The sequence below is a fragment of the Pezoporus wallicus genome, unplaced genomic scaffold (genome assembly GCF_028554395.1).
Source record: "Pezoporus wallicus isolate ANWC-B61680 ecotype Strahan unplaced genomic scaffold, APGP_CSIRO_Pwel_v1 contig_13597, whole genome shotgun sequence".
Classification (NCBI taxonomy): domain Eukaryota; kingdom Metazoa; phylum Chordata; class Aves; order Psittaciformes; family Psittacidae; genus Pezoporus; species Pezoporus wallicus.
The window spans coordinates 1-61,805 of NW_026640835.1; the positions used below are offsets into that span (position 1 = coordinate 1).

At 44.0% G+C, this 61,805-nt stretch overlaps 1 long non-coding RNA gene across 2 annotated transcripts; it reads right to left on the minus strand.

Moving 5' to 3' along the window:
- Positions 1 to 6,099: 6,099 nt before the first annotated feature.
- On the minus strand, positions 6,100 to 24,276 carry LOC130605412 (uncharacterized). 2 transcript variants are annotated; one of them, XR_008973687.1, is made up of 3 exons: positions 24,185 to 24,276; positions 17,540 to 17,657; positions 6,100 to 6,630 (listed from the first exon to the last, which is right to left on the minus strand). It is a non-coding gene; the product is annotated as an uncharacterized LOC130605412 (long non-coding RNA). The 2 variants fall into 2 exon arrangements; XR_008973686.1 differs by lacking the exon at positions 6,100 to 6,630 and having other exon boundaries at positions 17,539 to 17,657.
- Between the last annotated feature and the right edge of the window lie 37,529 nt (positions 24,277 to 61,805).

The window sequence follows — 61,805 nt, forward strand, 5'->3', positions numbered from 1 at the left end:
GACAGCTGTCTTTACTTGGACCCAGGAATATTCTTGCTTTTTGCTGTTCTTATTCTCTCACCCATCTCATTAAGTGGGGGCTGAGTGAGTGGCTCTATGAGTATTTAGTTGCTGTCCAGGGTCAACCCACAACAAAAGATAATCTCAGACAGCAGACGTATAGACTACCATAGAAGTTAATAAAAGACACTAATCCTTTAAACAGGACCTATTATCTCTCTTTATTCACAGTGATTATGTTAATAATGGAATAAAATACTAGATTTATGACTGGGAGAAAGGGGGATGGAAAGAAGACAATGGAAGACCAATAGTGATGGAAGAAAACTAGAGGTTCATTTTACAAACTCAGAGAGACAGTGGGAAAAATATATAAGTATGTTAAAGCACACGAGAGACTGAAAAGAATACTGAGAAACAGTATAGTGATCAATTAGATCAGTTGACACAGAATAACTACTGCAGTTTAAACCAGGAAACAGGTAAAAAGTAAGAAGAGATGTATAACAGGGTAGTCTGAAAGAAAGCAAATCATTTTCGATTATCATAATATGTTACATGACGGAGTATAGAGCACTCTAGTTCAAGGAATTTATATTTGTCCACAAAGGAAGCAAGAAATTGAGCACATAATTTAAAAGTGCATGATAATAAAGAAAACTACAAAGATACAAAAGCAAATTAGTAAATCCAAAATGCCACATCCATTGCATCAGAGAAGCCTGGGAAACTGGCAAATACTGCAAATTACTTCCTTCTGAGAAGAACAGAGGGTCCAATATGCCAAGCAGACTCTCCTCATAGGGAAGCCTGCTGCATCCCTGGGGACCAGGTTAAGTACATTCCTAGGAAACTTCCTAGCCTGGTATGGCCCTTGGACTACTACCATTACTGATCTTCCATGTGGGTGGTGATGAAGCTGAGATCTGTAGTCCAAGGGCGATCAAAAGAGACTTCAGGGCCTTTCGATGGCTGGTGAGGGGATCTGGGGTACAGGTTATTTTCTCCTCTTTTCTTCCAGTTGCAGGCAGCGACATTAGAAGAAATAGATGGACCCAGTCCATTAATACATGGCTCCATGGCTGTTGTCGCTGCCACCATTTTGGGTTTTTTGATAGTGGGATGGCCTACATGGCACCAGTCCTGCTGGCATGGGACAGGATTCACCTTTCTCAAAGGGGGAAGAAGGTCTTCGCTCATGAGCTAACAGAGCTCATTGACAGAGTCTTAAGCTACACATGAAGGGGGAGGTGGACAATATTAAGTTCACCTGTGACAAGCTGTGGGACAAGATGCCAAAGTTACTGGGGTGGGGTGCTAGTGAGGACACTCAACCAGAGTCTCTGAGATGCATTGGTCACACTGGAACACACTTGAAGTCTTATGGAGATGAGGAAGGTGCACCCGAGGTAATAGGAGCCAACAGGGAAACACCAGTGAAACATTTCAAATGAATTAGGAGGTATTCCTCTAAGAATGTGATGAGGCCAACAGCCCAGATGAAGTGCCTCTACACCAATGCACGCAGCATGGGCAACAAACAGGAGGGGTTGGAAGCCACTGTGAAGCTAGAAAGCTATGACCTGGTGGCTGTTACTGAAACTTGGTGAGAAGGATCCCATGACAAATGTGGCTAACGACGGCTACAGACTGTGCAGAAGGGATAGGCAAGGAAGGAAGGGTGGAGAAGTTGCCCTCTTCTTGTGGTTTAATCCCAGTCAGTAACTCAGAACCACACAGCTGCTCACTCACTCCCCCCCTTTTCCCCCCTGCTCCAAGTGGGATGGGGAGGAGAATGAAAAGAATGGAAATCCCACAGGTTGAGATAAGAATACTACAGTAACTAAAGTATAATATAAAACTACTACTACTGATAATAATAATAATGATAAGGGAAGTAACAAGGGGAAAAAATATTAAACAAAAAAAAAGGAAGGGAAAAAATCTCCAAATAACAAACACAAATGATGCACAATACAATTGCTTACCACTCCCCAAATGATACCCAGCCCGACCCGAGCAGCAATCTGGGCATTCCAGGTGACTCCCCCCCAGTTTATATACTGGGCATGACATGCTGTGGTATGGAATACCACAGCATTGCACCAGCTACTAGGAAGGAGAAAAATAACTGTTACAACTGAACACAGGACACCTCTACATCAAGAGATGGATCGAGTGTGAAGAGTTGTCTCTGAAGAATAGCTACAAGCAAGTTGAAAGGCAACAAAGTAAACCTTGTGATTGGTGTCTGCTGCAGGCCACCCAATCAGGGGGAGACTATTGATAAAGCCTTCTTACTCCAGCTACAGGAGGCATTGTGCTCACAGGCTCTTGTCCTGCTGGGGCCTTCAACCACCCTGACATCTGCTGGAAAAGTAGCACAGCAAGCTGTAGGCAATCCAAGAGACTCCTGGAGTGCATTGAAGATAACTATTTAAGCCAGGTAATAGACAGTCCTACCAGGGGAGAAGCAATATGTAATGGTTACTACTGTGAGCTAATCAGTGACATCAAGATTGGAGGCAGCCTGGGCGGTAGCGATCACCCACTCATGGAGTTTGCAGTTCTGAGGGAGGTGAGACAGGCAAAGAATACAGTCAGGACCCTGAATGTTAGGAAAGCCAACTTCCAACTCTGTAAGGAGTTAGTCAATAGGATCCCCTGGGAAACTGCCCTCAGGGACAAGGGAAAAGAACAGAGCTGGCAGATCTTTAAGGAGGCTCATGAACCTCAGGTGTAAGAAACAGAGTAAGGAAGATAAGAGTCAAGCTGAGTCAAGACCTGCTGGTCGAACTAAAGGGTAAGAAGGAAATGCACAGGTTTTAGTAGAAGGGCTTCTACAGGTATGTCAACCACAAGAGGAAGGTCTAAGAGAGTGTGCCCCCCTTGATGAGCAAGACTGGTGAACTGGTAACAATGGACAAGGAGAAGGCTGAGGTACTCAACAACTTTTTTCCCTCAGTCTTCACTGGCAGGATCTATTCCCACACCTCAAGTGGATGAACTGCAAGGTGGGGACAGGAGAAGCAAAGTTCCTCCCACTTTAAGTGAATATCAGGCTCATGACCATTTGAGGAACAAATGATGTAGTTGCTGAGCCACTTTCCATGATATTTGAGAAGTCATGGCAGTTAGGCAAGGTCCCTGGTGACTGGAAAAAGGGAAATATCACATCAATTTATAAAAAGGGTAGAAAGGAGCACCCCGGGAATTACCAATCTGTCAGTGTCACCTCTGCACCTGGGAAGATCATGGAACAGATTCTCCTAAGAGTTATGCTAAGGTACATGGAGGACAGCCAGGTGATTTGAGACAGCCAGCACCACTTCACTAAGGGCAAGCCCTGCCTGACCAACCTAGTGGGCTTCTATGATGAAGTAACTACACCAGTGGTAAAAGGAAGGGCTATGGATGTTGTCTATCTGGACATCTGTAAAGCCTTTGTCAGAGTACTCCACAACATCCTTCTCTCTAAATTGGAGAGATACGGATTTGATGGGTGGACTGTTCAGTGGATGAGGAATTGGCTGAAGGGTAGTGGTCAATGGCTCAATGTCTGGATGGACACCAGTGACAAGTGGCATCCCTCAGGGGTCTGTATTAGGACCAGTGCTGTTTAATATCCTCATCAACTACATATTGTGATTGAGTGCACTGTCAGCAAGTTTGCAGATGACAACAAGCTGTATGGTGCAGTTGATACGCCTGAGGGATGGGATGCCATCCAGAGAGATTTGGACAAGCTCAGGAAGGGGGTTCACATGAACCTCATGAAGTTCAACAAGACCAAGTGCAAGGTCCTGCACAGGGGTTGGGGCATCTGCCAGGATTAATACAGGCTGGGGGATGAAGGGATTGAGAGTACCCCTGAGGAGAAGGACTTGGGGGTACTGGTGGATGAAAGATTGGATATGAACTGGCAATGTGCGCTTACAGCCCAGAAGGCCAATTGTATCTTGGGCTGCATCTAAAGAAGCGTGGCCAGCACGTCAAAGGAGATGATTCTCCTCTGCTCTAGTGAGACCCCACCTGGAGTACTGCATCCAGCTCTGGAGTCCTCAGTACAGGAAAGATATGGACCTGTTGGAGAGGGTCTAGAGGAGGGCCATGTACTGATAAACCGCACAGCAGCTGCCAAACAAGGAAACTAGATTTGTATTTTTAAAAGCAAGAGAATTTTACACCAATCAGTAACAAAACCATGTATGACTAGAGTCACTCCAGCTCCATAGGCATGCAGTTAAAAAATTGAAACTTGTGTTACTATGGAAAAGCCTGGACAGATACAAGGGCCTCCTACAAGGTCAGGATGAACAGCATGGATGAAGAGAATTGATAGTTGGGAGAGGAGGCTTTGCCCTTGTGTAGGCAGATTAAGAAAACAGGGCTAACGAACCTCTAATCAGGAAACCGCTGAAGTGTGGTACAACCTGAAAATACATGGACATCATCAAAATATGGCTTCACGTGTCAGGAAAACATGGTTCAGATGTCCTTTAGATGAACTATCCTCATTATACCCTCATTAAAATACTAAAAATCACACCCACAGATCAAAAGACCCCTGCCCAGGTTAAATGACCCTTCCCTGAGCATGCCTAGTAAGATAATAAATTATGTAACCTTATGCAAATTAGCCAACCAATCAGCAAATGGTGGGAGGGTTATGGGGAGTTACTAACCTGGATTAAATTGTATAAATATGCAAAATTAAGAAGAGAAATGTTAGGGAAGACTGCATTGTAACTCCTAGGATTAGTTGATGGGCTGAACCGGTCTTCTCCCTTCATAGGGATGCTTATTGGGTAAGAACTACACTCTATGTGTTTAATAAACAACTCTAGCTGATTTTTGTATTTATTATTTCATGCTCGTTCTTGCAGTTAATGTACTGTCAATGGCAGTCTCTGAACCTTAATCTGTCACAAATTTATATAATAAAATTCTTATCTGGGATCTATTTTGTGTGAGTTTCCTGAAACTTGAATAATTAACTTGATGGGGGAATCTGTTACTGTGAATCCCTGAATAGGTCTGTTGATTCACCCCCTCCCAATATGGTGTGCTGTCCAGTAGAACACTTGTAGAGGGCTCTGGCAGGCTAATCGGGATCAAGGGTCTCACCTTTCCTAGGATGTTGACAGACCCAACATAAATGTAAGGGGGTAAAATCCCCTGGAGTAAAATCTTACGGAAGTAACCGCCCCCCTTAACATGACAGGCATTGTACTCAGCAATAAAACAGGGTGGATGGAGGTTGGCAGGGGCTGCCATTGCTCAGGGTCTGTCTGGGCATTGGTCGGTTGGTGGTGAGCAATTGTTTCCTTTTGCATTATTTGTTTTTCTTCGGTTGGGGGGATGGGGGGCTTCCCCTCTCTTTGTGGTGTGTTGTGTGTGTGTGTGTCCCTTTTTTAATTATTAAATTGTCTTTATCTCAATGCATGAGTTTTCTCACTTTTACCCTTCCAATTCTCTCCCCCATCCCACTGGGCGAGGGCAAAGGGTGAGGGAGTGCCTGTGGTGTTCAGCTGTTGGCTGGGTTAATCAATGACACCTTGTCATCAGAGGTATCTTTTCAGGATAGGCTGAAACTTTGTCCCCTAAAAGGAACACAGACTCTGTAACTGTAAACCTTCCATTTAAGGAAATTATCTGTAGGTATAGAACATCCACAGAGAAAGGATCAGATCAGGATGGACTTTTGTAAGTGAAAGAACTCAAGCCTTTTAATGAGTAACCTGGGAATTAAACAAAGACTGCATACATCTGTCCTGGGTTCCACGACAACATCCTACCACCCACAATAATCCAGAATGGTAGAAATAATGAATCAGACTTGTAAAAATAAAGAAAACTGTACGACAATACCCAAAACAATCGGCTGGAAAATTACAGTTGGTATTAGTAGCTTTAAGGAACAGTGACAGAATAAGTACTGGTTTAAAACTGTACAGCATAACATTTGCATAGCCCATGCCTTGGTGACCCCACACTCAAGACCCTAAGGGCCTCATCACCATGAACTTCCCTGATGATGTAAGCTCTTTGTTGAACCTGGCTATGATGTCCGGCTCTGCCTTGTTTGGGTACTGTTTGGGTACTGTTTGGCTGGGGTCTGGCTGGCAAGCCCCCAGCCTTGCTAGCTGTTATTTGTGCACAACTTCCCCATTCCTGCAGGGAGCAACTGGCCCTAACTGCTCCCTGACATATAAATGGATTCATGTTTCTCAGATCTCTCCCTACAGGGGCAAATACGTGTGGAATCAATAAGGGATTTGTCTCCCATAAAAGCCTCACAGACAAACTATTGAGGTAGGAACGAGATAAGTGGACAGAAAAATGACTGCCAGACTCAAAGGGTTGTGATCAGCAGTATGAAATCCACCTGCAGGCCAGTGGTATAGCCTAAGGGTTGATACTGTTGATGAAGCGTTCTTACTTCAACTACGGGAAACATCACGCTCACAGGCTCTGATCCTGCTGGTGGATTTCAGTCACCCTGACATCTGCTGGAAAAGCAGCACAGCAAGATGTAAGCAGTCCAGTAGATTCTTGGTGTGCGTCAAGGATAAGTTCTTAATCCAGGTGATAGAAGAAAGCCCAGCTAGAGGAGAAGGGTTCCTGGACCTGATGCTCATCAACAGAGAGGAAATAATCAGAGAAGTTAAGATGGGTGGCAGCCTGGGCTGCAGTGATCATGCCCTGGTGAAATTCACAATCTTGAGGGATATGGGCCAGAGTCTTAGGAGAGCAAACATTCAGTTGTTTAAGGAATTACTGGATGTGACCTAGGAAACTGCCTTCAAGGACAAAGGAGCTGAACAGAGCTGGCAGCTCTTCAAGGACATTTTTCTTAGAGCAAAAGTGCTCTCAATTCCCACATGTAAGAAATCGGACAAGGAAGGCAAGAGACTGACATGGCTGAGTAAAGACATCCTAGTAAGACTAAAGCGTAAGAAATACGTAGGCAGTGGAAGCAGAGACATGTAGCCTGGGAAGAATATAGTGATGCTGCCTGGATGTGTAGGCATGGGACCAAGAAAGCTAAGGTGCAGCTGGATCTGAATTTGGCAAAAGATGCAAAGAATAATAAAAATGGCTTCTATGGGTATGTTGGCCAGAAAAGAAAATTAAGGAAAATTACACACTCTGATAAATAAGACATGGGAAATAGTGACAACCGACATGGAGAAGGCTGAGGTACTCAAAAATTTTTGTGCCTCAGTTATCAATGGTAACCTCTCTTCCCACATCTTTCAAGCCCCTGAATATCAAGGCAGGGACTGAGGGAAAGAAGTCCCTCACTTCGTAGGAGAAGTTCAGGTTCAAGACCACCTGAGGAACCTCAACATACACAAGTCCATGTGACCCAATGAAATGCACTCGAAGGTCCTGAGAGAATTGGCTAATGTAGTTGTCAAGCTACTCTCCATCATATTTGAATAGTCATGGCAGTCAGACAGCCTGACCCGAGCAGCGATCTGGGCCTTCTGGGTGACTCCCCACAGTTTCTATACTGGGCATGACGTGCTGTGGTATGGAATACCCCTTTGGCTAGTTTGGGTCAGGTGTCCTGTCTCTGCTTCCTCCTGGCTTCTTGTGCCCCTCCTCACTGGCAGAGCATGAGAGACTGAAAAGTCCTTGATTAGGGTAAGCATTACTTAGCAACAACTAAAACACTGGTGTGTTATCAGCATTGTTCTCAGACTGAAGTCGAAAACAGATGTCATGGTGTAGGCTCAGCTGGTAACTCAGAATCACGCAGCCGCTTGCTCACTCCCCCTCCCCACCTTTCTCTCCCCGCTCCCGGAGGGATGGGGAGGAGAATCGAAAGAATATAACTCCCATGGGTTGAGATAAGAACAGTCCAGTAACAAAGGTATAACACAAAACCACTACTGCTACCACCAATAATAATAATCATAAGGGAAATAACAAGGGAAGAGAATACAACCGCTCACTACCGCCAATAGATTCCCAGCTGGACCCCGAGCAGTGATCTAGCCCTTCCAGGTAACTGCCCCCAGTTTCTATACTGGGCATGACATGCTGTGGTATGGAATACCTCTTTGGCTATTTTGGGTCAGGTGTCCTGTCGCTGCTTCCTCCTGGCTTCCCCTCTTCCCTGGCAGAGCATGAGACTCAGAAAGTCCTTGGTCAGATTAAACATTACTTAGCAACAACTAAAAACATCAGTGTTATCAGTGTTGTTCCCTGGCCTAAAGTCAAAACCACAGCACTGCACCAGCTACTAAGAAGGAGAAAAATGACTTACCCTTACAATTGGATCTGGTAGTATATACCACTGGAGCAGACTGTAATGCAAGATCTGAACTTAGTGGGCAAAATTACTAGGACTGGTCCAATAATAACTCCTACCAGCAACATAAATTTAAACTTTACTATGGAAATGCAATATATAAGGAAAGCAAGTGTAGTGACCTTTTTGGCTTTAACTGCTGTTTATTCAAACATATCATCATGTCTGAGAGGTATATGGCGCTATAGCTACAGTTCACTTGCTTTATAACATGAGGGCTGTTGTAAGGCTGTCTAAAATTAAAGGAATCGCTGTTTAAGGAAAAGATTTTTAAGCTTTTTTAATAATAATAAAAATATATAATTTAGATAACTTTTTTATTTCTGAAGTTTGAGCTGGAGTTCGTTTAGAACTTAAGGTCAGGAAAACACTTAATACTGTCATGTATAATTATAAGTGAAATAATAGTACTGGTTAAAATGAGGGAATTATTTTTCTTTGAAGCAAACATATGGCCGTGTATAGACTTAGAAACAGTTCTAAAAGCATGCTGCTCTGTAGTATCCATTTTAAAAGTTTTTATATTGTCCTGGGTTCAGCAGTAGCAGTCATTTTTCTCCTTCTTGGTAGCTGGTGCAGTGCTGTGTTTTGACTTTCAGCCTGGGAACAGTGCTGGTGATACCGATGTTTTCGGTTGTTGCTAAGTGATGTTTACCCTGACCAAGGACTTTGTGAGGCTCATGCTCTGCCAGGGAGGAGGGGAAGCTGGGAGGAAGCAGAGACGGGGCGCCTAACCCAGGCTAGCCAAAGAGGTATTCCATACCACAGCACATCATGCCCGGTGTGGGGGGTAACTGGGAGTTACCCAGAGGGACACAGGCTTCTGGGTCGGACTCGTTTCTCGGCAAGTGGTATTGTATTCTCTTCCCTTGTTATTTTCTCTTATCATTGTTGTCGGAGGTGGTAGCGGTGGTGATTTGTGTTGTACATTGGTTTTTGGACTGTTCGTCTCAACCCGTGGGAGTTGCACCCTTTCAATCCTCCTCCCCATCCCTCACGGGAGCAGGGAAGGGGAGAGCCTGGGGGGGGGGGGGGGCGGCCTCGATTGCTCTCAGCCTGGCACCACTCACTGGGAGTGAGTAAACAAGCTGTCTGGCTAGGGTATAAACCACGACATATATCTATACTAAAGACCTTTCCTTGTTTAATTTTCTTATTGAAGTCTATTGTAGTGTATTTTGTGAAAGTGAAAAGTTAAATTGCATTTGAATAAAATGATTCAAAGCATCTGACTTGAGGAAAAAGAAATTACTCTTTTGCCAAAGGTTTATTATCATAGCACATTTTTTTCTACGTGCATCCATGATAAACAGCAGATTGGCTAGGTATCTTAATGGCATGCAGTGTCTGTAACATCCTTTGTGAAAGCTGAAGACTAAAATATGCTACATATGCTACTGAACTATTTGAAATGCTGTTCTAGTAACTTTGGGAATGGAACCGTGTTCCAAATCTAGCCATGTTTTGTTAGGAAGAGTCCAACTAGTTATAATTTTCTTACCATATCTACAATGCATCACTTGTCTGAACTGAGAACAGTCATAAAAAATGTTCATTAAAATTGTTTTCTTCTCCAGGATGAAAAACCCCAACTCTCTCAGACTTTCTTCATAGAAGAGGTGTTGCAGCACTCTGATCATTTTCGTGACCCTCCTCTGGACTGGCTCTAACAGGTCCATGTCTTTCTTGCACTAGGGTCAGAGCTGGACTTGGTACACCAGGTGGGGTCTCATGAGAGTGGAGTAGAGGGGGAATCACCTCCCTTGACCTGCAGGCCACGCTTCTTTTCATGTAGCCCAGGATAAAATTTGCTTTCTGGGCTGCAAGTACACATTGTCAGCTCATGTCCAGTTTTTAGTCCACTGGAATTTCTGTGTCCTTCTCTGCAGGGCTGCTTTCAATCCATTCATTCCCCAGCCTGTATTGATATTGGGGATTGCACTGACCTGGTGCAGGACCTTACACTTGGCCTTGTTCAACTTCATAAGGTTGGCAGGAGCCCACTCCTCAAGCCTGTCAAGGTCACTCTGGATAGCATCCCTTCCCTCTAGAAAATCAACTGCACCATTCAGCTTGGTTGTCTGCAAACTTGCTGAGGGTGCATTCAATCCCACTGTTTATGTCACTAATGAAAATACTGAATAGTACTGGTCCCAATACTGACCCCTGAGGGATCCCACTTGTTTCTAATTTCCACTTGAACATTGATCCACTGACTGCAACTCTTCAGATGTGGCCATCTAGCTAATTCCTTACCCATCTAACAGGCCATCCATCAAACCCATATCTCCAATTTTGCACCAAAAATGTTGTGGGGGACTATATCAAAGGCCTTACAGAAGTCCAGGTAGATGCCATCCGTAGAATCGTAGAATGGTTAGGGTTGGAAAGGACTTTAAGATCATCTAGTTCCAACCCCTCTGCCATGGGCAGGGGAACCTCACACTAAACCATGTCGCCCAAGACTCCATCCAACCTGGTCTTGAATACTGCCAGGGATGGAGCATTCACAATTTCCTTGGGCAACCCATTCCAGTGCCCCACCACCCTCACAGAAAATAACTTCTTCCTTATATCTAACCTGAACTTCCCCTGTTTAAGTTTAAACCCATTACCCCTTGTCCTATCACTACAGTCACAGATGAAGAGTCCCTCCCCAGCATCCTTGCAGGCCCCCTTCAGATACTGGAAGGCTGCTATGAGGTCTCCGCGCAGCTTTCTGTTCTCCAGTGTCCTGGGTTCAGCTGTAACAGTTATTTTTCTCCTTAGCAGCTGGTGCAGTGCTGTGGTTTTGACTTTCAGCCTGGAAACAGCACTGATAACACCGATGGTTTTAGTTGTTGCTAAGTAATGTTTACTCTGACAAAGGACTTTCTGAGTCTCATGCTCTGCCAGGGAGGAGGGGAAGCCAGGAGGAAGCAGAGACAGGACACCTGACCCAAACGAGCCAAAGAGGTATTCCATACCATGGCACGTCATGCCCAGTATAGAAACTGGGGGCAGTTACCTGGAAGGGCTAGATCAATGCTTGGGTCAGGCTGGGTATCAGTTGGCAGGTGGTGAGCGGTTGTATACTCTTCCCTTGTTATTTCCCTTATCATTATTATTATTGGTGGTAGCAGTAGTGGTTTTGTTTTATACCTTAGTTACTGGACTGTTCTTATCTCAACCCATGGGAGTTATATTCTTTCGATTCTCCTCTCCATCCCTTCGGGAGTGGGGGGAGGAAGGTGGGGAGGGGGAGTGAGCAAGCGGCTGCGTGGTTCTGAGTTACCAACTGGGCCTACACCATGACATGTGTTTTCGACTTTAGTCTGAGAACAGTGCTGATAACACACCAATGTTTTAGTTGTTGCTAAGTAATGCTTACCCTAATCAAGGACTTTTCAGTCTCACATGCTCTGCCAGTGAGGAGGGGCACAAGAAGCCAGGAGGAAGCAGAGACAGGACACCTGACCCAAACTAGCCAAAGGGGTATTCCATACCACAGCACATCATGCCCAGTATAGAAACTGTGGGCAGTTACCCAGAAGGCCTGGATCGCTGCTCAGGTTGGGCTAGGTATTGGTTGGTGGGTGGTGAGAAACTGCATTGTCCATCACTCTTGTTATGCTGTTTTTTTGTGTTTTGGTTCCCCCCCCCTTTAGTTTTAGATCTCTCTCCTTATTTCCCTTTTCATTATTAGTAGCATTATTTGTATTATATTGTACTTTATTTTAATTGTTAAACTGTTCTTTTCTCAACCTGTGGGCTTTATTTTTTTTGTTTTACTTTCTTTTCTCGATTCTCCTCCCCATCCCAGTTGAGGGGTGGCAGGGGGAGTGAGCCATCAGCTGTGGTACTTATTTGCCAGGTGGGGTTAAACCATGACAGTCACAAACTAGAAAGGCTTGTACTAACAAATCAGGAGGAACTGGTTCAAAACTTAAAGGTCGGGGGAAGTCTTGGCTGTAGAGATCATGAGATGGTGGAACTCAGGATCTTGCATGGGGGAAGCAAAGCAGGAAGCAGGACTAGAACCCTAAACTTCTGGAGAGCTAAATTCAACCTCTTCAAAGAGCTACTTAGAGGAATCCCATGGGATAGGGCTCTAGAAAAGAAGGGAGTCCAAGAGAGCTAGCTAATATTTAAGCACCACTTCCTCCAAGCTCAAGGCCAGTATATCCCCATGATGAAAAATCAGGCAAAGAGGGCATGGTTGAGCAGGTAGCTCCTAGTGAATCTCTGTCCCAAAACGGGTGGTCACCTTAGGCCAGTGGACAAGGTATGTTAGGGAGCTTGCACCTTCCTGTCCAAATTTGTCCTGCACGCAAATACTGTCACATTACAAGGGAGGGGTCCTCGAACACTTTATATTTGACCAGCCTTCCAGTTTCCCAAGATGAGACCATTGTGACTGACCAGCCCTTCCAGCATCCCATTCAGCCTGCCAGTTTCCCAAGAAAGACAAGAACCTTGTGCCCAACCAGCCTGCCTGCGTACTGGACAGCCCACCAAATCAGAGAGTGACTCAACTGACCTATTCAGGGACCCCCACCGACAGTGTCACCAAGTCAAATCCCTTAGACAAAACAGACTTCGTCTGAAGATTTGAATTATACAAAATACAAGTTCATGACAGGATAAGGTTCAGAGATTGTTGGTGATAGGAACTGTCTGTAAAAACAAACTTGAAGTGACATACAACCAGACTATAGTCACTCATAACAGATAGTGTGAGTTAGTTATTTAGCACACATAAGATAAACTTCTTACCCAATAGGCGTCCCTATGGGGGAGAAGACAGGTTCAGCCTGTTGACTGATCCCAGAAGTTACAATGGAGTCTTCCCTCCTTTCCCTTTCCTAATTTCACATACTTATACAATTTGATTCAGGTTAGTAACTCCCTGTAACCTGTAACCCTCCCACTATGTACAGGGTGGTCAGTTAATTTGCATAAAGTTACATCATTTTCATCAAAAGGACACATCATGTCTTGCTGACGCATGAAGCCATGTCAATGATGTCCATGTACTTCCAGGATGTACCAGGCTTCAAGGATAGTCTTTCCTGATTACGAATTTGTTATCCCTGTTTCTTAATCCGCCTACACAAGGGCAAAGCCTCCTCTCCCGCTATGGGTTCCTTGTTCACCAGTGCTGTTCATCCTGACCTTGTAGGAGGCCCTTGTATCTGTCCAGGCTTTTCAATAGTAACGCAAGTTTCAATTTTTTAACTACATGCCTATGGAGCTGGAGTGACTCTAGTCATACATGGTTTTGTTACTGATTGGTGCAAAATTCTCTTGCTTTTAAAAATACAAATCTAGTTTCCTTGTTTGGTAGCTGCTGTGTGGTTTATCAGTACATGGTGCCTTCAAGTTCCCACTCCTGCAGGGAGTATAATAGAGCCTGGCTATGGGGCCTTCACTCCACTCCACCCTTCATTCAGTTTCTCTTAGCATATGCCATGTTTGCAGGGTTGCCTGGGGAACTATCACTGGGTAGTTTCCATGCATGCCAACTGCATCCCACCTTGGAAATATCAGCTGCATTTTACCCTAAGGTTTCCTTAGTGTTATAACTTTGGGGGACTGGAGGAATGTGGTCTCTAATTTCCCCTATTTACCCACAATCTCAAATGCAAGAAAGAAATGTATGGGATGTGGAAAAAGGGACAGGCCAAGTGGGAGGACTATAGGAACACTGTTAGGGTATGCAGGGATGCGCCAAGGAAGGCCAAGGCCCACCTGGGTTTGATTCTACCAACGGACATCAAGGACAACAAGAAGGGTTTCTGATACAGGGTTAACCAATGTACAGGGGGGTTGTACAGGGGGGTTGTACAAGCGGGTTAGAGGAATTCGATTGCTTAAACAAAAGTGTTGTCTGTACCTATCATGCCTACTAAGCAGAACAAAGGCACTAACCATTGATAAGGAAAGGCAGACACCTGGTTCTATTGACAAGGAAAAGCAGAGGCCTGATTCTACTGATAAGCAGAAACTGATAAGGAAAAGCAGATGCCTGAAGGGGGAGAAGCAGATGGTTTATGGCTGGGACACTGACCAAACCCTAAGGCCATATGTGAAGACTAAAAGGTGAAAAGTTCAAGAAGAGGAAGACTCATTTACTTCATCTTGAAGACCCCTACCCAGAGGAGGAAGACTCATTTACTTCATCTTGAGACCCCTGCCCATGACCAGAGGGGGCACTGCACAGGCGCAAAGGACCTTCTAACTCATTATAATACGAAGCGGGGATAGGATATGAATATGTATAGGCGTATTGTGCAACCTTATGAATATATATAACTTTAGAGAATAAATGTAGAGGGAAACAACACTGAGGTACGCCTGACTTTGAGGAATTATCCCTGTGTGTCTCAGCGCTGAATAAAAAGCATACCTACTTTACAACTTTAACGAGTTGTGGAGTCAATCCACGCATCATTTCTACAAGTATATTAGCAGCAAAAGGAAGATAAGGAAAAATGTGGGGTTGCTGCTGAATCAGATGAGTGTCCTGGTAATAGAAGACACAGAGAAGGCGGAATTACTGAATGCCACCTTTGCCTCAGTCTTTACTGCTAAGAACAGGTCATTCTGGAGGTCATCACCAAGCATGTAAAAGTAAAGGTCTTCAGAAGTAGTCAGCGTGGATTCACCAAGAGTAAATATTGCTTGACCAATCTTCTATGATGACACGGCAGGATGGGTTGATGAGGGAAGAACAGTGGATGTTACCTACTGTGGGGAGTGAAGGTGATAAGATTTGCATGAAAAACAGTCTGGGAATGAGCTCTGAGGCCTTGGTGCTTAACAAGCCCTGGGGCGGTAAGTTGGAATGTTGAAGGAGGGGAAAGGAAAACAAGCAAGACTTGGGGGGATGGGCCAGGATGTTGTTGTGGTGGGGAGTCTCAGTTGGAGGCCGGATGTGGGGGTTGTGAGCAGGTCTGAGATGGCAGGGTGAAACTGTCACCATCTGGACAACGTGTGCTCAGCATTGTGACTGGACTATTTACCTGGGGATTTTTACAAGGGCCAATGAGATTGAACATGGCATGCTTGTGCAGGTTGGGAAAGTACCGAACAAGGGGATAAAAAGGGCTTGATTGTAATAAAGTTGGATTTGAGTCTCCTCATCAACTTGAGTCTGTGTCGTGATACGCCACAACCTACCTCGACTTCAGCAAGGCCTTTGACACTGTCTCCCGTAACATTCTCGTAGGCAAGCTTAGGAAACATGAGTTAGGTGAATGGACAGTGAGGTGGATCGAAAACTGGCTGAATGGCAGAGCTCAGAGAGTTGTGATCAGTGGAGTAGAATCCAGTTGGAGGCCTGTAGTCAGTGGTGTTCCCCAGGGATCAGTACTGGGTCCGGTCTTATTTACCTTGATTATCAGTGACTGGGATGAAGGGCTAGAGCGTACCCTCAGCAAGTTTGCTGATGATACAAAGCTGGGGGGAATGGCTGATATGCCTGAAAGCTGTGCTGCCATTCAGCAAAACCTTGCTAGGTTGGAGAATTGGGCAGAGAGAAACCTAATGAGGTTCAACAAGGGCAAGTGTAGGGTTATATCCCCATGATGAAAAATCAGGCAAAGGGGGCATGGATGAGCAGAGAGCACCTGGGGGAGGAAGAACTCCAAGTACCAGTACAGGTTGGGGGCTGACCTACTGGAGAGCAGTTCTGCTGAGAAGGACCTGGGAGTATTGGTGGATGATAAGTTGACTATGAGACGGCAGTGTGCCCTTGCGGCCAGGAGGGCCAATAGTATCCTGGGGTGCATTGGGAGGAGTGTGGCCAGTAGATTGAGAGAGATGATCCTCTGCTTCTACTCAACCCTGGTGAGGCTACATCTGGGGTACTGTGTCCAGTTCTGGGCCCCTCAGTGAAAGAAAGACAAGGAGCTACTGGAGAGGGTCCAGCAGAGGGCCAGGAAGATGATTAAGGGTCAGAAGCATCTTATGAGGAGAGATTGCAGGAGCTGGGCCTGTTTAGTCTGGAGAAAACTGAGAGGGGGACCTCCTTAATACATATAAATACCTGAAAGGCGAGTGCCAGGAGGATGGTGCCAGACTCTTTTCAGTGGTGCCCAGTGACAGGATGAGGAGCACTGGCCATAAACTAAAGCACAAAAAGTTTCACCTCAACATGAGGAAGAATTTCTTTACATTGAGGGTGGCAGAGCACAGGAACAGGCTGCCCAGGAGGGTCGTGGAGTCTCCCTCTCTGGAGACATTCAAAACTTACCTGGATGTGTTCCTGTGTAACCTGCTCTAGGTGGCCCTACCTTGGAAGGGGGGTTGGACTGGATGATCTCCAGAGGTCCCTTCCAACCCTAACAATTCTGTGATTCTGTGAAATGAAGAAACAAAGTGGGAAAACTCTACTTTCCCTATAGGTATTCTTTAAAAAGCTGGTCTCCACCCTTCCACCCATACTACAATGGTATGTCTCCCCTCAGAATTAATAACATAAGTTTAAGGATGAATCCAAAAGCAACAAAATTTCTGAAAACATAAATTTATAATAAGGGACATTCCACAAGACACTCCATAGGTTTGGTCTGAGAATGCATTCCTGAGAAATTGCATGGCCTATGTAAACTGAGCACAGTTGCTTGCAGTGCATGTTTTAGGGTTGCAAATAAATAAATGCATTTTACAACAATGAAAAAGCAACCCTCTAGCAAGACTAATTTTAATATTTAATGGCAGCATTACAGAATTTGGAACAAAACATAGCAAAAGCCTAATTAAATTTCTAAATGTGCTACTTCAAACAGAACACCAAGGAGCTTGATATTTGTAGCAAATGGGGAAGTGACTGAAGAATGAGCTAAAAAAGGAGTGATAAGCAAACCAAGAAAAGCAAATACATTAAAGCTGATGAACAGCATCTAGAAATTAGATGCACTGGAAAAAATTATCTCTGGGAAATCTGAAACATCATATCTCTGTAAAGCATGCCATATCTCTTCCAATATTCAGCAGAAAAACTACATTCCTAAACATATACATTACCATTTACTATATATGGTTTCAAGTTTGTTCTTCTTGTCTCACAAAACAATATATTTTTGTTGAAAAATTATAACTGCATAGCAGAGCCTGCATTATTCTAGCTGGTACACAGTAAAACTTTAAACTTCAGCTAAAACTGTTAAAACATCTAGCACATCAAGTAAAGAAACTGTTTTAGCTTACTCACAGCATTATATTCCTACTTACAAGTATGTAAGCATTCCGTTACAGTAGTGGCATCAATCAGGTATCCATTGCATAAATGACAGGTTATATGGACATTAATGTCCCAAAGCTTAATCTTTCTAGTCATCATCTTTGGTATCTGTAAAAAAAAACAAAAAACAAACAACAAAAAAAAAAATCACCCACACATTACATAGCAACTCAGATTTACTGATGAGATAAAAGCAGTTTCGGAATAAATGAGCAATTATAATTCACCTTAAAGATATGCTCATGTAGATAGTTTCAGGCTCTTGTATATGTATATATTTTGAGTACTAAGGGGTGAGTTATTGAGACCACACACACAGCAAAACAAGGCTTGAGCTGGCATATCTCCAGCAAGTGCATTCAGCCAAGGAAGTGCCTACAGGACATTACTATGGGGTATCCTTTTGCACCCCTCCAGGGAAACTGACATGCTTGAATACTTAAGTGCTTGTATAGCAATGCATGTAGTATGGGAAACAATCGGGAAGAACTAGAGATCCATGTGCAGTCACAGGGCTTTGATCTCAATGCAATTACAGAGACGCGGTGGGATAGCTCACGACTGGAATGTTGACACGCTTTTTAGGAAAACCAGACCAGGAAGACAAGGTGGTGGATTTGCCCTTTATGTGCACAGACACCTGGAGTAGCTGGAGCTCTGTCTCAGGGTGGATGATGAGTTGAGAGCTTATGGGTCAGGATTAAAGGGCAGACCAGCAAGGGTGATACTGTTGTGAGTGTTTGCTACAGATCACCTGATCAGGAGGATGAAGTAGATGAGGGCTTTAACATACAGGAAGTTCCTAGAAAGTACTGATGGTAACTTTCTGATACAGGTGATGGAGGAACCAATGTGGAAAGGTGTGCCGCTGGACCTTACACTAACAAACAAGGAAGGAATGGTTGGTGATGTGAAAGTTGGGTGCAGCCTGGGCTCCAGTGACCATGAGATCATGGAGTTCAATATCATGCAAGGAAGAAACAGGGCAATAAGTAAGACCGAAATCCTCAACTTCATGAAAGCTAACGTTAGCCTCTTCAGGAACCTTCTGGGAAGAATCCCATGGGAATGGGCCCTAGAAAAAAGAGGGGTCTAAGAGAGCTGGTTTATATTCAAGAATCACTTCCTCCAGGCTCATTCCCCATGGACAAGAAAATGAGCAATGGGGGTAGGAGACTTGTGTGAATGAACAAGAAAGTCCTGTCAAAACTCAAAGACAAGCAGGAGACATACAGGAGGTGGAAGCAGGGACAAGCTGCTTGAGATGAATATAGGGATGCTGTCAGAGTATGAAGAAATGTGACAAGGAGAGCCAAGGCCCATTTGAAATTGTATCTGGCTAAGGATGTCAAGGACAAAAAGGGCTTCTTCAAATGCATCATTAATAAGAGGAAAGCTAAGGAAAACATGGGCCTGCTAATGAATGGAGAATGGACCCTGGTGACAGAGGATACAAAGAAGGCAGAGATACTGAATGCCTTCTTTGCTTCAGTCTTCAGTGCCGAGGCCAGCCCTCAGAAATCCCTGACCCAGGAGACCAGGGAGCAGGTCTGAAGAAAGGAAGTCTTTCCCTTGGTTGAGGAGGACTGGGTTAAAGATCAGACAAATCTGACATCCACAAGTCCATGGGCCCCAATAGGATGAACCCATGAGTGCTGAGGGAGCTGGCAGATATCATTGCTAGTAATGTGCTCTAGGTGACCCTGCTTGAGCAGAGAGGTTGGACTAGATGACCCCTGGTTGTCCTTTCCAACCTCAACCATTCTGTGATTCTGTGATCACGGGCAAAACAGATTCAACTTACGGAAAATAAATTAATTTATTGACAATAACAGAGTAGGATAGTGAAAAATAAGAACAAAACTAAAACCACCTTTCTCCCATTCCTGCCTTTTTCCAGGTCTATCTCCTCCCATCTGTCCTGAGCAGTGCAGGGGGATGGAGAAAGGGGGTTGCTGTCAGTTCATAAGGTTTCATCTCTGCCTCTCATTCCTATTCACACTCTTCTTCTGCTCCAGTGTGGGTCCCCCATGGACCACAGTTCCTGCCAGAAGCCTGCTCCACCGTGGGGTCCTCCACAGGCTGCAGGCTGGATATCTGCTCCAACATGGTCCTCCATAGCCTGCAGGGGGACAGTATGCTTCACCATGGTCTTCTCCACAGGCTGCAGTGGAATTTCTGCTCCTGCACCTGGAACACCTCCTCTCCCTCCTTCTTCACTGACCTTGGTGTCTGCAGGGTTATTTCTCTCACGTTTTCCTCACTCCTCTTCCTCACAGCTGCTGTGCAGCATTTTTTGCCCTTACTTAGATATGTTGTCACAGAGGGGCCACCAACTTTGCTGACTGGCTCAGGTTTAGCTAGTGGTGGGTCTGTTTTGGAGATGTCTGAAGCAGTCTCTGTCTGACATGGGGGCAATTGCTGATCTCTTCTCACAGAGGCCACCCCTGTAGCCCCCCTGCTACCAAAATCTTGACATGTAAACCCATTATAACTCCTGAGATACAAAAAGAAGAAATTAGTGGAATCAAATTACCACCTTAAATGAGAAATTAAAATTAAGAAGAGTAAACAACAAATCATTAGGAAACATGTATTTAGGGATTTCTCAGATCTGTTCTGTATCACATAAGAGGAAAGCACATATTGCAAACTGAATTATATCATCTCCCATTAAATAATCCTGACTAACTGTACTGAGATAGAGTTAACTTTCTTCATAGCAGCCTGCATGGTGCTGCCCTTTGTATTCATAGCTAAAAGTGTTGATAACAGCTGACCCCAAACGAACAAAGGGATATTCTATACCATATGACATCATACTCAGCATTAAATGATCAGAGAAATGAGGAGGAATTGGGGGTATTTGTGGTTATGGCATTTGTCTTCCCAAGCAACTATTATGTGTGCTGAGGCCCTTCTTCCCAGGAAGTGGCTAAACATCTGCCTGCTGATGGGAAATAGTGAATTAATACCTCTTTTTGCTTTGCTTGCGCATACAGCTTTGTCTTTCCTTATTAAACTGTAATTATCTTGATCCCTCTATTTACTCCTTGTCCTGTGGGAGAGGGGAGTGAGCAAGAGGCTGGGTTGGTGTTGACCAGGGACAACCCACCACACTAGTGTATTTATGAAAGTTAAACACTGATGATTCAAGATACAAAGCTACCGTACTTAAGAAGAAACTACCCATGTGAATAGATGTTTAACACAAGATTTCTTGCACATTCCTGTATGGCATCTGTTAACATCTATAACTTCAGATGGAGTACTGGGTTAGTTGAACCACAGGAGTGTTCTGGTGAGAAAGTTCTAGCACTCCATGACCTACCACCCAACAAATGTTCAAGTCATTTACATCATATAAAATAAACCAGGTTTTATAAAAGCACCACAAATGTATTTTTCCTGTAACCATATAACTTAAGAAAAGTCCATTCCAACAAGTAGGAAAGCCAGGAAAGGTGGCAGGAGGCCTGGACGGATGAGCAAGGAGCTCCTGACTGAACTCAGATATACAAAGGAAGCGCAGAAGAAGTAGAAACAGGGGCAGGGTACTCAAGACAAGTACAGAGATTGTAAGGCACAAGAAAACTTTGCTACAGTAACCTAGGATAGTGCCTCCCCCATCTGAGTACGTAGAGTCCCAAGCACATCTTCTCTTGTTGTTAAGATAACCTGGGATAGTTTGCTTCCCCCTCATCTGCACATACCCACCCATGAAGGCCAGCTGTGCATCTCAGAATTCAGACAACAGCACCTGCATTACATCAGTAAGATTGCTACTGAGCAAAATAGGTCATTGCATACACAATATGCAATGGATATTTTGCAAGTGTTATTATCCACCCCTGCAGTGCTTCACTTCTTAACAGGGTTCTGCTTCGTTGGGTCCCTATTAGATTAGCATCAGTGTCCCAGAGCTCTCACCATGGCAGCACTATGCTTTCATTAAAGAGAGCTTTCACTTTGCTGAGTGTTGTGCCTCATCCCTGACGGATCTTAACCTGCATTTCTCTCATAACACTTGGTGCATTTGGCAGGATGATAGAATCATAGAATAGTTAGGGTTGGAAAGGACCTTAAGATCATCTAGTTCCAACACCCCTGCCATGGGCAGGGACACATCACACTAAACCATCTCACCCAAGGCTTCGTCCAACCTGGCCTTGAACACTGCCAGGGATGGAGCATTTACAACCTCCCTGGGCAACCCATTCCAGCGCACCAGGTACAATGCTGTTTTGGTCACAAGAGGCCCTGATAAAAGGTCTCTCCCCATCTTTCTTGCAGGCCCCTTTTAAGCACTGAAAGGCCCTAGTCTTCTCATCTCCAGTCTTAACAACCCAAACTCTCTCAGTCTTTCCTCAAGGATGAGGTATTCCATCCCTCTGATCATTTTTGTGGCCCTCCTCTAGACCCTCTCCAACAGGTCAATATCTTTCCTGTACTGAGGACTCCAGAGCTGGACGCAGTACTCCAAGGTGGGGTCTCACTAGAGCAGAGGGGGAGAATCATCTCCTTTGACGTGCTGGCCACACTTCTTTAGATGCAGCCCAAGATACAGTTGGCCTTCTGGGCTGCAAGTGCACATTGCCAGTTCATATCCAATCTTTTATCCACCAGTACACCCAAGTCCTTCTCCTCAGGGGTACTCTCAATCCCTTCATCCCCCAGCCTGTATTAATCCTGGCAGTTGCCCCAACCCAGGTGCAGGACCTTGCACTTGGCCTTGTTGAACTTCATGAGGTTCATGTGAGCCCACTTTTCGAGCTTGTCAAAGTCCCTCTGGATGGCATCCCATATACAAACATATATTAACTGAAGATGTTTTTAGCTTGGCTTCCTTCAGTAACAATGCTTATGTGACTACTCAGTGCATACAAGATGCATGCTCAATAACTTGTAAATCTTTCATATGATTGTTGTCAAGTTCACAGACAAATCTCATAGATATTTATGTTCTTAAATAAAAGCAAACAGCCAGGCAGGAGGAACCAGGACTTGAACATTTGCAGTTTTACCCTCTGCTTTTGAATGCATTTTTCACACCACTGAACACAGCAAAACTTCAGCTGCCACCAAACCTTTATCTAAAATATTGTTTCGTAGCAATTAGTAGAAAGTTACAGAAAAATCTTAGCATAACTTGTTTAAAAAAAAAAGTCAGAGCCAATCAAGGCAAATCTGTACGACACAAAGCTTCATTAGCTCTGCCACTCAGTTCCTTGCTTAAACAATCTGCTACAGCAGAAAGTCTTAAGCAAACTGAGAAGTACTGTAAATAACAGTCTGAAATTCTTTATCTACTGCATAACAGCATTTGATCAGAAGCATCTTACTCTTAACCCAGCAGTAAGTGAGAACCGATTGTCATAACATGATCCCCTACCCTCAAATCCATTACTGGAAGAGAGGAAGCTACCCTCCACTCTAATTTCATGTTTTTTAAATTACAAAGGTCTTCTCAGATAGAAGATACCTCTTTAAAATTAATTTGTGCCCCAGTTGCTGAAAAAAAAAAAGCAGGAAATGTGAGAAATCAGCCCTTTGCAGCTTAGATCATTCTTTAGGACCCTTGCAAACAGAGCTTACAAGCCAGTGAAAGAAGCGGTTCTGTGATGAGCTGAAGAGCTGGTTTTAACCCCAAAAAGTACTTTTAACTAGGAAACATTCTTTAGACAGAATCAAAAAAAGAAAAAAAAAACAAACAACACACAGAACACTACATTGTGACTACTTAAAGAAGGAGACCTTCTAAAGTTTCAGAGACCTGACTCAATCCTGAAGACAAGGAAAGGTTTTATTTTGAAAAATGAGAGTGCTAAAAAGATTGAATGAGACCTAGTGTCCTGTGAGAATGAGAAAGAGGCAATTTTTCTAAAATCTGTTCCAAATTGTAAGAAAGAGAACAGTTTCCCTAGAATTTCTTGAATGAATCCTGAAATTGATAAGAACTAGCAAATTTAATTTCTAGGAGAGTGCTTTTGCTAGCAGCTGTAAAGCACTGAATTATTCAGATACAACATATCAACACTGGAGTAAAAGAGGCAGACCTCTGAATAGATGGAACATGAAAACCGAAACAAAAATCAGATCCAAATATCCAGCCAATATGACAAAATTATGGTTTGAGCAGAGACTAGTATTTCTTCTTTTTGGTTCTAAATAATGTTATGTTATAACACACTGAGGCTAGCAACAATATCGGTGCCTGATAGCCTAAGTATTCAGCCAAGGAATGGAATAGAGGAAACTACAAAAGTATTTGGAGTACATTCCCAATTTAAAGAAAATCCACAATGGGAGGAGGTGGAAAGGAGTAGAGATGTGTCAGTCAAGTATCCTCATTCATACTATACTTTCTCTACTAAGGTAATATCTTGTTAACATTATCAACCAGAAGGGTAAGCAGTATGTTACAGTCCTCTTCAGTAAAGTCATGCCACTAATGAAACAGTTTGAAAAAGTAGCTTTCAGAGATCCAGCAAAGAAAACTTATTAGAGTAGACTCTCAGAAACAGAGGACAAAGAGACCCCTCCTCAAAGGAATGGCTTTATCATTAGCATATATGCTAGTCAGGAATATTAGCATATATGCTAGTCAGGAATATTTTGGGCTACATGAAACATACCTCTTAAAATTGCATTTCTTTTCAGTCTGCCATCCAGAGGCCTGAAAAGACAGGAAAAAAAATCTGAAAGTTATCATCCAAAACTTTTAAAATTCAGCTACCAAATAGAAATCTTAGCCAACTAAGTTCACCTAACACTACCTACATGTATTAATTCAAAACAACTCAAAGAAAAATTTAACATTTTTAGCAAAGAGAAAAAAGGAAAGCCTGACAGAATTAGAACAAAAAGCAACTTCAGGAAACACCCACCCTCTATGAAAGGACAAGCTTAGCATGGAAAAGTAAAAACAGCTCAAAATTCAAGCAGTCCTGATACCATGTGGTGGCAAAAATACTAAAACCCCCAAATTATCTGCTGCACTGGGCCTGGCTAGGATGGAGTTAATTTTCTTCATAGCAGCCTGTATCCTGCTAAACACTAACTAGCACTTCAGCTGGCTGACACCTGCAATCCCTCCAAAGCTGCCTCTGACAATCAGAACACCCACAGTGTCATCCAGAAACAGCTTGGAGCCCATCATGATTAGCAGAGCTTATTCAAAAGGAAGAGAGGTATAGCAATACAGTGCTGTTTTGGATTTGTTACCAAAACAGTGTTGATAACACACCAATGTTTTAGCTGTTGCTGAATACTGCTTACACAATGTGAAGGCCTTCTCCATTTCTCATTCTGCCTCACAGCAAATAGGTTGGGATGTGCAAAAAGTTGGGAAGGGACACAACCAGAATGGCTGACCTGAACTGACCAAAGGGATATTCCATACTGAATAATGTCATGTAGCACCAATAAAATCGAAGGGGAGGGGAGTTTTGGGTAAATACCTATTACTCAGGGACTGTCTAGGCATTGGTCTACTTGTAGGAGGTGGTGAGTGATTGACTTTGCATCATCTTTTTTTCTATTTTTTTCTTTCTTCTTCCTCTTTCCTTAGTTTATTATATTATCTTTATCTCAAAACATGAGTTCTCTTGGTTTTGCTCTTCTATTCTCTCCCGTCCCACTGGTGGGGGGAAGTGAGCAAGCAGATGTGTGGTGCTTAGCTGCTAGCTTGAGTCAATCCATCACATCTGCACAGATGAGAATGACAAAAGAAAATGACTGGCCTGTTTAAAAGAAGATTTGGGTTTGAAGATTCCCATCAAACAGTACTAGTCTCAAAATCTATTTAAAAGTATCTGCTCTCCATTTCACTGAATTTCCAAAAAATATTCAGATGGAAATCTGTCATATCTCAAAAATTTTCATATATTTTCCAACATAAAAGGAAAAAATATTTTTCCATCACATTCCAAACAGATGATAACCACACAAACATTTTAGCTTGACAAAAGAAGGGAATTTTTTTAAAGATTAATTCACACAGAAGACAGCCAGATGTTATAAAGACAAGCAATGAATACTGCTTAATCTTCCTCCATCAAAAACAAAGGCATAGCGTGCAATTATTATTTTTGCTTTTATATTGCTTAAGGAAATTATAAACACTATGGTAAAATGAAACTTCATGACAGCAACAGATGAAAATCAGAATGTAATGCAACAGAACAATCTCTCAACACCTCCTTTAGGTACTTTTTTATTGCATTCAGAGAAAATTCAAAGAAATGTTAAACACTGCCACACTGAAAGCAGAGTGGCATTAAATGCCTTTTTGTTGGTACCAACAAAAAACTTCACACAAAGACTAGAAAATCCCTTGGATGTAGAGGAGAATGGACATCAGAATGCACCTGCTGTAAAAGAATCCATTCCTTCAGCAAAAAAAAAATCCTAATTTATACTGTGGTCGAAGAAACTGAATTACAGGTTTATCACCTGAGCATTCTAAAAACACATGCCCTGGGTTCAACAGTAGCAGTTATTTTTCTCCTTAGTAGCTGGTGCAGTGCTGTGTTTTCGACTTTAGTCTGAGAACAGTGCTGATAACACACCAATGTTTTAGTTGTTGCTAAGTAATGCTTACCCTGATCAAGGACTTTTCAGTCTCTCATGTTCTGCCAGTGAAGAGGGGCACAAGAAGCTAGGAGGAAGCAGAGGCAGGACACCTGACCCAAACTAGCCAAAGGGGTATTCCATACCATAGCATGTCATGCCCAGTATAGAAACTGTGGGCAGTTACCCAGAAGGCCTGGATCGCTGCTCAGGTTGGGCTAGGTATTGGTTGGTGGGTGGTGAGCAACTGTATTATGCATCACTCATGTTTATTGTTATTTTCTTAACTTTCCCATTTTAATTTTATATTCTCTCCCCTTATTATTTCCCCTATAATTATTATTTTTGATGGTAGTAGTGATGCAGAGGGTTGACCAATGTACAAGGGGGTTGTACAAGGGGATTGCACAAGGGGGTTGTACAAGGGGGTTAGAGGAATTCGCTTGCTTAAACAAAAGTATTGTCTGGGTTCTATTGATAAGGAAAAGCAGACACCTGGTTCTATTGACAAGGAAAAGCAGATGCCTGATTCTACTGATAAGCAGAAACTGATAAGGAAAAGCAGATGCCTGAATCTACTGATAAGGGGGAGAAGCAGATGGTTTATGGCTGGGACACCAACCAAACCCTAAGGCCATACATGAAGACTAAAAGGTGAAAAGTCTAAGAAGAGGAAGACTCATTTACTTCATCTTGAGACCCCTGCCCATGACCAGAGGGGGCATTGCACAGGCTCAAAGGACCTTCTAGCTCATTATAATACGAAGCGGAGATAGGACATGAATGTATAGGCATATTGTGCAACCTTATAAATATATACAACTTTAGAGAATAAATGTAGAGGGTGTCCTGGGTTTAGCAGTAACAGTCAATTTTTCTCCTTCTTGGTAGCTGGTGCAGTGCTGTGTTTTGACTTTCAGCCTGGGAACAGTGCTGATAATACCAATGTTTTCAGTTGTTGCTAAGTAATGTTTACCCTGACCAAGGACTTTGTGAGGCTCATGCTCTACCAGGGAGAAGGGGAAGCCAGGAGGAAGCAGAGAGGGGGACCTGACCCAAGCTAGCCAAAGATGTATTCCATACCACAGCATGTCATGCCCGGGGGGGTAAAAGGGAGTTACCCAGAAGGACACGGGGTCTTATGGGTCAGACTCGTTTCTTGGCCGGTGATATTGTATTCTCTTCCCTTGTTATTTTCTCTTATCATTGTTGTCGTTGGTGGTAGCAACCCGTAGGAGTTGCACTCTTTCGATTCTATTCCCCATCCCTCCGGGAGCAGGGAAGGGGAGAGCCCTGGGGGGGGGGCCTCGATTGCTTCCAGACTGGCACCACTCACTGGGAGTTAGTGAACAAGCTGTCTACCTAGGGTATAAAGCACGACAGTTCTTTTTGGCACCCAACATGGGGCTCGAGGGGTTGAGAGAACGACAGATATGCCCAGATTAATAGTCACTCGTCACAATGCTGATTTATTGGCTCTCAAGGTTGTTCCTCTTGATCTCACAGTTTCAGTATATCGTACCTTACTTCCAGCCGGTATTTGCTGTATTAGTGTTTTTCAAATGTGGGGCCTGGGCTAAGGTTTTTGTCTCATTGTACTTTATGGTAATGACTTGTAATAAAATAGAATCATTGATCATGAAACTGATCTGGCTTATGTTCCCAGTGTGGTCACCACCTTTATACTTTGGGAGGTTTATAATAAAAGTGCTTAGGAATTACACATCTTTTTTCTCCTTCTCGGGTGGTCAAACTGTGAAGGAGACATTCTTTTACCCTCCCAGTCCTCCCCCCAGACCATGTACAGCATTATTTGAGAGATTTGAAGTTTTTGAATGGCCTTTTAATGCTGTTGAGACTTGTTTGCTGATCGTGATGGGAATCACCATATTGGCATGCATACAGAGTGTATTTTGCCCACAACTGATTTCAAGTGTTAAGCAGAGTCAGGTTTGGGTCTTGTCTGGGGTCAAATGACGATGTAGGAGGACCAAGAGATTTTCCCTGAGGCTGGACAGTCATGATTGGCAGGGTGTGTGGGATAGTATGGGCAAGTATCTAGGTCAGTTGTCCCCTCCAGTACTTTGGAATTTCACCACCGAACAACTGCAAAATCTACTGTTCAACACTATCCAGCACCTTCAAAAGGAAAAGAATGTCAGTGGATCTGAGGGTAAAGCAACAGTCAGCGCAGCTACTCCAGCTCCAAGCACAGCAGCTTCACCACCCCCAGCAACAAGTACAGTCGCTACTCAAACTTTGGCTGCAATGAACAGCGCAGCTACCCCACTGGCAAGTAAAGCAGTTACTCAAATTTTGACTGCAACAGACAGCGCAGTTACGCCAGCTCCAAGCACAGCAGCTACAGCAACCCCAGCAACAAGTACAGTCGCTACTCAAACCACAGTGATAATCACTGCAGCCAAACCAGAGGACCAATTCGTACCAATATCAGTCGCCCCTGCACGCAAGAGAAAAAGCAAAAAAGAGGCAAGAAGGGTGAAGCAAGATGAAGAAACAATGTATTCACCACCCGGTCTAGCATCTGATCAGGAGTCATCATCACATGACGAAGAAGAAGAAGAAGAGGTAACTTCTCGACCTCGGACCTCAACCGAGCTACGGAATATGCGAAAAGATTTCCCGTCAACCAGGGGAGCACATCATCACCTGGTTACTCCGATGCTAGGAATATGGGGCCGATGCTCACAAACTAGAAGGTACAGAAGCCAAGCAGCTGGGAACACTTGCTAGAGAAGGGGGAATTGACAAAGCAATTGCAAGAGAGAAAAAGTCCCTCAGCCTTTGGAGGCGGCTCTTGGCAGCTGAGAAAGAAAGGTTTCCATACAAGGATGATGTTACGAGTCGTTCGGCCAAGTGGACTACTTGCATCCAGTCTCTGAGGGAATCAGCCATCGTAGAGATGATCTATCACATCAAGCCGAATAACGGGGATACACCCATAGAACCAGATAAAGTTGAATGTACACGACCCATGTGGCGAAAACTTACACGGAATGCACCGTCATCATATGCCCATTCATTGGCAACAGTGACCTGGAATGACATAGTACCACTAACAGTTCATAAACTGCGAGAGTTCGAAGACAATCTCACCCCTTCCATCATCTCAGCTGTGAAAAAACTGTCCCAGGATCTCAAACAATTGAGGGACGATCTGTCTCATATATCCAGCTCCTCACGTGTACCAACACATGTCTCGGCTATTAACAAAAGGCGTCCTATTGTTCGAGAGAGGAGATACAGGAGGTATACACTACGGGGTACCCTATGGTTTTACCTGCGGGATCAAGGAGAAGACCTGACAAAGTGGGATGGAAAACCTACTTCAGCTTTGGAGGAACGGGTGAGTGAATTGAAGAGGGGAGCAAGGGCCAAGACTGATCATCCCATGAGAGCTATGGCTTCAGTCTCTGGTGAGCAGTTTCCCAGATGGAGTGGAAGAGCTGATTTTACTCCAGCTCCTGTGATAACGAAGAATAATACCTTTTACCATGACTTAAGTGTCCAACGCTGTGATGACCATTAGAAGGGCTCTCCCTCCAGCCAGGTGTAGGTAGGGGAAAATCGGATTTACTGGACTGTGTGGATCAGATGGCCTGGCACATCAGTCCCACAGAAGTATAAGGCTCTAGTAGATACTGGTGCACAGTGTACCCTGATGCCATCAAGCTGTCAAGGGGTGGAACCCATCTATATTTCTGGAGTGACAGGAGGATCCCAAGAGTTGACTGTGCTGGAGGTTGAAATCAGCCTGACTGGGAGGGAATGGCAAAAGCACCCTATTGTGACTGGTCCAGAGGCTCCATGCATCCTCAGCACAGACTACCTCAAGAGAGGGTACTTCAAAGACCCAAAAGGGTACCGATGGGCTTTTGGTATTGCTGCTTTGGAGACTGAGGAAATTGAGCAGCTGTACACCTTGCCTGGTCTCTCAGAGGATCCTTCTGTTGTGGGGTTGCTGAAAGTCGAAGAACAACAAGCGCCAATTGCGACCACAACAGTGCACCGGCAGCAATATCACACCAACCGAGACTCCCTGATTCCCATCCATCAGCTGATCCGTAGACTGGAGAGTCAGGGGGTGATCAGCAGGACCCGCTCACCCTTTAATAGCCCCATATGGCCAGTGCGAAAGTCTAATGGAGAATGGAGACTAACAGTAGACTATCGTGGCCTGAATGAAGTCACACCACATGGAGTAAATGGGCTGTACTAATTACACAAGAAACTCGAATAGGAAATCCCAGTCATCCAGGCATTCTAAAAGTCATCATGGACTGGCCATACGGCAAAGATTTTGGAATGCCACCTGAGGAGCAGGTGAAGCATGCTGAAGAGGCCCCACCATGTAACAAACTGTCAGAAAGTGAAAAGCAGTATGCCTTGTTTACTGATGGGTCTTGCTGTATTGTGGGAAAGCATCGGAGATGGAAGGCAGCTGTATGGAGTCCTGGACGACAAGTTGCAGAAGCTGTTGAAGAAGAGGGTGAATCGAGTCAGTTTGCTGAGGTGAAAGCCATCCAGCTGGCCCTGGACATAGCTGAACGAGAAAAGTGGCCAGCACTTTATCTCTATACTGACTCATGGATGGTGGCAAATGCCCTGTGGGGGTGGTTGAAGCAATGGAAGCAGAGCAACTGGCAAAGCAGAGGTAAACCCATCTGGGCTGCTGCACTGTGGAAAGATATTGCTGCCAGGGTGCAGAACCTGGTGGTGAAGGTACGTCATGTAGATGCTCATGTACCCAAGAGGCGGGGCACTGAGGAACACCAGAACAACCAACAAGTGGATAAAAGCGGCTAAGATTGAAGTGGCTCAGATGGACTTAGATTGGCAACATAAAGGTGAATTATTTTTGGCCCGGTGGGGCCATGACACTTCAGGCCATCAGGGCAGAGATGCAACATACAGATGGGCTCATGATCGAGGGGTGGATTTAACAATGGACGCTATTGCCCAGGTTATTCATGAGTGTGAAATATGTGCTGCAATTAAACAAGCCAAGCGGCTAAAGCCTCTTTGGTATGGAGGACGATGGTTGAAGTATAAATATGGGGAGGCCTGGCAGATTGACTATATCACACTGCCACCAACCCGCCAAGGCAAGCACCATGTGCTTACCATGGTGGAAGCAACCACCGGGTGGCTGGAAACATACGCTGTGCCCCATGCCACTGCCCGGAACACTATCCTGGGCCTTGAGAAACAGATTTTGTGGCGACACGGCACCCCAGAGAGAATTGAGTCAGACAATGGGACTCATTTCCGGAATAACCTTATAGATATTTGGGCCAAAGAGCATGGCATTGAGTGGGTATATCACATCCCCTACCATGCACCAGCCTCTGGGAAAATCGAATGGTACAATGGGCTGTTAAAAACTACACTGAGAGCAATGGGTGGGGGAACTTTCAAGCATTGGGATACACACTTACCAAAGGCCACCTGGTTGGTCAACACCAGAGGATCTGCCAACAGGGCTGGCCCAGCCCAGTCAGAACTTTTACATATTGTAGAGGGGGACAAAGTTCCTGTGGTGCATATGAAGAATTTGCTGGGGAAGACAGTCTGGGTTATTCCTGCTTCAGGTAAAGGCAAACCCACTCGTGGGATTGCTTTTGCTCAGGGACCTGGATATACTTGGTGGGTAATGTGGGAAGATGGGGAAGTCCGATGTATACCTCAAGGGGATTTGATTTTAGGGAAAACAGCCAAGGAACTTAATTGTATGCTGCTGCCTGCAGTGTAATACTTTTATAGCCCATCAGCTAGGTGTCCCCATGTCACCAGCGACTAGCCCTGACTTCCCTCCAACCATCATCCCAACAGAGAATGAACTTTGATAGAACCGGATGAGTTCCGCAGTAAAGGAATGATCAGCATCAGCAGGCAACGATCCAATACTGTACATAGCCTATCCAGTCCTGAAAGATTGTTACAAGAGGTGAAACCTGACATTATGGACCGAATGGACTCAGCAGCATTATAGGGATTGGTCCATGCACTGAGAAAATGATCTCTTTCTTTTGGTCTGTGTGTATATGGATGTATATATGTGGGAGAGCGATGGGTTACTGAAAATGTGGGATCTGAGCATGGCGTAAATGGTATGGAATATTGTCATGCCCGGGGGAGTAACTGGGAGTTACCAGGAAGGACACGGGCTTCTGGGTTGGACTCGTTTCTTGGCGGGTGGTATTGTATTCTCTTCCCTTGTTATTTTCTCTTATCACTGTTGTCATTGGTGGTAGCGGTGGTGATTTGTGTTGTATTTTGGTTGCTGGACTGTTCCTGTTTCAACCCGTGGGAGTTGCACTCTTTCAGTTCTCCTCCCCATCCCTCACAGAAGTGGGGAAGGGGAGAGCCCTCGGGGGGGGGCTCAATTGCTTCCAGCCCAGCACCACTCACTGGGAGTGAGTGAACAAGCTGTCTGGCTAGGGTTTAAACTATGACAGAGGGAAACAACACTGAGGTACGCATGACTTTGAGGATTTATCCCCGTGCGTCTCAGCGCTGAATAAAAAGCATACCTACTTTACAACTTCTAACGAGTTGTGGAGTCAATCCACGTATCAATTTGGTGAGCCAGGCAGGAGTCCTCTGTTAGGCTGCAAGATCGGCTGAGGGGCAGACATCCTAGGCGCCCCAGACCGCTTGTCTGGAGGAGCTCCGCTTCTCGTCTGCTCACTGCGGGGACAGACAACAACCTGTGCCGGCTGCGGAGAAACGGTATGCTTGAAATTTAGGTAATTTAGGGGGCCTGTAAAGCGTACACGTGGCCTGGGGCTGCTGGTAAGGCACACAGAGACGTCTGGCACACAGCAAATTTCCCCTTGGCAGGTAGGGCTTGCAAGCAGGGGGCTCGTCGACCAGTAGAGCGGCTGCGAGCGGTCCTGAAGGCGGATCAGGCGAGTCCAGGTTTTCACTGCATCCCAAGTTTTGGGAGCCAGGAAGGACCTGATAATGACCGTAGTGGAAGCAGGTGAAGGGTAGGCGAACCCACCAGGTCTCCGCTGCATCTCAAATTCTGGGAACCGGGACAGACCTGCTACCATAAGAAGCAGAAGAAGGGTAAGCGGAACCATAGTGTGAGTGTGTGGGATCCCATGAGTAGGTGTGTTGGTGTTTCTGTGTGACTGAGAGGTAGCATAGCTACAAAGCAAGTGTGCAGTCCTGATCCGCGGTTCCATGTTCTCCCCGAGGAGAGCGGCCAGAGATGGACGAAGCATATTTGTCTTGTGTTGTGTCTAAGTGTTTCATGTGTTGTTAGTGTTAAAGATTACAGGGTTTAAGTGGTGGGGGAGAAGTAGACAAAAGTAAACTGTGGCTAATGGGGGGGTTAAGAAGAGTTTCCTCTCTGCGCCCCAGTGGCTGTATAAGAGAAGTATAATCTGTCTGTAGTCCTACTCTTGAGATCTGGACTTTACACTCAGTACCAGAGGCTTGTAGCCTCACATATGGGTGCATAATAACTTTTGAACAGTGGAACCTGCCGTGGATACTAGGACAGTGTAAATTTTGCTGGAACCAAAACTATGATCTAACAAAAGGGGAGTTGATCTGCAGAACCCAGAGATATTATTTTACTGAACTCCCTGAGAATATCATAAAACTTGTGTGTAGGTGCTCTCATATTTTTTTAAGTGCATTCGCAGTGCACTGGGAAAGAGAAGCTATAGAGATTTGTAAAACATTGTTTGAAATGGAAGCCGGTGAAAACAATGGAATTCTGAAGAAAAGCCCATTGGGTTACATTTTGGCACATTGGAAAGAATTGGGAGGGTCTTCTGGGGGCTCAGTAAACAAGAAAACGTTGATAAAATATTGTAACCAATAGTGGCTTTTATATACTTTGGAAGATCAGGAGAAATGTCCTAAGAATGGAACTCTGAATTATAATACATTGTTACAATTAATGTTGGTTTTGAGGTGGCCAGGAAAATGGGATGAAGTAATATATACAGATATATTTTTCACTTTAAGAAACCACCCAGAGTGGCAGACAGAGTGTGAAATTAATATAGCTCTGCCAGATCCCTAATTTTAGCTTTGGAAAAGGACAGGGAAAAACAGAAAGCTAAGCTGGAGAGATGTCGTTCAGCCTGTGATATTGGGGGAAAGGTGTTTAAAAGTTAAAAAAACAGTAATCAGGAAAATAAATAGGAAAATTATATATCACAGGTACCTCCAAGAGGAGCACTCTCTATATCTGTCCTATCAGATATTGATAAGGAGGAGGAGATTGCTGTCACTGGCAACAAGCAGCACATTCACATTAAACCAGAAGTGCTGTTGCAGAGACAGGCATCTGTAATCCCTGCAGAGCAGGGTGGGCAACTGCGAGAAAAAAAAAAAAAAAAAGGGAAAACCAAGGTGGAAAGGAGTGCTGGGGCAGGCAAACAAGTGGGAACAGACATGTTGACAGACGGGACTGAGGGGTTGTTGAATAAATGTGGACAGGAGTGAGCTAGGTCATGCTAGTTGCGGTGGTGGCTTTGAAACTGGTGGAGGAGGAATGTCGGGCAAAGGTGGGGGAAGTGGGTTCTTCTCCTATGGGACCAGATCGGTGTGTGTGTGCTGTGGGGAGTTTTGAAAGTTGGAAGTGAGAGTGCCCTGGGGAGGAGTGCCATAGGGTGGCTCCGGTGGATGAATTGGAACTAGATTGACAAGGGACCTGGGGAATCTACCCTAGCAGATCCACTGGTTAAATTAAAACTAGGGACTAGAGGGAATAAAGTGGAATTTTAGTGGATACAGGAGCAACTTATTCGGTGTTAATTTGGAGGGAAAAGAATTTATTACAGATGTGGGAGCTACTGGCCACCAAGGAAAAGGAAAAAAAAAAAAAAAAAAAAAAAAAGGAAAAATAAAAGGGAAAAAAAGGCATTCTTTCTGAAACGCTTAAAGTACAAATTGGGAAAACAAATAGGAATGCATAAAATTTTTATGCAGGCTAAATTCTCTGAAGTCTTCATTAGGGCAAGAAGCAACATTTAACGAAGGCAAAATGGAATTTAGAGTTAAAAATCAATTAATTACAGTTTTGAGTTTATCTTTAATTCAACAGAAAAAGCAAACAGGAGGACCTCCCTGAAATAGAAGAAATCCTTAATCCAGGTATATCTGGGAGTATGGGCATCTGAAGTTCCAGGTAAGGCGAAAAATGCTTTGCCTGTTAAAGTGGAAATAAAAAGGGGGGCCTGCCCAATTAGAATAAAACAATATCCCCTAAAATTGCAGGAAAGGGAAAATTAAAAAAAATAAAATATTAATTGAATGTGAATTGGAATATAATACTCTTAACTTGCCAATAAAGAAAAGTTGAAGATTGGTTCAGGATCTCAGGAATAAACAAATTTATAGAGGTTATTTATCCAGTAATAGCTAATCCATATACTAAATTGAATCAGAAATGATTTGCTGTCTTGGATTTAAGGACTCTTTCTTTTGCTTACCATTGGCCAAAGAAAACCAGAATTTATTTGCTTTTGAATGGGAAAATCCTGACACAGTAAGGAAAACCCAATTAACTTGGACAGTATTACCTCAAGGGTTTTAAAACAGTCCAATGATTTTTCAAAAGTCATGGAAACCACCCACTCAGACGGGGACTCTGTTACAGTATGTGGATGACCTATCAATTGCTACTGAAACAAAGGAAGAATGTGTCCAGTGAATGGTGGGATTATTGAATTTTCTGGGACTGAATGCTTATTGGGTAACCAGACAAAAGACCCAACTAATCCAAACCTGAGTTTCCTACATAGGATATGAAATAACAGGAGGACAGAGAAAACTTGGAACGGCTAGAAAAGAAGCCATTTGTCAAACTCCACGACTGTCAAACGTCAAGGAGCTTCGGACGTTCCTGGGAATGACTGGACGATGCAGACTCTGGATGCATGATTATGGTGTTCTGGTAAGACCCCTATATGAACAGGGAATAGCTTTGGTCGTCCTTACTCAGAAACTAGGACCCTGTAAGAGGGCAGTGGTGTATTTTTCAAAACAGCTGAATGAAGCGAACAAAGGATGGCCCGGATGCCTAAGAGCTGTGACAGCAGTTGTCATGAATATTGAAGAGGCATATTTACCTTGGGACAAAAGATTACTGTATTAATGTCCCATGTTTTATCAGCAGTCCTGGAACAGAAAGAAGCCCACTGGTTATCTCCTTCATGTTTTTTAAAATACCAGGCCACCCTTCTGCAACACGATGATATAGAAATTGTGGTCACTAATGTTGTGAATCCAACATCCTTTTGCAGGAACAACCGACAGAACTATTAACACACAACTGCTTGGCCACTATATGAAACTGTATATTCAAGCCAACCAGATTTGAAGAAAACCTCTGGAACATGCCCTGGAATTGGCTAAAGACAAAAGGATAAATATTTGGACTGATTCTAAATATGCACTTGGTGTAGTCCATGCACATTGTGCCATCTGGAAAGAACGAGGACCTTTGAACACACAGGAGAAACAGATTAAACATGCTACAGAAATTCTACGACTACTGAAAGCTGTTCAGCTACCTGAGGAAGTAGCTATTATGCACTGTCGAGGGCATCAAAAAGGTGAATTTTGGCCGCTTCTGAAACCAAACGAGAAGATGAACAATCTAAACTCATTCCCTTAATCCCTGACAGCAAACTAACAATTGAGAAATCTAAACCTAGATATTCAAAGGAGGATAGAAAATTGATTGGAGATCTCAAAGGAGAGGAAAACAAAGAAGATTGGGTTCAGATACCTGATGGGCGAATTATAACCCCCTATAACCAACTCTGGAAGCTAGTTCAGGAGGAACATAATAAAACTCATTGGGGTAGCAACTCTTTGTATAAATACTTAGATGAACAAATTGCAGGAAGGAATCTATATACCATAGTTCAATTAGTGACAATGTCAGCTCTGTCTCAAGAATAACCCTAAAATTGAAAATAGAAATCAAATTAGTACAACTGGGGAGGAAGTTATCCGGGACAACATTGGCAAATAAATTTTTCTGAATTACCGAGAACAGGAGGTTACTAATATTTGTTGGTGTTAACGAATACTTTTTCAGGGTGGCCAGAAGCATTCTCTTGTGAAATAAATAATGCAAGACAAGTAATTGGAACACTGTTAAACAGTATAATACCTGGTTTTGGAGTACCAGAGGCAATTTCTTCCGACCGAGGCTTGCCCTTTAGTGCAAAATAGCTACAAGAAATCAGCAAAAATTAGAAACTGATTGGCAACTACATGTTCCTTACAGGCCTCAGGCCAGTGGTCAAGGAGAAAAAATAATCAAACAACAGATTAGTAAAATATGTCAAGATATTGGTACCAAGCCTTACCACTGGCTCTTTTAAGAATTTGAACTAAACCTCGGTCGAAAGAAGAGGCTATCCCATGTAAAAATTTTATGTGGACAACCATATCAGTCCCAATTTAAAGGAGAAAGTCTTCTGGAAGTCGGAGAAGGTTATCTCCTAAAGTTTCTGGTCAATCTGGGAAAACAATTAGAAGAAATAAGAGAATACTGAGGACAAGAGTGAGAGGCATGGATTATCCAACTCACCCTTTTAGATCCAGAGACTGGGTTTATGTTAAGAATTTTTCAGGAGATCCTCTACAGGAGAAGTGGAGCGGACTGTATCAGATAATATTGACCACCTTTACAGCAGTGAAGATAAAGGAACAACCTGCTTGATACATGATTCAAGAATAAAGAAAGCACCAGAACCAGAGAAGACATGGCTGATCGAACCCTCAGGACCCTCTCATGTGAAATTATATCAGTTGTAATTTAGATTTATGTGATAACTGACATACCAGCTTGGGACTAATACTTTGTCCTGGGTTCAGCAGTAGCAGTCATTTTTCTCCTTCTTGGTAGCTGGTGTAGTGCAGTGTTTTGACTTTCAGCTCGGGAACAGAGCTGATAGCGATGTTTTGGTTTGGCCAAGGACTCTGTGAGCCTCATGCTCTGCCAGGGAGGAGGGGAAGCCAGGAGGAAGCAGAGACAGACACCTGACCCAAACTGACCAAAGAGGTATTCCATACCACAGCACGTCATGCCCAGGATGTAACTGGGAGTTAGCTGGAAGGGCTGGGGGACTGCAGGGTTGGAGGAGGTATCGGTCGGAGCTTGGTCGGGCTGAGGGGGGCAAGTTATCGGTCAGATGGTGCTGAGGTGTTGTATTCTCTTCCTTTGTTATTTCCTTTATCATTGTTATTATTGGTGTTAGCAGTAGTGATCTGTGTTATACCTTAGTTACTAAACTGTTCTTATCTCAACCCGTGGGAGTTGCATTCTTTTCGATTCTCCTCTCCGTCCCTCTGAGACTAGGGGGAGGGCAAGAAAGGGGGGAGTGAGTGAACGAATTACCTGACTGGGTTTAAACCACGACATACTTATACCTGAAATTACTGCAGAATGTTACTAAAGTTGTTAATTGTAGTGACTATTGAGTGTGTGCACAGTTGCCTGAATCAGGAGAAGATCGGGGCCTTCTATTAATTGGCATTCCAATTTCCAACACTATCTCTTGGACAATTTTAAGATTTGGAATAGTTAATCCTAATCCAAGTAAAGAATATTATACCTGTATACAAAGATGTATTACACTAGGAACCAGAATAGGAGGCTATGTTTGTTTAAATGCCACAGGTGTAGGTCACTATTCAAATTATACTCATACTATTAATATAGATGGTATCATGGTTCAGTAGTGGACTGTTCCTGAAGGGAAAGGATGGTATTGGTTAAGCAAGGGTTTAACCCTGTTGTTGAACAGAATACTGCATTTCATAGTTTTGTGATGAAACAAGGGGGCACAAAATCACAAAATGGAATATAGAAACCTTTAGAATCAGTTTTAAGTAATGTTAAGTTTGATGGCTTTGTAACAGTAGCAATGGAAAATTACTGAGTTGCATGATACATAAAGAAAAAAATAAAGTACAGCTAGAGAACATACTGAGAATTCTCACAAGATAAATTGTTATAGTTGTTATAGTTGTGACATAGTTTAAGAAAAACAGTCTAGAAGAACAGGACACATGGATAAGGATTATCTGGGAACCGCAGGTGTCCAGGATGGGCTACAGTTAAAGTAACTGGTGAGTAGGAGGATAGGAGGATTATTATGTCTCTGGTGCTAATGAACCAATTAAACTGGTATGAGCAACTACTGTGCATGCTTCAAAGACTGCCAGAAGTGATGAAGATCATTGGAAGAAGTAAACGACCCTCAGAGACCACCACCACAATTCTATACACATGCGGGGAACTTTCTGGAAAATTATGTAATCCATATGTAGCCTCATGAATATGTATGTATGCCCAGTGGCTATAAAAGGATGGCTTCTGTGGCAATCGGGAGACACACATTAGGAGGAGCTATCCACCGTGTCTCCCGGCGCCGCAATAAAGAATACCTGCTTGTCAGCTTGAAAACTTTGTTGGCAAGTTTGTTCCTGGAGTTTTCTCCGTATCAGTGAGATGGCTAATTCCATCTTTGGGAGTAAGCGAATTAGAGAAGGCAATCATAAATATCTCAGCAACCACAGAGGAAATAGAAAGTAAAACCATTGATATAATCCAAGTGGAACAAGAATCAATGAAAACTGCTGTTCCTGAAACAGATCTGGAGGAAATCTGGAAACAAACTAAAATATTTCATAAAATGGGCAAGGATGATACCTCCTGGGGGTTTGAAGAAATGTGGAAAAAGTTTCCTTCATGGTTACCTGATCTCTCCTGGTTAAGGCAACTGGTTGCAGGAATATTCATATTAGTTGTTTTAATATTGATTACTTGTGATATAACAAAATTTTCTTTCTGGAATTGTAAACAATCTGTGATAAATTATGAAGATTGAAAAAAGAAATGAAATTTAAATATCAAGTAGAAACAGATAACTATTTCAAAAAGACTCTGGATGGTAATGGCAGTATATAAAATGTTGCAAAAGAACTTGCAAAAGGACAGAAAAAGGGGTATAAACATTTGTTGGTACTAACAGATACCTTTTCAGGTTGGCCAGAAGCCTTTCCAACTAGAAGCACACAAGCCCGGGAGGTAACAAAGATTGTTATAGGATGGTTGTGAGGTTTTTGAAGGTATGTGCTGCATGAACTTATCTGACCATTCTGAATCAATTCATGCTAAGCTGCAGAAATTGGAGGAAAATATGCAAGAGCTTAGAATTGTTGGAGGCAGATTGGATGAATGGCTAAATAACCTAGGAGTTACTGGATAGTTCGGGGAAATACTTAAACAAGGCCTTCTAATCTTAGCTATATGAGTACTCATTGTAATGATTGTACCTTGCATAATACAATGTATATCTAAATCACTTCATAAATCGATAGAAGGAACATGGATAGCTCTGTCATAAATAATATAGTAAAAGAATTTACTCACTTTATAGAAAAAGGGGGGATTAATGCAGAGGGTTGACCAATGCGGGGATAGGACATGAATACGTATAGGCGTATTGTGCAACCTTATGAATATATACAACTTTAGAGAATAAATGTAGAGGGAAACAACACTGAGGTACACATGACTTTGAGGAATTATCCCCGTGCGTCTCAGCGCTGAATAAAAAGCATACCTACTTTACAACTTTTAACGAGTTGTGGAGTCAATCCACGTATCAGTAGTAGCAGTTTCATATAAAACTTTAGTTATTGGTCTGTTCTTACCTCAACCTGTGGGAGGTACATTCTTTCGATTCTCCTCCCCATCCCTCCAGGAGCAGGGGGAAAGAAGGGGGGGAGTGAGCGAGTGACCTCATGTCTCCAAGTTACTGGCTGGTCTTAAACCACAACAGCACAGCACAAGCTTATGATAAATGAAGATGTTTTCTAAAAAGGGATTATTAAATATCTCCCTTTACTTGGAGAGAAGACAGCAATGTTGTGATTCAGATGGAAGGAAAGAGTGGCACTTATCTTCTTGAGAAGAGAAAATCAAAAAGCCAAATTGGTCCTATATCATAATATGCTACATGCTGTGAATGCAAGAAGACAATGATGCAATATGAAAGCTGAGAATTAAGTACACTTCATTTTTTTTATCTAGACCAGCTATTGGTGACTTGGAAAGGATACTTACTAACCTTTAATCCAAATAAGTTCAGGGCCAAATGAGTGTTAGCATTTTAACATCTATTTTATTTATAGGAGTACCCAAGATGATAGGACTGCTCTTAGTAACTTGATACACTGGCAAACTGTAGAAAAAACCTGTGCCAATTTTTTTTTTTTTTTTTTTTAATGCGAGACAAGAAGTTAGCCTTCTGTCATGAGAGTTCAGAACAGGGGTGAACACTGTTAAGGGATATTATAAGGCAGCGACCTCTGACCGACTCCAGGATTCCTCCTGCCTGGCTGCTAGAGAGAAACCATGGTGTCTCTCTGTCCCAAGCTAATGGATGTGGCTGCTTTTTCCCTGTTTACAGGTTCAACCAGTAACAATGCTGAGTGTGTATCCTAGAGAGTGCTCATACACTCTCACAGAGGACACCAACATGACTATACAAACTGCCACACAGAGTACTCCCTTTAACAACACCCACATACGTTTTCTATGAGTTCTGGCACTGTTATAAGTACAGCTAGGCAAGTTTCCCTCCTCTTCTCTGGCTGATCAAGATTAAAATTGAGTAGTGAAAACATATGCACCCTCACTCTAGATTCACAATGATTCGGAGATTGAAGGAACAAACTTACCAACAAAGTTTTCAAGCTGACAAGCACGTATTCTTTATTGCGGCACCGGGAGACATGGCGGATAGCTCCTCCTAACGCGTCTCTCTCAATTGCCACACAAGCCAGCCATTTATAGCCACTGGGAATACATATATATTCATGAGGCTACGTCTCCAATTAATTACATTTCCAACTCCAATTAATGGGAAATCCAGGCTTTCTCCTGATTTCGGCAACTGTGCACACACCCAACAGTCAATACGGTTAAAAACATTAGTAACACTCTGCACTAATTTCAGGTATAAGTGCATGTACCACACCAAATGCACATTTAGAATCAGTCCAAATATTTACCCTTTTATCTTTAGCCAATTCCAGGGCTCTCGTTAATGCTATTATTTCTGACTTCTGGGCAGAGGTGTTCACAGGTAAAGGTTTAGCTTCTATTACCTGTGAAGTGATGGTAATGGCATATCCTGCCTTTCATTTACCATTTTTCATGAAGCTACTACCATCAGTAAACCAAGAATCAGCATCTTCCAGAGGGTTTTCTTTCAAGTTTGGTCAGCTTGAATATACAGTCTCTATGGTGGTCAAGTAGCCGTGTGTTAGTGGTTCTGTTGACTGTTCCTGCAAAAAGGATGCTGGATTCACAACGTTAGTGACCACAATTTCTATATCATCCTGTTCTACAATGGTGGCCTGGTATTTTAAAAAACATGAAGGAGATAACCAGTGGGCTCCTTTCTGTTCCAGGACTGCTGATACCATATGGGACAGTAGCACAGTAATCTTTTGTCCCAAGGTGAACTTGCGAGCCTCTTCAATATTCATGACTACTGCTGCCACAGCCCTTAGGCATCCAGGCCATCCTTTGCTCACTTCATCCAGCTCTTTTGAATAATACACCACTGCCCTTCTGTATGGTCCTAGTTTCTGAGCAAGGACCCCCAAAGCTATTCCTTGTTTTTCATAGGGACACCCAGGAAGTACCAGAGCTGGAGCTCTCATTAACTCTATCTTTAAATTTCTAAAAGCCTCCTCTGCTCTACCAGTCCAGTCCAAAGAGGGAGGGTTTCCCTTCAACAGTTCATATAGTGATCTTACCAGAACACCATAATCATGGATCCAAAGTCTGCACCATCCTGTCATTCCCACGTGTCCTGTGTTCAGCAGCAGCAGTCATTTTTCTCCTTCTTGGTAGCTCGTGCGGTGCTGTGTTTTGACTTTCGGCCTGATGTTTTGGTCTGGCCAAGGACTTTGTGAGCCTCATGCTCTGCCAGGGAGGAGGGGAAGCTGGGAGGAAGCAGAGACAGGACACCTGACCCAAAATGACCAAAGAGGTATTCCATACCACAGCACGTCACGCCCAGGATGCAACTAGGACTTACCCAGAAGGGCTGGGACTGCGGGGTTGGAGGAGGTATCGGTCAGAGCTTGGTCGGGCTGGGGGGGCAAGTTATCAGTCAGCTGGTGGTGAGATGATGTATTCTCTTCCCTTGTTATTTCCTTTATCATTGTTATTATTGGTGTTAGCAGTAGTGATTTGTGTTATACCTTAGTTACTAAACTATTCTTATCTCAACCTGTGGGAGTTGCATTCTTTTCGATTATCCTCTCCGTCCCTCTGGGAGTAGGGGGAGGGAAAGAAGGGGGGGGGAGTGAGTGAACCAGTGGCCTGACTGGGTTTAAACCATGACAGTTCTTTTTGGCACCCAACGTGTGGCTCGAGGGGTTGATATCTGACCGGATTAATAGTCACTCGTCACAATGCTGATTTACTGGCTCTCAGAGTTGTTCCTCTTGATCTCACAGTTTCAGAATGTAGTACATTACTTAGACCTGGTGTGATAAACATAAATGTATTGGCTTTCACAAATCATAGGTGTGGTTATGTGGATATAATTGTACAAGTTTACAATAACAGAAACAAAACACACTAAAGAAACAAGACTACACAACAAGTTAAAAAGGTTCAGATCTCTTGATCAAAATGGAGTCACACAGCAAAAGAATTTGTAAAGGTAAAAGAAAGGGGGGGGGGTGAAGCCTGATATAAGGAAAGCTAGTGCCTGGAAAACATAGAGTTAAAGTACTTTTTAGCTTAACTTAGGTTGTAGAAAGAGAACAATGTTTATGTTGTAAGTCTGTGGAATGTAGTGGCCCCAGTAAACATGAGTTAATTGTTTCACACTAGTCTTCTAAAGTATCTTTAGTTTTAAAGAACAATGTTTGTGTTGTAAGTCCGTGGTGAGATAACAGGATTTAGTGGCCCCACTAAACATGAATTATTTCACACCATCCATCTACTTATCAGTTAGTTTAGAGACAGAGCCTCCCAAGCATCTGCTAGCTTGGGATACTCCTTGTCTGCCCATCCTGCAATAAATTTTGCAGGAAGGTCACACTGTTTTAAATCTTTGCTAGTTATCAGAAGAATTACAGATATAGCTGGTTGTGTGATTACTGGGGGGTCCAACTGTGCCAAAGGTGAAAAGTACACTGTGAGGAAGACTGCTTACTTCATCTTGAAGACCCCTACTCACAAGAGGAAGACTGTTTACTTCATCCTCAAGACCCCTGCCCAAAATCACTGCAGAGCAGTGCGCAGACGCCAAGAGGAGGAGACTTATAATAAATTCTTGAAGCTAGTTATAATAACCCCCGCCTATATGTGGGAATTACGAATATGTATGTAACTAATGTAATAGTGAAAGTACATAAACCTGTAACAAATACTAATCACTCATGTCTCTGGCTATGGTCATGTACCCAGCGCTGTTACTTTTGCTTTATTGACTTTGTCCCTCAATAAAACCTTGTTACCTTGTTTAGAGGAGTAAGTTCGTATTTCACACCACGTATTTGCTGTGTTAGTGTCTATCAAGTGTGGGGCTTGGGCTAAGGTTCTTGTCTCACTGTACTTTATGGCAATGGCTTGTAATACGAGCGGGCTCCAGCAGCAGGGCGAGACGGACGTGGCCGTGGACTTGTACCTGGCCGTCCGGCTGCTCTTCACCGTCCTGGCCCTCGCCCTCGCCTCCGTCTTCGTGAGGCTGCAGGGAGCCGAGGGGGAGCGGCCCCGGGAGCCGGCGGCTGCTGAAGCGGCACGGGAGAGCATACCCGGAGACCGAACGGCATCGGGAGCGGGGCCTGAGGCCGGCAGGGAGCCGCTGCGGGTGGAGGAGGTCGGGGCGGTCGAGGAGCGGAAGGAGGCGGCTGCCGAGCAGAGGGAGAAGGCGGCGGAGGAGCCGAGCCCCGCGGCCAAGCCCAGCCCCGCGACGGCCGAGAGCATTCCCCGGAAGCCGCCTGCCGAGCCCCAGGAGGATGCAGGAGACCACGCAGCATTTCCCAGCAAGGCAGAGGAGGAAGAGCTGGACTCAGGAAAAGAGAAGCTGGTGGTGGGAGAGCCGGCAAGCACAGCAGATACACCAGCCCCAGTGACAAGTACAGCAGCATCGTTTGAGAGTTCTGAAGGTTTTGAATGGCCTTTGGGTATCCTTGGGACCTGCCTGTTGATTGTGATGAGGGTCAGCATGTTGGCACACACACAGACTGTGTTTTACCCACCACCATTTTGTCTGATCTCAAAAGTTAAGCAGAGTCGGGTTTGGGTCTTGGCTGGGGTTAGATGAGGATATAGGGGGACCAGGAGATTTTCCCCAAGGCTGGACAGCCATGAGTGGCAGGGTATGTGTGACGGTATGGGCAAGTATCTAGTCCACTGGGCCCCTCCAGTGCTTTGGAAGCATCAGAGATGGAAGGCAGTTGTATGGAGTCCCCAGCAACAAGCTGCTGAAACTGCTGAAGGGGACAGTGAATTATTTTGAGCCTGGTGGGCCCATGACATTCAGGCCATCAGGGCAGAAATGCAACATAGAGATGGACTCATGATCGATGGGTGGACTTAGCAATGGACGCTATTGCCCAGATTATTCACGCGTGTGAACACTGCACACAGCATCTCCTGCTCTGAAAGACTGTTACAAGAGATGGAGCCTGCCATCATGGACCAGATGGACTCAGCAGCTTCATAGGGACAGGTCCATGCCCTAAGATAAGAGTGACAGTATACTCGAAATGTGGGATCTGAGCATGACGTGAATGGTATGGAATAAGGGGTGGATAATTGTTGCAGAATGGCTCCAAGAGCAAGGCCATGTGCCCTTAGAGGCCTTGTACGAGCAAAGCAAAGTGTAGGCCTCACAGGTAACCGGAAACCAGATGTGGGAGGAGAATGTGAAGGAAGCTGTGTAGAACTAACCAATACCGTTGTGACTAGTAGGTGTGGCTAAACACCACACCGATATAAGCGAACTGCGCCACAAATAAAGCAGAAGCTTGCTTATCACCCATATTGGGTTAGCGTGTCTTGCTTCTCCTCGCTGCTAAGAAATGGCGCCCGAACAGGGACCAGGACTACAGGGCCCCGGTTGACGGGGACCCGGAATACGGGGACCCGGAATACAGGGCCCTGGTTGACGGGGACCCGGAATACAGGTCCCCGGTAAGCGGGGACCCGGAGTACAGGGCCCCGGTTAACGGGGACCCGGAATACAGGGCCCTGAGTATCAGGGACCTGGAACGGCAAGTGAGCGGCACTGGCGGCAGCGGCCGGGGAGCGCGGGCAATGCTACTGCAGTGGTGTGACGGACCCGGGTGCTTGGACTGACCGAAAAGAGTCCGCCGCTGGGGCGAACCAGACACTGCTGCATCGGGAGGCCGATCCGGAAACCGAGGTCACAGGACAATCCAGAAAAGGACGATCGAGAAAAGGCCGGCCATGAAAATGGACCGAGAGGTAGCCCCTGATTTATTACAGTGCTTTTTATAAAAGCAGGGAATTAAGCCTGAGACTCTAAAGCACCTAGCAGGTCTAGTGGCTGTAGGGAAGGCTAAGAGATTTTTTGTAGATCCTAATACAGTTTTTGAGGAGAGTGAATGGCGAAAGTTTGGTGATGAACTATTTGACTCAATGCTTAATGATGATAAAATGGCAAAGAAACTCGGTAAACCACGGAGAGAAGTAACAAACTGTACAAAAAGATACAAGGCAGAAAAGAAAACTGCCGCGGTAGCAACGGAGAAACTAGGAACAGACGTCCCCGGTTGGTTGAAGCCGGGGGAAGATTACAACTCGTTTCCCCCAACTCGCGGCGCTCTCCTTGTGCTTGGAGCACAGGGTTTTTCCCCCCGCTTCCTTTTCTCACCCTCCTTCATCAGAAGGTGCAGCAGAGGAGGTGTAACCCCCTGCTCCCCCACCACCCCAGTTCCGAAAGTAGGGACTTTGAAAAGGACAGAGAAAGTATATTAGAAGGGATACGCATGATGAATGTCGAGGAAGCTAAAAGGAAGAAGGTGGTGCCTCGGCGCCGGATCGATTGCGGCGCCATTTTGAAGCACACAGTAGAAAACAGAGATTATGCGCTAGCGGGAGATTTAAAGGAACTGCGAGCCTTTCCAACCCATTATGCCCTAGAGTGGAAATTTTTAACTCAGTTACGGAGGAGCCAGGTCTGCAGATGGCCACATGCCGAACGAGAGACATCTGACAAGAAAGACATAGCTGCGAATAAAAGAGACCCTGAGTTCGGCCCAGGATCAGACCCCGAATCCCCTGAATCCGAGCCACATTTATATCCTCTGCTTCCAGACCCTGACTCTTTGTCTCCCGGGTCGGTCTGCTCAGCTCATCAGCAACTACTTACTGGCCTTGGATACGCTCAGCTGCAACAATTGATGAGAAAAGCTTGAAGCCCTCGAGACTCGGATTGACACATCTCCATCGGCGCCTCCACCTTACCCTCCATAAAACCCCTTCCTTAAAGAAGGCAAACAGGGGGAGGGGGTGGGAGAGGTATGGGGGGGGGGGGGCACAAATCCTGCACAATGTTGGCATGGGTTAATCAAAGATGTGATCATTACTGGTGAATTTTCTGCAATGGGCCTCTGCATATCCTGTGTTTACTACACGGCAAGGGGCTAAAGAGTGGGAAGCTTTTGATCTCAAAATAGTTAAGGAGGCCTGACAAGCAATGACCACATATGGGTTAAAATCCTCTTATACTCAAGCTGTATATGTTATGATTTTTCTTGCAATTGACAGGGGGAGCCCATACAGTTTCTCTGTGATACTCATGTACTAGAAGTTGGTAAATATAAGTATGTCCAGGTTTCTATCAACCTTTGGAGACCTTTGTAGATACTGCTGGCCACTTCTTCCAGCACAGGCTGGCCACCTGTGTCGGAATGAGTGTGCATTTTGGTCAGTATAAAAGCCCAAGCCTCATAAGATGTGGGGGAGGCAGAGCCTCTGCGGGGACGCCCGCTAAGGTTGAGCCTGCCACCTCACACTGCAGTGATGCTTCTCGGAGCTGGTTTGCTATTAGTCTCCACAGGGTCCTTGTGCCACGTTCTGTATGTGGGACTGTAGTGGGAGTAATGATTGTCTGGATTTTGTGCTTCAAATATTGTAGTTGTGTGGCGTGTGCTTGTGGGATCCCATACGCGTGTGTGTGTGTGCTGAGGGCAGACGGTGTTCTGTGTATTTTTTTGTTGTTGGGTTCATGTAAAAGCTTTCAACGGGTAGCTGTTTAACATTTCGGGCATGAAAGGGTTAATGAAAAAGTGCGGCTGCCAGCAGGTATTTATGGTTGCTGCTGAAGCAGGCAGGCTGCTATAGCTGCTGCCCAGCAGGCTGGCTTTTGCAGGGATAAAAAAAAAAAAAAGGGGGGGGGGTGGGAGAGAGAGTAATGATACTACTTCCCAAGAACTGATAACCTGGGGGAGGGGGTATATTTGTGTCCTCCTGCCTACAGGTCCATGGTGACTGCCTGCAAAGTTTGTCAAGCCTTGCCATGAGCTGGACAGATGAATGGAGAAACCTGATGCCTCAGCTACAGGAGCTGACCGTGAATACCCCAAGCAGAATGAGACAGAGGAAGAGAAAGAACGAATGACTGCAAAACATCACTTGGGGACAACTGCAAAGTAACACCCTGAATATGTGCGCTTGTAAAGTAGCTATTATTAGAGATTGTGATTTTGTGTATAAAACCACCTGTATTTACTAGCTAGTTGATAATAAGAAACTGCACCTTGTATTGTATAGATTTGTCACTTGTAAAAGAGATGCTAGAGTATGGAAATTTGCAGTAGCTGCTAGAAAATGCTAAGGCAAAAGATGGAAAGATTCTAATACAATGGTAGTGTTATAAAGCAGGTGATGGAACAAATTAAGAGGGTGGGAGAATTCCACTGGTAAGAAATTTCTTTGGCTAGTCCCTTGCTGCCATCAGCATCTTCAACATGCTGCTGCACCCTGTAATAGTTACTCTACTAATGTAAATTTGTGTGCCTTGCTGTAGTAGTGACTTATTACTGGATATAAAACAAAAGGGGGGAGATATGGAGACAGTGTTCTCACGGGAGAATGGATAATTGGTACATAAATTCTGAATAAGCCTGAAAGATCCAGCAAGGCCATGAGAGGCCCAAAGAAGCTTAAGCAAGCAAGATAAGAGGCTGGAATTCACCAAGTTAATGAGAACTGTGGACTGTTGGCAAGCTTTCAAGGTTGAGTTCTCACACCTGTGTTTAGCCAATTATATGTTAGTCACTAAGTGTCTTCAAGACATGTATCCAATCATAATATGCCAAATCACTGTAAGTGCTTCAGCAGGGGCCTTGGCTCAGTTAAACAAGCTAGGCTGCTGGCTTGCTAAGCAGACAAAGGCTACATTGAAGGCAATTTCTGATTTGTTGTTTGATGTTGACTCTGTAAGACATGCAACACTGCAGAACAGAGCTGCTATAGACCTTTTGTTCTTGGAACAGGGACACGGATGTGAAGAGTTTGATGGAATGTGTTGTATGAATCTTTCTGATCATTCTAATTTGATAAACACACAGCTGAAAACCCTGGCTCAGCTTACCCAGCAATTGCAAGTGAGCAATGACCTAGGGATAACTAAATGGTTCGCCGCATGGGGTATTACAGGTTGGCTTAAAACACTGCTATTTGAAGGACTGCGCTTATGTATCATTGTTATTTCAATCATTGTAGGTGTTAGACTTGCTTATAGTTGCGTGATGAAACAAGTGAACAGTACGACCCACAATGTTTTGCTCGCACAAAAGAAAAAGGGGGGAATTGTTGCAGAATGGCTCCAAGAGCAAGGCCATGTGCCCTTAGAGGCCTTGTACGAGCAAAGCAAAGTGTAGGCCTCACAGGTAACCGGAAACCAGATGTGGGAGGAGAATGTGAAGGAAGCTGTGTAGAACTAACCAATACTGTTATGACTAGTAGGCGTGGCTAAATACGACACCGATATAAGCGAACTGCGCCACAAATACAGCAGAAGCTTGCTTATCACCCCTATTGGGTTGGCGTGTCTTGCTTCTCCTCGCCGCTAACAGATAATGTCCTAGATTCATCAGTAGCAGTCATTTTTCTCCTTCTTGGTAGCTCGTGCAGTGCTGTGTTTTGACTTTTGGCCTGATGTTTTGGTCTGGCCAAGGACTTTATGAGCCTCATGCTCTGCCAGGGAGGAGGGGAAGCTGGGAGGAAGCAGAGACAGGACCTGACCCAAACTGACCAAAGAGGTATTCCGTAACACAGTACATCATGCTCAGGATGCAACTAGGAGCTACCCAGAAAGGCTGGGACTGTGGGGTTAGATGAAGTATTGGTTGGGGGGGGGGGGGGGGCGAGTTATCGGTCAGCTGTTGATGAGATCTTGTATTCTCTTCCCTTGTTATTTCCTTTATCATTGTTATTATTGGTGTTAGCAGTACTGATTTGTGTTATACCTTAGTTACTAAACTGTTCTCATCTCAACCCATGGGAGTTGCATTCTTTCTGATTCTCCTCTCCATCCCTCCAGGAGTAGAGGGAGGTCAAGAAGGGTGGGAAATGAGTGAAGGAGTTGCGTGACTGGGTTTAAACCACAATGTTAGAAAAAGGTGATGTTTTTACGATAAAATAATCATACAGAATAGTAAAATGATTATATTTGAGAAATTTATAAAGCACCTGAGGCTTTGTATATTAGAGGAGGTTGCAACTTTGCCATTTTGTATCATAGTTACTCTATAACTAAATGTTAAAATGGTAGTCTTGGTAGCAAGAACTAACATAACCATATATGGTGAAGGGAGTATGGTTAATTTAGGAAAGTATGTATTGTGAAAATCTACCAAAGCAGAAACCTACGCTTAAGATAGCCAAAAGGACATACCAGAGGCAGTCAAGGGAAGATAAGAAAATGCTAGTAGCATCCACACAAAGGTTGGGACATGTCCAAAGAATGAAAAGGTGAAAAGGACAAGCAGAGGAAGACTTATTACTTCATCCGAGGAAGACTCCTTACTTCATCAGGACGACCACCAGAGGGGGCTGCGTAAGTGCAAAAGAGGCTGATGTCATAATAGACTCATGTGGCAATCCTTGATGCATATGTATTAGTCAATGATGTAATCTGTGTTGAATATGTATTAGTTACGAAATTTTAGTGTATAAATTGCGAACGCTATGTGACGAGAGGGAAGCCAGATTTGGGTGCGGGCCCCTGGTTTCCCAGCGCTGCAATAAAGCACCTCATATAACCATTCCGGTGGTTATGTGTCAGTTCTTATGCTAACAACACCACCAAGAATGTCCGGAGCCCCTTGATGGTCAACGTTTGTGGAGTCGAAGGAAATAACCAGTGGGCTCCTTTCTGCTCCAGGACTGCTGATACCACATGGGACACTAGTACAGTAATCTTTTGTCCCAGGGTAAATTTGCGAGCCTCTTCAATATTCATGACTGCTGCCACAGCCCTTAGGCATCTGGGCCATCCTTTGCTCACTTCATCCAGCTGTTTTGAATAATACGCCACTGCCCTTCTGTATGGTCCTAGTTTCTGAGCAAGAACCCCCAAGGCTATTTCTTGTTTTTCATAGGAATACAGCCAAAACGGTTTAGTCACATCCAGAAGTCCCAGAGCTGGAGCTCTCATTAACTCTAAATTTCTAAAAGACTCCTCTGCTTTATCAGTCCAGTCCAAAGAGGGAGGGTTTCCCTTCAACAGTTCATATAGTGGTTTTACCAGAACACCATAATCCTGGATCCAAAGTCTGCACTATCCTGTCATTCCCAGGAATATCCGGAGCTCCTTGACGGTCGACGGTCGTAGAGTCTGGCAAATGGCTTCTTTTCTGGCAGTTCCAAGTTCTCTCTGTCCTCCTGTTATTTCATATCCTAGGTAGGAAACTCGGGTTTGGATTAGTTGGGCCTTTTGTCTGGATACCCCATAACCATTCAGTCCCAGAAAATTCAATAATCCCACCATTCACTGGACACATTCTTCCTTTGTTTCTGTAGCAATTAACAGGCCATTCACATATTGTAACAGAGTCCCCGTCTGAGTGGGTGGTTTCTGTGATTCTAGTTCCAGTGCTAACTGATTTCAAAAAATCCCTAGACTGTTTTTTAAACCCTTCAGGTAACACCGTCCAAGTTAGTTGCGTTTTCCTTCCTGTGTCAGGATTTTCCCATTCAAAAGCAAATAATTTTGGCTTTCTCTGGCCAATGGAAAGCAAAAGAAAGTGTCCTTTAAATCCAGGACAGCAAACCATTTCTGATTATTATTCAATTTAGTCAATAAATCATAGGAATTAGGTACTACTGGACAAATATCCCCTGCAATTCTGTTTATTGCCCTGAGATCGTGAACCATCTGCAACTTTTCCCATCATATTTCTTTACTGTCCAGATATGAGTATTATATTCCAATTCACATTCTATTAATAATCTATATTTTAAAATTTATCAATGATTTTTTATTCCCTTTGATCTTCTAATTTTAAGGGATATTGTTTTATTCTAATTGGGCAGGCCCCCCCTTTTTTATTTCTACTTTAACAGGCAAAGCATTTTTTGCCTTACCTGGAACTTAAGATAACCATGCTCCCACATATACCCGATTAAGGATTTCTTCTATTTCAGGGAGGTCCTCCTTTTTGCTTTTCTGTTGAATTAAAGAAACTCAAAACTGCAATTAATTGATTGTTTTTAACTCTAAATTCCATTTTGCCTTCTTTAAATTTGCTTCTCACCCTAATAAAGATTTTAGAGAATTTGGCATGCATAAAAATTTACGCATTCCTATTTATTTTCCCAATTTGTACTTTAAAGATTTCATAAAGAATGCCTTTTTTTTTCTCCCACCCCCACCCCCCGCTTTTCCTTGGTGGCCAGTAGCTCCCACATCTGTAACAAATTCTTTTCTCTCCGATTTAACACCAAATAAGTTGCTCCTGTATCCACTAAAATTCCCCTTTATTTCCTCTAGTCCCTAGTTTTAATTTAATCAGTGGATCTGCTAGGGTAGATTCCTCAGGTCCCTGTCAGTCTAGTTCCAATTCAGTCACCGGAGCCACCCCATGGCTCTCCCCCCCACCCCAAGCAGTCTCACTTGCAACGTCCAAACTCCCCATAACACGCACACCGATCCAGTTCCACAGAAGAGCAGCCCACTCCCCCACCTCCACCCGACATCCCTCCTCCATGCTCAAACACAGGAGCTGCCCGAGCTCCCCCCTTTCCCCCTTGGTTTTCCCTTTTTTTTTCCTCACAGCTGCTCACCCTGCTGTGCAGGGGCTGCAGATGCCTGCCTCTGCAACAGCACTTTTGGTTTAACCCCTTCTTAACTCTGAATGTTAATGTGCCACTTGTTGCCAGTGACAGCAATCTCTCCCTCCTTATCAATATCAGATAGGACAGGTGCAGAGGGTGATCCTCTTAGAGGTACCTGTGATACATCATTTTCCAACTTATCTTCCTGATTACTGTTTTTTAACTTTAAACACCTTTCCCCAATATCACAGGCTGAACATCGTAACTTTCAGTTTTTCCCTGTCCTTTTCCAAAGCCAAAATTAAGGAATCTGGTGGAGCTATATTAATTCTGCATTCAGTCTGTCACTCTGCATGATTTCTTAAAGTGAAAAACATATCTGCATACATTACTTCATCCCATTTTCCTTGCCCCCTCAAAACAACATTAATTGTAACAATGTATTATAGTTCAGAGTTCCATTTTTAGGCCATTTTTCCTGATCTTCCAAAGTATATAAAGGCCACCATTGGTTACAATATTTTACCAATGTTTTCTTATTTACCGAGCCCCCAGGAGACCCTCCAAGTTCTTTCCAGTGTGCCAAAATGCCCACAAAGGACTCTTTTTCAAGATCTATCCACTCTGCTGATTTTCCATTATCAATCTCACATTCACACACACACATGGGATCCCCCAGACACACTCCACACAGTCACAACACTTGAGACAAAGACAGAGACTAAAATTCAAACAAACAACCAACAGTTAATAACACAGTTATAAAATCCTGTCACCAGTACCAAAATCACAAGACCAAAATCATTACTGTAACAAGCCACAAAATAAGACGAATACCAGTAGAATCAAAAGCAATACTTCCTAACCCCTATGGCTCAGACCATATTGTAACATTAACAGGGGGGTTTCCTTGAACCCTTTATATTTGGCCAGACTGTCAGTGTCCCAAGAAGGACAAGACCCAGCCTGTCTGCGTCCCACTGTGGGACGTACTGGACAGCCCACTGTATCGGAGGGTGATTCAACTAACCTATTCAGGGACCCATGCTGACAGCATCACTGAATCAAATCCCTTATGGGCTGTTGATAGCACACTGGACCCAAAACCATTTCCACAAGACACCCCGTGTCTTGTACCACCCAAACCACAAGATGCCCCCTGCTTAGTTATAACAGTTTGCCACTGATACAAAAATCACAAGATCAAAATCCTTAATGTAACAAGCCACAAAATAAATACCAACAAGATCCAAAACCATTTCCACAAGACACCCCCTGCGTCTTTCAGAACCCAAACCACAAGAAACCCTTCTTCCTTATATCTAACCTGAACTCCCCTGGTTCAGTTTAAACCCACGGACCCTTGTCCTATTGCTACAGATGCTGAGGAAGAGTCCATCCCCAGCACCCTTGTAGGCCCTCTTCAGATATTGGAAGGCTGCTATGAGGTCTCCAAGCAGCCCGTCTTCTCCATGCTGAACAGCCCCAAGTTTCCCAGCCTGTCTTCATACAGGAGGTGCTCCAGCCCCCTGATCGTCCTCGTGGCCCTCCTCTGGACTTGCTCCGACAGCTCCATGTCCTTCTTATGTTGAGGACACCAGAACTGCACACAGTGCTGCAAGTGGGGTCTCCCAAGAGCAGAGTAAATGGGCAGAATCACCTCCTTTTACCTTCTAGTCTTGCTTCTTTTGATGCAGCCCAGGATACAGTTGGCTTTCTGGGCTGCGAGCACACAATGATGGTTCATGTTCACATTCTCCTGGATCAACACTCCCAAGTCCTTCTCCACAGGGCTGCTCTGAATCACTTAGCCCAACATTTAGGTGTGCTTGGGATTGCCCTGACCCAGGTGTACGACCTTGCACTTGACTTCGTTGAACTTCATGAGGTTGGCATTAGCCCACCTCACAAGCCTGTCAAGAATCCCATGGATGGCATCCCTTCTCTCCAGTGTATCAAGCGAACCACTTAACTTAGTGTCATTGGCAAATTTGCTGAGGACATGCTCAACCCCACTGTCCATGCCACCAACAATGATGTTGAACAGGATCGGTACCAACACCAGCCCCTGAGGGACACCACTTGTAACTCATCTCCAATTAGGCACTGAGCCCTTGACCACAACTCTTTGTATGCGGCCATCCAGCCAGTTCCTTATCCACTGAGTGGTCCATCCATCAAATTATTTCCCTCCAGTTTAGAGACAAGGATGTTGTGTGGGATAGTGTCAAAAGCTCTGCACAAGTCCAGGTAAATAACGTTATCTTCTTTGCCTCTGTCCATCAGTTCTGTAGCCCCATCATAGAAGGCCACCAAATTAGTCAGGCAGGATTTGCCCCTAGCAAAGCAATGCTGGCTGTCACCAACCACCTCAGTTTTTCATGTGCCTTAGCATGCTTTCCAGGAGAATCTGCTCCAAGACCTTGCCAGTCACAGACCAGTCGGTCTCACCTCTGTATTTCCCTGGGTCTTCTATTTTCCCCTTCTTGAAAATGGGGGTTATATTTCCCTTTTCCCAGTTTTCAGGAACTTCACCTGACTGTCATGACTTTTCAAGTGTGATGGATAGTGGCTTAGCAACTTAATTTGCCAGCTCCTTCAGAACCTGCAGATGCATTTCATCAGGTTCCATGGACTTGTGCACATTCAGTTTCTTAAGATGCTCTCGAACCAGATCCTCTCCTACAGTGGCCCTAAGGTCTTCATTCTCACAGTCCCCGCATCTGCCTTCCAAGACTTGGGCAGTGCAGTCAGAGCACTTGCTGAAGAAGACTGATGCAAAGAAGTCATTGAGAACCTCAGTCTTCTCCAAATCCAGGGTATCTAGTTCTCCTGATAGCTTCCTGTTAGCGTGGTGAAGCACTGGAATGGGTCGCCCAGGGAGATTGTGAATGCTCTATCCCTGGCAGTGTTCAAGGCCAGGTTGGATGAAGCCTTGGGTGGCATGGTTTAGTGTGAGGTGTCCCTGCCCATGGCAGGGGGGAGGGGGGGTTGGAACTAGATGATCTTAAGGTCCTTTCCAACCCTAACTGTTCTATGATTCCAGAGAGGGCCCACATTATCCCTAGACTTTCTTTTGGTGGCAACATACCTATAGAAGCCCTTCCTGTTACCCCTGACATCCCTTGCCAGGCTCAACTCTAACTGGGCCTTAGGTTTTCCTGACCTGATCCCTAGCTTCCAAGACAATGTCCCTGTACTCTTCCCAGGCTGCCTGTCCTCATTTCTACATTCTATAAGCTTCTTTTTACCTTCTAAGTTTTCCCAGCAGTTCCTTATCCATCCATGGATGTCTCCTAGCTCTCCTGCCACACTTCCTCCTTGTCGGGACACAACACTCCTGAGCTTGCAGTAGGTGATCCCTGAATACCAACCAGCAGTCTTGGGCCCCCTGCCCTCTAGGGCTTTATCCCATGGAACCTTACTAAGCAGGTTCCTGAAGAGGCCAAAGTTTGCACTCTTGAAGTCCAGGGCAGTGAGCTTGCTACATGCCCTTCTCACTCCCCTGAAGATCTCAAACTCTACCATATCATGATCGCTACAGCCAAGGCTGCCTTGGAGCATCACATTCCCCACCAAACCCTCCCTGTTGGTGAGCCCGAGGTCAGGCATGGCACCTCTCCTTGTCAGCTCCTCTATTACTTGCAAGAGGATGTTGTCTTCCACACAATTGAGGAACCTCCTGGATTGCTTGTGCTGGGCCATACCATCCCTCCAACAGATATCGGGGTGGTTGTCCATGAGGATAAGGGCCTGCAAGCATGAGGCTCCTCCTATCTGTCTATATCTTCATCCAGAGTCCTCTTGATCATGCAGACTGTAGCAGATCTCCACAGTAATGTCCCCCATTGCAGCTCTCCCTTTCACCCTGACCCAAAAGCTCTCCACTGGTTCACCACCTGTCCCCAGGCAGAGGGGTTATAGATACCCCACCCCCTAAGTGTTGAAGGCCAGGCTGGATGGGTGTCCCCGCCTGTGGCAAGGAGTGGCTGGAACTAGATTATCTTTAAGGTCCCTTCCAACCGTAACTATTCTATTGATACCAAATTAAACAAGTATTTCATTGTGTGTAGAGACATAGTCATGGACAAGACTACAAGGATCCTCAAGATAAGGAAGGCATGGAACAAGAAGACCAGATGTCTTCTTTCAAATCAATGTGGGCCTTCCTCCTGTCAATAAAGCCTGAGAAATAGGTAAACAGCTACAAGAAAAGACAGCTAAAGGAGCCTCTTACGGTCATAAGCTTGCCCAAGCAAGAACATGGAGTTAACTGGCAAGATTAAACACACTTTACAATGTCCTGAAATGACAGATTGCTATAAAAGGCTAAAACAAGCGAGGGTATTTCTCCCAAAAAAACCACCACGACCCCCAGAGACCACTCCTCAAAATTCATAGCGCCTGGGCTGAGGCCTTATTACCTAAATTACCATATGCAATATGTGATGAGAATTGAGTAGGCATTTCACAGAATTATAATAAATATGTATATAATAAAGGTATACAAGCTGAAAACTGTCTTTTCTTGGTGTGAATGATAGGTGAAGCGATGCCCCATGCACACAGTACCGTAATAAAATACTGGGTGGTGCAGGACAAATGTCACAATCCTGAAGGGAAGGGATTTCAGAGCATTCTCCTTTAGGTTGCATCCTAAGGTACTGGAATAAGCTTGGGGGTGACCCCTTGATGTGAACATTGGTGGCTAAAGTTCAAAGGTGAGAAAAAATAGCTTGTTAATGGAACTGTTAATTATAATACAATTTTGCAATTGATGCTGTTTTGTTGAAAGGAGGCAAAGTGGGATGAATTACCATATGTCAATTTATTCTTTGATTTGTGGAATAATGTGAATTTGCAAAAGGAGTGCATGCATATACCTAAAGATCTTATGGCATTAGCATTGGAAAAGGATAATAAGAAAGCATTCAAGAGATAACATTCTGCATGTAGTATTGGTAAGTGGTGTCTTAAATATAGACAGGAAGAAGAGTATGTGGAATTATTGGTTGTGAACAGGGATGGAGGACATATTCAAATTCAGATGGGGAGGAAAGTCACAGTGCTGGAGGTAAGAGCTTTAGCCCCACATCAAGGCTAACAAGGAGAGATGCTCCCCTAAGCATACAAGCTCCCTTATAACAGGGAATACGGGCAGAGGGACCGGTGACTATCAAGGTGCCACTTTCTGTGTCAGATTTACAAGCCTGGAAAGTTAGCCAGGACCTATAGGGAAGATCCCAAGAAAGTATCTAAAGTGAATGGAAATAACTATTAGAATGCAAGATCCAGACTGGAATGATTTACAAGTAATAATGGATACTTTGGTAGCATATGATGAGAAAAGTACAGTGCTGGCAAAAGCAAGGGATGAGGCAGAAAGGATCCATGATCCATACTCAGGTGGCCCAGCAGAGGTCAATGGACAACCACTTTCTCTCCACAGACCCCAAGTAGGATCCTAATGTTCTGTCTGAGTGGAATCCATTAACCAGGTATCAACAGTTGATTTTGTTTAGAACAAAACATGCGATTCCTAAAGCAAAGAATTAGTCAAAATCACATAAAATAGTACAGGGGAAAGGGGAATCTCCATCTGCCTTTTTTGAAAGACTTATGGCAACAGCTAGGAAGTAGGATTTGAACCCTGAAAAAGAAGATGATGCAGCACAGTGATATCCTTATTGGACAATCAAATCCAGATGCTAAACACAAGCTGCAAAAACTGGAAGGAACCAATTCTTGGTCTCTCAAAAAAACTACTGGAAGCAGCCTAGAGAGTGTACAATAACAGAGAAGTCATTGAAAGTGGGGAGGGGAAGGAAAAGGAGGAAAGAAAATTGTTTGCTGTAGCTATCACACAGGAAATCAGGAAAAGGGGGAACAGCCCAGGAAGGAAAGGTCAGAAGCATTACATGGAAATATTTGTAAACAGACTCCATGGGTTTGCTTAGAGAGTGATCAGTGCACAATTGGGGGGGGGGGGGCACTGAAAGAAAGAATGACCTCAGAGTCAAAATAAATACCAAAGATTGAGTGGAATGTCAGGAAAGGCGATGAAAATGATTACTTTAGACTGAGGAGGACTGGGGGAAGATTCAAAACTCTCCCCAACAGAGCCCCTGGTTGCAGTTAGGTTGAGGAATAAGGTAAAATTCCTTGTAGATGCAGGAACTACCTATTCTGTTACAAATTCTTGTAAATTAAGCAAATTAAGTTGCAATTAAGCAAAAAGCTATCTTCAGTTACTGGCACCATAGGGCAGCAAGAAAACAAGCCTTTCTTTCAGCCTTTAAAATTGAAAAATGGATGTTAATCTATCAATTTCTTTACATGCCCAAGTGCCCCATGCTATTATTAGGTATAGATATACTGAGTAAATTACACGTACAAATTACATTTAAAGAAGGAAAAATTCAGATACATATTCCTGGTGAAAAGGCTATGGAGGCCCAAGTTTTTATGTTACCAAAACCAGCCACCAAGCCAGATATACCAGAGGAAGCAGAGAACACAGTCACCCCACTGGTATGGGCTGCCAGATTACCAGGATGATCAAAAAATGCAAAACCAATAACTATTAATCTGAAACCAAATGTCAAACAAGTAAGACAGAAACAATATCTTATAAAATTAGAAGCAAAGACAGGACTAGAGTCTCTTAATATAAAGTTTTACTGAATATAAATTACTTGTGGATCTTCAACCTAGATTTAATACAAGATGTACACCAGTTGCAGCAACAATAACCCTTCTGATCCAGAAAGCAAGAAAGCTAACTTTGGGATAAAAACAAAAACAAAGAAAAAACATGCCCACATAAAAAAAAAAAAAGAAAAAAACAACACAAAAACCCACCCCACAACAAAACACAACCAGGAATATTCTACACTTACATTCTTGCAAGATCTTAACACATTTGCAGTGTTTTTCAAAACGCACATCCACTTTACAGACCATACCTAGCTTAAAGCTTCCATGAAAATATTTTTAATATATTCCTGAAGCAGCTTCATGGAAAGTCCAACATTTTGGTCTAATATTAATGTAGTCCAGAATTAACATTATGGACATATTTCAAATTAGAATGACTGTTGTGTTTAAATAGCATATGATTTTTTAAGCTTATTTTCACCTTCTTATCCACAATTTTATGAAACATAGGTAGACAATAATGTAGAACTCCTGAAAAATACCAAAGGAAAAAACTTCTAAAGGAACCTACTAGAATACACATAAGTAATTAAACACCATTTCTAGATCCAGGCTTCTCAGTCACCCCTATTTCACATCCGGGGGTGGGGTTAAGATTTGAAACTATGCATACACAGAGTTATGGAGTATAAAACACCGAGACAAAAATATGCAAACTAGCAGAAAGCACCCAAGCATTATACAAGTACAGCATTAAAGTATTAAGTATCCTGCAGTTTCCTCATAGGATATTCTGAAGCAAAATTAATTACTTTTCAACAAGAGACTGACTTCCACGTTATTCCGTATCACTACAACTCACTGAGAAATTCAGCATTTGTAGAAAAGAAACAGGAGTTAGTAGTAGAAGACTACACCATTCAATAACTACTCGGGGAGAAGGGTGGCAATGCAAGCCACAAGCATCCTTTTTTTAAACTACCAGTGCTACTTCAATTCCGACTTCTCACAGAACTTAAAAAACAAAGCTATACACAGCATCAAATAAGGTAATTTAGCAAGCAATACGCCTACTCCATTCTGACTAAAGACAGATTCCCCCTCCCCCACAACAGTGGGGGTTTAATCACTGCAAAACCATTAACAGAGGTGGAAAAAAAATCTAAATACAACCCGGACAACTCTCACCTAAACCCCACCACCTCTCCACAAACATTCCTGATCACCCTGCTGAACTACACACCTAAAACGAACCCACAGCAATGCGAAGTCTCCATGCAAATCCAAGGACAAGTCTGATGGCAGAATACAGAGGCACAATGCTCAGACACCCGGAAAAAAAAGAAAAAAAAAGAAGCAAAAGAAGCGTTACCGCTACTCCAGAAGCCAGGAAGCTTAATAGCTGGAATAGGAAAGGGAGGGGTGAAAACAGGAAGGGCAGGGGGAGGGGAGGTTTGTGGGGTATTTTTAAAGGACCTTTCACCTTAGTAGGCAAAAGCTATCCTTAAACACGAAAAAGGAAGGGGTTTAAGGGGGAGGGAAACAAAACAAAACAACAAAAACACAAATACACACCAAAAAAAAACAAACAAAACCACCACTATCTTTGAAAATACCATTGAACCCACCGAAACAATAAAGTTCATTTTCTGCATCACAAAAAGTTCAAGCAC